The sequence below is a fragment of the Ursus arctos genome, unplaced genomic scaffold (genome assembly GCF_023065955.2).
Source record: "Ursus arctos isolate Adak ecotype North America unplaced genomic scaffold, UrsArc2.0 scaffold_11, whole genome shotgun sequence".
Classification (NCBI taxonomy): Eukaryota; Metazoa; Chordata; class Mammalia; order Carnivora; family Ursidae; genus Ursus; species Ursus arctos.
In genome coordinates, this window is record NW_026622775.1 from 6,582,454 (window position 1) to 6,654,542 (window position 72,089).

The 72,089-nt window shown below is 35.4% G+C and overlaps 1 non-coding gene and 1 pseudogene across 1 annotated transcript; both read right to left on the bottom strand.

The window, feature by feature from the left end:
• Positions 1-667: 667 nt before the first annotated feature.
• LOC113255578 (ribosomal protein L18-like) lies at positions 668-25,344 on the bottom strand (annotated as a pseudogene).
• A 12,787-nt stretch (positions 25,345-38,131) lies between these two features.
• On the bottom strand, positions 38,132-38,239 carry LOC113255834 (U6 spliceosomal RNA). The gene has a single exon (XR_003316457.1). It is a non-coding gene; the product is annotated as a U6 spliceosomal RNA (small nuclear RNA).
• Positions 38,240-72,089: the final 33,850 nt, after the last annotated feature.

Genomic DNA, 72,089 nt, shown 5'->3' on the forward strand with positions numbered 1-72,089 from the left:
TACACAAATGGAATTGTTGATTGGCTTGCTATGCCACAGATAGTCTTGGCAGGAGTGGTTCATTTGGATATTTAAAAGGCCATTTGGGGTTGTCAGAGTAAAATAAGCTAAGAGTTTATTGCAAAAATGAATGAAAATTGAGGACAGTCTTCATTGCTAAAAATAGCTTTCACGTATATCATGTAATAATTTTGCTAAGGCTTTGTACTGTCTACAGAGTCCATCCAATAATCCTGTGAAGTACTCAGTAAAGATCTACTTTACAGAGTAAGGTGGTAGTGTCTTCAGACACACAGCTAGTTCATGGTACAGCTAAAATACAAGTCCTGATCGTTTTGGTTCCAAGACCATTTATAATTATTCTCTTCCTAGGTGGTGATGATTATTCCCTCTTCTGTGCTTAGTCTGCCCACTATCTTCGTAACCATCTTCTCTTCTCTTCTCTTCTCTTCTCTTCTCTTCTCTTCTCTTCTCTTCTCTTCTCTTCTCCTCTCCCCTCCCCTCCCCTCCCCTCCCCTCCCCTCCCCTCCCCTTCCCTTCCCTTCTCTCCTCTCCTCTCTTCTTCTTTTCTTTTCTTTTCTTTCTTTGTTCTTTTCTTAATTTTCTCTTTCTTTCTTTCTTTCTTTCTTTCTTTCTTTCTTTCTTTCTTTCAGCATTCAAAATCGTGTTAATAACAAGACAGGATCTGGGGTTGGTTTTTACAGCCCCAGTTAGCCCTGCAGCCCCTGGCGCCCTTGAACTTTCTCTCCTTGGATCACGTGTAGGGTTTGATGTGGCTGTGAGGGGTTACTGGGGCCTTACCAAAATGCCTATACCTCTCGGCCCATGCGTGGACCAGAGAGCAAGATGGTGCCACAGCCCCGGGGAGTCCAGGGCCAACTGGTCAAAGGTGAGGATCTTGCCTCCAGCTTTGAGGATTCAGCCCCGGGCTCAGCTGCTCATGCACAGGACTCACACCTTTAGTATGGGCACCTCCTGGACACTCACATCATTGGTTATACTTCCTACAACCACAGTTGTTTTGTTTTCCTGGCCAGGCAGCTTCATCTTCCAGATCATCCAGGAAAGGGACAGAGGCAGCAGGTTGGTGGGACTCAGGAACAACCTCTTCAACACAGCTTGGTTAAAGGTAGAATTGGTTTGTCTGGCCAGAAACCTGTGTGTACAGCTTGACTAACAGTCTCAGGTAGATGTCCTGGCTCTTGGGCTCCTTGCACGAAACCTCTTGGTCCTCGTGTGGACGTCATCTCCCGTGATGGCACCTTCTGCTCAGCCAGGTCTGGAAAGAGAGAATCCATATTGTTTCATTTTTCGTTGGCAGAAGACACATTGGACTGTAGACTTCTTCCAGAGTAGTCCTGAATCTAAAGGTATTTGATAAACCCAAAACCTTGCCAAATTTATATACCTGGAACTCCACAGCGATTGCTGAATAGATAATTGAACAGGCAAATGAATTAAAGAAATAGGAACGTGTATGATAAGAATTATTGTGTATATAATCACAGGGTCATTTTTTTCATCAATTTATAGAGCTAATTTGGAATACCATTCTATTATCTCTCTGTAGGAAGTATAAACCCAGTTCTTCAGTTTAAATTGGGATTTAAATAAGGCAGCATATTCTATCTCGTTCCATCAAAAGCAGTAACTTACAGAAATTAATGGGACAATGAGGGGACATGCTTAGATCGTCACACTAAATATGCCTCTTATCTCGGTGTTTTCTCTCTTGCTGAAGGTCACAGGGAATATTTGGAGGAAAGCAAAGATTTAATCCTCCCAATTGTTGGTTTCAAAGGGCTTGAAATAGCATTTTCATACTCCACTGCCAAACTACTCTGCACATCTCACTATTGAATTTTTAAGGCCCTGTTAGAACCTGTCTATTTAGCATCTGTAATCTCATCATGAAATATCGAGTTCTGTGTATTTACCTCTCAATATGTAATGTAGTTGTATTAGTATCACGATAACTCCTTTCAAGGCTAAAGGATTTCCTCCTTTCCTGCCATTCAGGAATATATTACCCAACTTAGTTTTTTATTCTTTTTATACTCTCCATGGGTTTAAAACCATAAGTGAAATTTATAATTAAATGTATGGAAGTATCTTTAATTTTAATCATTTTAATTACCTTTTCTTATTCCCTCTGCCTTTCTTAGGAATTAGTAGCAAAAGATTCATGCATTATAATAGACCACTGGTTTTTAAAATGTTAACTATGTTCATTCTGAGGCATGAAGATATCTATCCATACTATGACTTTTTGGTTTTGCCCTATAAATCACAATAAATCTGTGGTATGAAAAATACAAACTAAGGGTATGTTTTTTGTTTTATTTTGTTTTTATAATGAAGTTTCAACCATGTATAGTACTTTTGATGTTTCTTATTGTAGCAACTTTGTATGGTGACAGACAGTAGCTAGGTTTATCGTGATGATCACTTAGTAATGTATATAAATGTCGAACTACTATGTTGTATGCCTGAAACTAATATAACATTGTATGTCAACTGTACTTCAATAAAAGACTGTAGAAGACCCACAGGAAACCTTTCTTGCTTGTCTACTATTGGTAATATGGTAACTTGTCTCTCATGGTCACATTGCTGCCGTAAAGTTGTGCTGGAAGAAGCAGGGCTTTGGATTCTCTTTCCTTCTTGTGTGGGTCAGTCATCTGAGTCTTCTAATCAGTTTTGGAAGCTTTGGTCAGGCACGATACAAGGACTGACATTATTATCAATTTTATTAACATTCTGTTTAAGTTCCAGCCAATGCTAAATACAATTCTATCTATCCCCTTCAAACAGTAGATAGTATTTTATGTAGTGCTCTTGTCACAGGTAAAAACACACAGATCAAAAGAATAAAAAGGAAGTCCAGAAATAGATATAAAAATACATACAATTTTAGAAGGAGATGAAGATAGCATCTCAAAATATTGAAAAGCTTTATTAACCATTCAATAAGTGATATTGAAACAACAGGCTCACTATTACTTAAAAACAAAGTTATAGCCATAATTCAAATAAAATGCCAAAGGTAATATTAACTGGATTAAGATTTAAATGCATAGAATGAAACCATAAAATATAGGAAGAAAATATACTTTCTCCATTACCTTGGAGGAAGTATCTCTATGTATGACATTAGCCATAAAGGAAAAACATTAATTAATTTGCTTAAATAAAATGTATATGTTAATTTTAGAGACAGAGAAATACCATGAACTATGAATAATAACACATATAATAAAAAAGGGTTAATATTCTTAGTTCTTAGGGTGCTTTTACAAAATTAATGAATATTTTAGAAAAATAAGCAAAAAAATTCCAAAGAGGAATATCATAAAGAAAAAAATATATAAGCAGAAAATTTAAGAAGTTAAACTATATTAGTATTCAAAGAAATGCAAATAGAAGTATCACCAAGACATCATTTTTATGTATTAAATTAGGAATAGGATATTCATAAGAAAAAACCCTTAATCTCCAATTAAATTTTTGTATGTGTTAGGTAGAGATCAAGGTTTTCTTTTTTTTTTTTTCTTATGAATATCCTATTGCTTCAGTGTGACTTATTGAAAAAAAATCCTTTCTCTTTGAATGGTGTTGATGCCTTTGCCATAAATCAAGTGAATACATACAGGCTAGTCTACAGTTTGGTTCTTTGTTCTATTATCTTTGGTCTATTTATCTACCTTTATGCTAATATCACACTCCTGTAGTTACTATGGATCTATCAAAATTATTGAAATTTTATACTTTGTTTTAAAGATTGTCTTGTCTGTTCTAAGTCTTTAGTACTTCCAAATAGATTTTTAAATTAACTTACCTATTTTAACAAAAATTCCTGCTGTGATTCCATTTTATTGACCCTAAATCAATAAATCTACATCAGTTATGGAAAATCAGTACACTAACGATACTGGATCTGGGTATTCGATCCACTAACGATACTGGATATTCTAAATCTCCATTTATTTAAATTATCTTTAGTATCACCATTTTTTTTTTTTTTTTGGTTTTTAGTATGAAGGCTTCCACATTCTTCTTTAGATTTATTTCTAGATACTTGGTGTTCTTTTTTAACTTTTGTTTACTTTTGTAATTGGCATTGCCTTTTAGATTTCAATTTCAAATTCTTTATTTTGTTTACAGAAATCTTATTGATTTTTTCTATATTGACCTGATAACTAGAGATCTTACTAAGAGCCATATATTACTTTAATATGTTTATAAATTTTTCAAATATTCTTGCTATCTATACATATAATTTTCATTGAGATTAATAACTTATGCCATTTAAAGATATCACTTAAAAAATGGACAGTCAAGCCACAAACTGGAAAAAGATACATAAAATATGTAGAGAAAGAGAGAGTCAGATATGTATACTCCTGACAAAAGCATATTTGTGGTGTTAAATAACTTTTATAAGTCAATAAGAAAAAACAATCTAATTAAAGTGGGCAAAGATTGAATAAGTAATTTATAAAAAGATTACAAAATAGCTAAAAAAACATATTTTAAAGTGTTTAATACCATTACTCATCAGAGAAATGTAAATTAAAACCACAGTGAGATAACGTACCCATCAAAACAGCTAAAGTTAAAAAGGCTGATGATATCAATTGTCCACGATGATGTGGAACAGCTAAAATTCTCGAATCTTGCTAAAGAGAGTACAAATTGTTCTACGCATTTTGGAGGACTGCTACTATGTACCAAAGCCAAATTTAGGTCCACCCTCATAAAAAAGCCATGCCACTCGTAGATGAATTTTTTTTTTTTTTAATGAGGGCATAGGTCCACCAAATGAGATGTACATGACTGCTGACAACAGCTTTATTCATAATATCCCAAACTGGAAACAATCTGAATGTCCAAACCTTTGAAAATGTATGAACACATTGAGGTATGTTTATAGAGTGGAATAATATATTACAATAAAAAAGAAGCAACTGCTCTTACACAGCAGGATGAATCCCAAAAACACGTGTTGAGCAAAAGATGGCACACACACACACACACACACACACACACACACATGCACACTACATATTGTGTGATTCCATTTATTTTAAGTTCGAGAAGATGCCAACAAAACAAAATGACTTTTATAGTTTTAGAAGTCAAAATAGAACTCACCTCTATGTTGGGAAGGTTTTAACTGGAAAGAGGTAAGAGGAATCCTGGTGTGTTGGAGGTTTTCTGTGTATTATTTGGGGTCGTGGTTACACAGGTGTATCCATACGTAAAACCCACAAAGCTGTACAGTTAAGATCTTGCATTTTACATTGTATAGATTACACCTCAATTTAGAAAATTGACAATATGGAAATGGGAATCTTATATGATGCTGGTAGAAATGGAATAGTTACGATCTCTCTGAGAGCAATTTCGAAGATGATACAAAGTTTGATTTTTTTAATGCTTATGCTTTCTGACCCAGGAAGTCTTGCTTCTAATACCTATTTCTAGGGAAAGAATCTGACAAATGGCAAAAAAAAAAAAGCCTATATAAGGTGACTCAAAATCCCTAAACTGTAACTTCCCTTCATACTTAACACAAGGGGTTCATCTCCCTGCTTGTAAAATAAAATGCTGGGCCATCTACAGCATTTTCTATGATAGTGATGAAAGCAAGACAGGAAAACCCTAAATATCTAAAGTTTGGGGACTGGACTGGTTAATTAATGTTCTAGCCACAAAATGGACTACTATACAGGCATTTAAGATTACTGTAGAGATAAAATTAAAAAAAAAAACTAATACTGTTTTTTTGAAGAGCTTAAATGTCTTGCAGTTGGACTATGTGTTGAGTATGGATTATTCCAACTGATGGGTAAGGATGATTAAAATCTTTTTTTTTTTTCAGATGCAAAAATAGAGACTTAGTAACTTGCTCAGGGATACACAGCTCATGTCAGAGTTAACAATTGACCCCAGATTTGTCTGACTCCAGAGCTGCAGATTTGAATTGGTTTGCTACAGTTTGGCCATGGAATGATGCTCATTATCTATTGTTAAATGAAGAAGCGAGTAGCCAAACTGTATGAGTCATAGCGTGATTTCGTATGCACAAAAATGCAAACACATATACACCCACGTGTCTGCGTCAAATAAAACCCTGTGATAAAGCCCCTGTGACTGGCAGTTAGTTGGTCACCAGATCCTTTGCTCTCCTGTTCGGATATCTAGCTGTGCAGGCTCACCCTAGTCTTTTCGTTAATCTCGCAAGAAAATCTATCCATATTTTATATAATGCAAATTTTACACCCCATTTATATGACAGAGTTTTACTGTATACTCATCACATACAAAGAAACCTGTTTGGTGAAGCCGATGCCTAGCTGCTGACTCTGCTGCTTTCTTGGTGTTGAGATTATGGGTGATTTCAAAATAAATATATATTTTGTTGATTTGAATTTTCTATCTTGTCTACACTGGATGTACAAAATTGACGCAATTAGCTACAAGATGACAAAAAGCCTCACAGGAGAGGTGATGATTGTGTTTTAATAAAAAGAAAGGAATAGAGAAAGGGGTGTAATCAGAAGAGGGAATGAAGCATGAGAGACTATGGACTCTGAGAAACAAACTGAGGACTTCAGAGGGGAGGGGTGTGGGGGAATGGGATAGACCGGTGATGGGTAGTAAGGAGGGCACGTATTGCATGGTGCACTGGGTGTTATACGCAACTAATGAATCATCGAGCCTTACATCGGAAACCGGGGATGTACTGTATGGTGACTAACATAATATAATAAAAAGATATTATTATAAAAAAAAAAGAGTAGCCTATATTTCAACTGATGCCCTAACCTCACCTAACTGAATGACGTCTGGCTTTTCAGTTAACAGTAAACACTGAAGTTTATTGAGAGTGTAATTTGTGCCCAGTGCCTAATAAATGTCTCTTATGAATGTGTTAGCCCAGTTAAATCTGCACAACGGCCACCTGAAGTAAGTACTATTATTATCCCTAGTTTGTGTGTGAGAAGACTGAAGCACAGAGAGGTTAAATAAATTGCCCCAAACTACTCGGTGTGAGTCCAGCTCAAACTGTCTAGCTCCAGGGACTTTCCCCAAACCCCTGAACTGTACGTGCCCTCCCGGCTTAACACGAGGGGCTCATCTCCTCAACTGTAAAATACAGGCTCACTCATACATTTTATTATGCTGGGACCTTTAATGCAAGGTTTGCCAAAAAATCTACATTTTGTATAATCAGTCGATCAATACATTTATTCAGTGCCTACTATGTGCCGAACTCGGTAGTATCTTTTTTTTCTTTCTTTTTCTTGATTCTGATTTCATAAACCATTTAAACTGAATGACACGTTTGCCTTGGCCATGAGATTGAGGGCCTATTAATCTGTACATATGCTGGGATTGAACCCAAACAAAACATTTTGATCATTTAACAAATTCTACTTTGAAAAGAGGGGCTGACAGTTATTTTTGAACCTTCGCTAACACATATTCTAATTTTTAAGTCCGTGATTTACTATAATTTTCTTTAGTTGCTAGCTTGATTCAGAATAGGAGTCAAGCATAAAATCACACAAAGGTTTTGTTTTGCAAAGCTCTTTCACAAATCACCCTGGTTTCATGCCCTAATTAATCAGTGTTCATGGGGGAATGAGAGGTTATTTGCTTTTCAGCTTCTGGAGATAATAGCATAGCAGGAGAATTCTGAAATAACATGGGGTATTTTTCATATTTGAAGCAGTTTCCCATGGATTCTTATATAATTATCTAGAAAATGTGAACCATTGTTTCTATTGGAATTTTATTTCATGCTGACAGGAACTCCCAAGATTAGAAAAATCTACCCATTACTAGGTCTTTTGAGCATACTATTATTCCAATATGTTAAATTGAACATATCATTATATTTAGAAACCCCTACCAAAGTCTCTGACCCTTATAACCACAGAAAAATGTAAGCATTTGTTTTTCTCAATTAAATCATTTTTCAAAACATGTAATAAAGCATTTATCATTGACTGAAATAAAAATCGTGTACGATTTTCCAATTTAGTAGAATAAGTTAACAAGATATTGGCATCCAGGAAGGTTTAGCCTACGATCAAGTCTAAAGAGAAACATTACTTGATTTCTTTATATGTTATCATTAGCCCCGTAAAATTGGTTTATAGAGCAGAATCTCAAATCCAAATTTCCCACCGTCCCTCCCAGCCCATTGCATGCTAGGGCCTTTCACGCTTATAGGATATTTTCATACTTTCATTCATTATCCAGAACTTAAAAAAAAAAAAAAAAAAAAGAAGGAGAGGAAGGGATTGTAGGCTGTGGGGATTGTGACCATTTTTGGACTGAGGCTGTTGTTTTCTCTACTAGAAGGCAAATTTTGTTGCAACAGGTTCCCTGGGTCAAAATAACGGCCATGGTTATGAAATTGCCTTAGAACAGAAAATCTAGGCCAGACATGATAAAGTAAATATGACCCATAGATTTTCGTATTTTAGGATTCTGGTTTTTGCTTCTAGTTTTTGAGAACAATTCTGTTTATAAATGTAAAATTATTTACATAATTACAGATCAAACCAGTTACTACCTTGTCAGGCGAAAGGTCATGTCTAGCATAAGCAAGTAGCTCAGATGCCGCGGCTGCTAATACCTGTTCGCTCTAGGGCTGCCGCCCTATTCCCAGGGCTGATTGCCCTCTGTCCTGTGGCTTCAAGTAATGTAAATTGTATCTTGTCCCTGGGTAATCGAGATCAGTGTTGTCTTGTCTGTCCACTCCCTGCCGATGCCCTCTCTGTGCTGCGATAATGGTTTTGGTGGGCAATCAAGGAGGAGGCCTTCTTGACTCATCTCTCATAATAGATTGTCCTCCTCAGGCAAAATTGAATAACCCCCGACATGGCCTGGAGGCAAGCAATGAGAATTCAATAAGTCTGCAGGTTCAATGTCCTGTCATTTTTGGCAAGCAAGTAATTATTCTGCACTAACATTCGGTAATAGGAGGAGGAAACTGCCGTGGACACCTTCATCCCGATGCCCAGAAAAGTCACCTTAACAGGATTTTTCCTCTTTTCAGCAATAATTCCTTCTCCTCTTCTGATGTGATTTGGTCCACTTTTTCATATGAGTTGCATGTGCGGATTTTCTAGACTTTCTTTCTTTTTTTTTTTTCCCCCACCAAACCTGCAGTGTCTGTGGGAAAGTTTAACAACTTCACTGCCTGTTGTTTAATATTTTCCACTTTTATGGGTTGCAGTTGTGCTGTCTATTTGCTTTTACTGATTTGTGAAAGATTTATTATAAACCAAATACAGCTGTTCTCCTCTTTCATAAAGTCAAACTATTTTGGCAAACCTGTTTTCCACTATGAAAATACATTGAGAATTATTTCCCTTACCATCTTTCCTACCATAAGCATTCAGTTATGCTTAGTAGCTCAGGGTAGGTGCCAAGGCGGTTGTGGACCCACTTAAGGGAAAAAGAAGGCATCTGCTTCGAAAATAAACAGGCAGAAGACGAGAAATGACTTTTTTTTTTCCTTGGGCCTTCTGGTGGGATTCAATGTTATTATGTACAGATCCCAAGAGAACAGAATTTTAATATCCCCAAAAAAGGGCATCTGTAAATTCAAGCCACTTGAGCGTTCTGCTGTTGCATTTACATTTACGAATCGTACACATTTTATTTAACTATGTAACCTTTACCCAAAACTAATATTATGATTAACCTTTTAATATTCTTAAGATATTGCTGCCATGTACCATCACTCCATTCCCCACATATACACATAGAGAAATATTCTTATGTATATATTTAAAGAGAACATATTCACTTCAATTAATCAGCTCCCACTGTGCAGATTTAGATCTCTGACTTATGACATTTATTTAAGGAAATGATGAATTACCGGTTTTGAAGAAGGCAAATTTTAGCACCCTTTTAGTGATTTCTATTGCCGCTTTTTAAAAAAGTTACCTTTTTAAATGGGGAAAAAAAGAATTAGAGAACAAAAGTGATTTCTAAACACCATCTAGGTTGCTTTTCTCTCCATTTCTTTCTGAGCAGAAACTATTGCTTTATTCATTGAAAGGGACCTTTATCTTCTCTCTCCTGAGATCAGTGCACAGCCAGTAATGAAGAGGCTTGTACAAGAGCAGAATAAGCACTTTCCATGACTGATTGACGATTGATTATTGCCAGGATGTTTCCCCACGGTCACTCATCACTATGCTTTTTTGACAACCAAGCTCTATTCCCGACATGAAAAAGGTGTTTTGATCTGCATCAATCTGGCTTGTTAACCGTGACAAAACTCAAACTGATACTGATCATGCTCAGTTGTCGATGCTGATTTGGATCCTGGATGTAGAAAAGGTTCATAACAACCTGTACTCTAGTCTCTACTTAAGGTTCCCTAATACTGGCATATTTAATGACTACTCTTCTTGAAATCCTTTTTATTATCCTCATGTGTTTAGTATTTTGCTCACTGTAATAAGCTTTTGACACTATTTTATCTTGTCGTTGCTCCTTTCGATGTATTTTTAATTCTGCTTGCGAATTTCTGGCCATCTTTTCTATAACCATAATCAAACTTTTCACCATTAACATTGGAAACTAGGGATACTTTTCATGCACCCTACGGAAAATAAGTTTTATTTAGAATTATTATTTTCACTGAGCCGAGTATGTATGTTATAGAAGTAATGCATAGCAAAGAGACTTAATTGTAGAGATTATATCAAGGAAAACAACGGGTCAATCCCCATTCTCTTCTCTCTCCGTGAAGTACTTTGGGTTAAAAGAATGAAATGCATGGTGCACTGGGTGTTATACGCAAGTAAGGAATCATGGAACTTTACATCAAAATTTAGGGATGTACTGTATGGTGACTAACATAATATAATAAAAATATTATTATTAAAAAAGAATGAAATATGTTCTTGGCAATTAATTACATTCAAGAAATTCTAAAGCCAAGATTTATTTAAAACTAACAGAAACATTGTCATAATACTTACTGTGAGATAATGATTGCCATTAGGAAGCTCCAAATGACGTGTATTTTTATATATTTAACTTTGTTGTTTTTGCTTTGTTTTCTACTGAGAAATTACAGCTAAGACTTAACGAAAATTTTATTTTCAAATCAAATTCTGTTTCAAACTCAAAATTGAAGTAATAATCCTTTTTTTTGTATCCCCTTCACCCCTTTCCTCCTATAATTTTTTTTTAAGATTTTATTTATTTATTTGACAGAGATAGAGACAGCCAGAGAGAGAGGGAACACAAGCAGGGGGAGTGGGAGAGGAAGAAGCAGGCTCCCAGCGGAGGAGCCTGATGTGGGCCTCGATCCCATAACGCCGGGATCACGCCCTGAGCCGAAGGCAGACACTTAACCTCTGTGCCACCCAGGCGCCCCCCTCCTAGAATTTTTAAGACCTGTATTTACCCACACATCACAAAGAAAGTACAAAAATTCCAGTGAGCAGTTTTAATTGTGTTTCGTGATGCAGTCCTTGAAAATGGCCATGAGAATTTAGCGACTCTTTAATTCAAGTCAGAATGAAGTTGTCTAGTGAGAACCATGGCATATCATTGTGGGACATGCGTCCTTAACTCTCCTCGCCCCTTCCACATAACTGTTACATTCAGTTTCTTAAGTCAAATGATCACCCATTGTGTTGCATTTGCTAAATTATATTTAATTTATTTTTCTTTAGTTTGTTGGATTGGTGCTACTGCACGAATCACTATCTTAACCCAAATGATTACACAAAACTCTTTTCTGATGTCTTGACTGCTTTATCCTTGAGTTTATGAGGTACTAAAATTTATAAATTAAAACTAGTATCTAAATATCTCTCTATCATTCAAGAAAAAAAAAACTGGATGAAAGTAGATTTTTCTCTAGTGTCTGAGAAGTTGCCTAATTAAGAAGTCTCCTCACTCTTATCTTTTTACAAGTGCTGTGTGCCTGGGTCAGTGAAACCTGTGAGCTGAATGCTGTTCTGAATTCATCACTGGGGTGAGTATCAGGAAGTGACTACACACGACTGTTTCCAGGTTTTGAGATGATTTGTCCCGCTCGTGAGCTTCTGCCTGGCTTGTCTTTTTGCGCTGTCCTGTTACACAGCGCCCACAGTGCCGTGGGATGTGCGTGCAGCGCTTTGGGATCCTGGCTGCCTGCGGGCGAAGGCCCTGGTAGCGGCTGCCTGCCTGGCTCCAGCCCCACCACTCACCTTTGGCTCCGAAGTCTCTGTGAACTGCAAGGAAAAGGAAAAAGACAGGAAGACTTGCTATGGGAAAAGAGGAATCAGAGACTATGAAGATGTAAAAAAAAAATGACTTACACTTTTGGTTTCCTCAATTTGCCTTGTCCTTCCTCAAAAATACTTTTCAATAAGAGCATGCCGACTGGACAGTGAGGTAGCTTACAGTCATGCTATGATGCTTCTGAGTCTTTTTTTCTCTTAAGGGTCTGTTTGTTTGTCTTGGGGTGTTTTGTTTGATTGTTTTTTACATCATTGCATCTCACTCTTCAAGCTGACTTTATAGAAAGTCTCAAAAGGAATGGCAGAGCTGTTCATGAGAAACAACGCTCCAGAGGCAAGAGAGGTCCAGAAACCTCAAAGGCCCATTAGGACATGGATGTCGTCACTGCACAGTGGAATAAAAGAAAGAGAGGTTGAGAACTCAGAATCTGGAGCCAGATTCCTTGGGATCAAATCCTGGCTCTGTCACTTATTTTCTATGTTTTCAATAGGTGCTTTCTATAACGTCTCTGTTCCTCAATGTACTCATCTGTAAAATGGGGATATATAGATGCCCCCATTAGATGGGGGACATGTCACCTTGTAAAGCTGTTGTGAGTATTAAATAAGTTAAAATAGTTGACACCGGTTAGGGTGGTGTCAGCTGCCTAAATTATAAAGTCTTACATATATTATTATTTATGAAGAAGTTGACATATTACGAAGTGTTTTTTCAAATATTATCATTTGAATCTTATAACAAGTCAATAATCCCATTTAAGATGAAGAAACTAAGAAAGTAAGTGATGACCGAAGGCACACAATAAGCAAATTCTGAAAGACTTGATCCAGGTCTTTCATTTCTAAGTCCAAGTGTTTTGTTTTTCCTTGAACTATCTTTGTCTATCTTTGAAGACTGATTAACATTATTTGCTATGATAGCGTGAAATGTGAAAGAAATGAAAAGCTATATTTAGAGTGGTGAATACTAAAGAAGGAGAAAGAGCATGTAAATGTAACTAACACTTAGTAGGTGTTGATAAAAGAAAAATGTGAGCTCTACAGCTTCAGAATATACTCATTTATTCTTTCATTTATTGAGGAAACATTTATTAAGCACTTATTGTTGTTAGGCATTGTAGATACAACAAGAGATAATATGCTATAAATTAAATTCAAGGATTTCAGTGCAGGAGGGACACAAGTAAAATAATTATTGCAGCCTAGCAGAGTGGAAGTATACCTGAATATTGTAAAAGTACAAAATAGGGGCACTTGACTCAGACTGGAGGATGTGAGAAAATCAGGGAAGATCATCTGGAGGATTTGGAGCAAAGGAGCTAATAATCTAACGCATAGTTTAAAAAGATCATTATGATTGTTGTATTAAAACTGTATCACAGGGAGCAAGACTGGAAGCAGAGAGACCAAGTTGGAAGCTACTGTGATAGTTCAGGCAAGATATGTAATGATGGCTGGTAGAAAATTGAATTTTCTTTCCCAAGATGTGGAAGCTTGACTTTGTTTATGGCTGGAAGAGAAGATCTAGTAAAGAAAGAAGGATTGATTTAAAATGCAATTGAGACAATGAGATGAAGGAAAAGCCGATAATAAGGGAGCAAGCATCTTCTCAAGTTTGTACAAATTACAAATTTAGTCATGGAAACAAGTTCTCTGAAATGAGAGGGAAGGAAAAGGTGAGTGAAACCACTGAGAAAACTGAAAGAAGAATGATCTCATCGACCCATGTTTTGCTAACTCATAAAACCTAAACATGGGGGTCAAGTCTTGAACTCATGATGGTCAATCAGGATATTACATTTGCAAACATTAAGGTTCATGGATGACAACAACAGCTCTTCTATAATGTTTGGGTAGTGGTAACAGGCAACTTTGGCAAACAGTGACTCACAGCAACTAAAACCATTTGGATGACTAACACTGACATGGGGCAGCCTAAAATGGAAAAGTCATAGAGCAACAGGCTACCAGATACTTGAGGGGACAAAAACAAACAAACAGAAACAACATTTGAAATCTGAATTAGACAACTACATGGGTTATTTCTTTATATTTTAAAGTCTAATGATATCCATTACATGTACATATAATATATGTGAAAGACACACAAGCAGCTAGTCCAGATATGGTCCTAACTGGGGAGAAGGCCGGAAAATATATGAGTTTACCATGGCTACTCTATCATTAAAGCAGTATCTTTGGGAAAAAGAAATAATTATTTAATAATATAATTTTCTGATTGGTTGAGATGTTTCTCTTATTTTCAGGAAAAAAAAATTAAAAATGTTTCTGCTCAAGGTTCTAATTTTTTTTTTATGATTAACACTGACTTAAAATCTGGATTTTTATTGGTCTGGTTTTCATTAATGCTCTATCTATCTATCTATCATCTATCTATCTATCTATCTATCTATCTATCTATCTATCTATCTATCATCATTATCTCTTTCCTTAAATAGAAAAAATCTATATGTTTTGATGAATATAAAATTGGAGACATATTTAATTTGGAAAAAGAAGTCAGAACTTTAGGAGTTACAGGGAAGTCATTCATGGGCGTAATTTGAGAGAGTTTTGGGTAGAATTATCAGCACTGAGAGATAAAAATCTGATTATTTATAGATTTCTAATATATGACTGACTAGAATTCTTCACCATAAAATTTACTCAGGGGATGGTGGTTATTCTCTTGTTTTCTTCTCGCTAAGCTTTGGAAGTTAGGGCCATCACTGCATCCATGTTTTTGGCTAACAGGCATTGACCGACTTTTGTTAATGTTGCTTTGAACGTAAAGCACGTAGCATTTCTTCGTTTGGTGCTCAGAGTTAGCTTTATATAGAAGGTAGTGGCATCAGACCCTTCATCCTGTCTCTGTGTAGTAAACCTTGTTTGCTGCGTGGTGTAAGAGTAAGAGCCAGAAAGAGCCAGAGACTAAGGTAGGCTATATTTTCTATCACATCATTTCTGGCTCTCTGTGTGAAATAATAGAGCTACTTATACTCTATAAAGGGACATGTATGACTAATTTTTTGAATGCCAGAGAACAGTATAAGGTGGCCATATCATTTTCTTGTTTACTTGGTATAAGTTTCAATAACAGATTCCTGGATAGATAACTAACAGAAAGAATGTTTTCCCATCCCACGCTCAAAAAGGACAGTCTAACTCTGAGAAAATTTGTGAAGATGGTGTACAGTTTATCATGGAAGCATACAATCAAGATTGTTGAAAAAATATACATTTATTTTTGCATCTCTGGCAAAGGTGATAAGTTAAATGTACATATGGTTAATTAAGATTCTTCATTCCATGGTAGAATGAATACCTCTGAACATACTAGATTTCAAGCAACAGAAACAAAGCTATTTTAATGATATCAGCTTTCTTTATGAAGACAACATATTGTTATATTTCAAGAAATGTGCCGGATCTATAGTGTCTTGCCTCTAACACTTCTCACTTTTATTTTCTACAAAGACAGGTAGGAAGCTGGCTTCTTCAAATGAACTGTAGAAGAAAGTAAGGAAGAAAGAATTGTGGAGGCAACAATACATTCCAGTGTCTAGGGCTGTATTCCCCCTTGTACTTGCATTGTAATTATATACTGACCTTTGAGATCAGTGGCTGGTTACTTATGGGATAATATGATTAAAGTATACGTAACAAGTATGTTAAACTATTTTTAATGCAATTCTAGTGGAGGAGATCTGTGTAATTGTTAATTCCATTTCGTTCTAGAGGCATCTGAGATAATGTCCCTTGGGTCCAAGCTTATAAACTAGACTAAGGCTCTATCTACACTGAGGCCACTTTGAATTTTGTTGGTTTTGCTTTCCCGATGACTGGTTTGCATGAAGAAAGAAACTTGTGGCTAGTTAGAAAATGCAAAGGAAACACATGCATTGTACAAGGGATAATTTGTGGCTTACATATAATTCTTAAATAAAATGTTATTTATTGTCATGTTTGGAGTAAACCTTGCTCTTCCACTTGTCTCCCCAAAACACAAATATTAGAGCATATGAATCACTTTTTTATGTAGTGTGACTTACCTTGTTATTTTTGTTTTGAAAGTGGATGGGGGCAATTCTAAATGCCTTAGAAGTATTTCTAGGAGGCCAAAATTTTGTGGCTGATGATCGTTTGAAGGAGCATAGATCTTTATCTGCTGATAGAGATAGAGTACACTGAGTTGAGGGGAGGCTGTTGATGATGGTAGCTTGAATTTCAGGGGCATACCTCCGAAGGGATTGGAAGACTGATGGGGTGGAGAGGAAAAAAAAAAAATGTTTGCCTCAGAGGTGGTGGTATAAATGCAAGAAAAATAATGCTGGAGATACAGGTAGTGGGGATTGAAGCAGTAGCTGCTGTCTTGTGGGGGGTTCTGTACCATGGCAGGGAGAGATAATCAGCAGAAGATATGCTTATGATACTACCCAAGTCTTAATGAGTCCCTCAAACCAAGTTATATTCTTACTTCCCAATGTTATAAGAATGTGTAAACTTTGATACAGTAAGGTGAAATTGACTTCTGTATACCTGAAGCATACTATTAATAATAAATGATGATGATGATGAGTATGTTTACTATTGACAGACTTATGTTTCATCCACCACTCAGTTATTTTCACAGATTGCCATTATAAGTTGAAAATGCAATGTATTTTCATTTCCCTTCGGGTCTAGTGTTGACTTAAAATTGTTGTCAAGTATCTATACAATTTTTTGGTCTTTAGTTTTCTTCAATCATTTGATCACCATGATGTTCTGGAAGCTTGTTCCCCTTGTTTTCAGTTCTAACTTTCTTCTGTAATTGTTTGGGCAGGTGTCAGTAATCTACTAAAGGCCTCCTTGGTAAAGAAATTGGCCTTTTATCCAAAATTTCACACATTTTCTTAAAGAAAGAAGCCAGAGAGCTCTACGTGGAGACTCTGATGCTCTTAGATGAGACAAAATAAATAATTTGCTTTCACATCCATTCTCAAATACATTAGGAGCAATGTAGAATGCTGTTTAAAGTGAGTACTCTGTTGGCTGACCAGTTTGGTTCCCGGCTCTGACATATACAAGCTATGCAATCTTTGCAATAGCTTTCCTTATCAAAGCTCAGTTTCCTCATCTCTAACATGGGAGTAATGTCAGGACCTACCCCAAAGAGTTGAAGGATTCCATCAGATACTTGACATAAAGCACTCTGTTTAGCATCTACTCTTGCTGTCAAAGATCACATCTAATATATTCTGTGAAAGCAGACTTGTTTGTTTAGCTCATCATTGGATCTTCAGCACCTAGAACAGTGATCGGCAGATGGTAGGCAGCTGGTATTCACTTGCCAAGTAAATAGATAAATTTGAAAAGGCAATGCTCCGCATTTGCTGATTTTAGAGTATTGAAGCTGGAAAAGACTGTACGTATTATTAGGCTCCAGTCTCTCACAGGAGCTTAAGATTAATCCCTTGATCCCCAGCGACGAGAAAGATTGTTAATGTGGGGCAAATTCAAGAAAATGACTCAGCCAAGAACCAGGAATGGGAATATTTAGTGGGACAATAAAATGGGCAAAAGTTTTTGTTTCTGTGTTGAGTGTTCTTCTAGTGCTATTTTCTCTTCTGATTATCTTCCTTTCGAGAATTTCTTTTTCTAGAGCATTTGTGGAAGCCTTGCTTAGTATTCTTCTCTCTTTTTAAAATTATCTTCCATGTAGCAAGGGCAGGAAAAGGGATCATGGATTTGTACTAAAGGAAGTATCTAGTTATCCCTCTTGCTCACTCACAGTATCTATTAGAATATGTACCCCCCCACCTCATTATGAAAGAATATTTACTTCAAGAAATAAACACAGGTCATTTAAGCACCCAGGGCTATCAATGTAATAATAGACTTTGATATGTAATACAGCTTTTTCTAGGTACTATAAGCTGTCTTCACACTGACTAACACTTACCTTATTGAATCTCCTATGTATAAACCAAGAAGCTAACGCTATAGTGGAAACTTCAAGAAACTTGAAATCTCTGGCCTCAAGAAGCTTACAGTTTGTGGCAATTCATCTTTAAGATCTGATGGGAAAGTGATTTGCTTTACCTAGAAACTCCCACAGCTAAAGTAACGAACCACCTCAGATTTGTCCTTAACAGAAGTCTCTGTTGCAGGTGATGTCCATGACGGTCATGCAGGTTGGTCGATATGATATTTCATAAGCTGAGAGGAATCCCTAAGTCTTCTCAACTGAAGGTGTGTAATGGTCACAGCTCTTCACAGAAACCACCACAAAGGTGATGCTATTTTTTGAATAAGTTATTGTGCTCATATAAATTGTTACAGCATTTTCATGTGAATTGATTATGTTGTTTGGTGTTGTTTCTATCCTCAGTAGAGTAAACATATTCAAAACATAATGTGCACTCAATAATTGTTATTCATTTCTTCAACCAATATGTAATTATTGAGTACCTACCTATTAGTTGCCAGGCACTGCATCAAAGCACGGTATATTGCTAAGAAAGACATCAGAGACTCTGCCCTCACGGAATTACAAGGCAGAAAAAGTAGACATTAACTTAAAATTCCATCATTAATATACTCAAATGCTGATAAGCATTATTAAAGAGCTATAGGATTCTATAAGATTAATTTGATTAAATCATACTTTAAACTTTTTCTTTGAATCCAATTTGTGGATGTACACTTGAGTTATGATTAATATGAAAATGAAATAATTTCTACACTGGCCAAGTAAAAATAATTGTTATATTCTGCTAAATACAGTGACTTCCTTGCTTTTACTACATACGATATTGCTAACATAATTGGTGATGGATCTCAGCTGAAAGGACAGTGATCCCAAACTGCTAGTTGAAACAGACCTTTAAAAAATAAGGTTTGGGAAAAGAGCCCAACGGATTTGGCTATGTAAACACATGTAAGGGTTGAAAGAGCCACATCAAATAGACTCAGGCCGCCAAGCCACCGAAGACTTCCCCAAGTCAGTGGTGGGTCAAATGGAAGGATTTGCATTGTCATTACTCCTGTGTTGGGTCTGTTGCCACATTTATATCTGCAGTCCCTCTCTTGCTCTGTCTTTCCTACCTCACTCCTTCCCTCTCTCTTGCTGTAAAAATTTTTTAAAAGGAAGAAAAAAAGAATAGTTATTGACAGTTCTAAAAAAACACACTTCTAATGGCTGACATAAAACACCTGCTAACTTTTCATCTGAACTCTCAATTGTGGAAGTCCTGTTACCCTAAAGGAAAGGAGGGGCGAGGGTCTTCTCTGCGTTGCCTTCAGTCCATGAGTCTGAACTGTTCACGAATGCAGTCACTGACTCAGGGCCTGGCCAGACCCTGTAGAGAGTAGTGGGGAGAAACCTGATTGCATTTGACAGACTCAAAACAAGCGAACTCTCCTTCGTGTTTTTTCCTGAGTCATGCTTCCTTTGGATAAGACACTTTGGGAGAGAGATGATAGGGAAATGATACATAGAGACATAGATACACAGAGAGGAGAGGATCAAAAGGGAAATCCTTGCTTCTGAATTCTGTTAAAGGCGCAGAGGTTATGCTGAGTCACGTCTTGCTCTGTGTCCTGAGCTCTGTGTCACGGCTACCTTGCTGAAGGAGGTAGAAGTTGCAAATTTGTAATGAGAACTTTGACTCTGTCATTCCAAATAAAGAAGGTAAATTTTAGAGTCAAGTGGGCATGCATTTAAACCCGTAAAAGTTTCAGCTTTTTCATCTGTAAAATAGGGATCATACTATTTGCTCCGATATCAGCTCTTCATTCTAAGATGTTTACTGAATAACTGCCATATGTCAAGCAGAAGTCAAAGTGATGGGAAGATAGTGAACAAGACAAAGTTCGAAGCTTACCTTTGACCTATTAGTAGGGAACAAAAAAATGTGTCCTTTTCTATAAAAGATTTGCAACGGATACTTTTCTCTACCCTCAGCTCCAGTTTTATATCATGATAATAAAACTATGTGTACAATATAGAACTAGGAACTTTATCACTAGATAGCCCATAAAGAATATTTTTAAGGAAGCCTTTAAAAAATACAGATTTAAAGTTTTATTCTTATCAGATGGCCTTAATACTCTTTCTCTTAATTAAAAAGCTTTTATTCCTTTGTCTATATCCTATTGTTTAAGTACTTAGGACTAGATGTTCCAAGATTCATCTATATGCTAGCATTATCTCTTATTATTCCAGAATGTGAATCTTTGCTCTAACTCACTGTCTTTTCTCAGTTCATTCCAAACTGTGCATATATCCACACTGTTTCTTCAACAGGAATATCTTTCTCATACCCATAGCCTACTCAAAAGCTACCCATGCATCAAGGTCTTATACAAGTCCTGCATCCATCATGACATTTTCCTCAACTGGTCTAGTGTGTTTTGAATTTCTTCTTCTTTCATTGCTTATAGCTACAGTGACCGTATCTCCTGAACCATACCCATGTTATATGTGACTCTGTTCTCTAATTATAGACTGCTGTGAATTGTTATATATTTTTTCCAGAGTGCTTCTTCTGTCTACTTAGTTAGATTGTATGAGTTCCAGATACATACTTACTACTGAATGGGTAGATGATTCAATCAAGCAATCAAACTGCATTTTGACTATTCCCCTGTGCAGATGGTTCATATGTCATTAACTTATTTTGGCAATGAATGTTGGTAATGATGAAAGAGCGATGGGTATGGGACAGTAACTTCTGGTTCTCCTCAAAGCCCAGCACATACTAATGTATATATGACTTGATCCAGGAATTGGGTTTTATGGGGATGTGTATAGAAAAGCAACCATCTGGATGTATCAGGGGGAATTAAAAAAATGTTTCTGTAAGGATTTCTTCCACGTTCTCTTTTTGGTGAGTAATGGAGAAATGAAAACTCACGGTATACAGAAATAAATAAAACTACTAAACGTAGTCCTCAAATGGGATTCTGGCAACCATTCAGAATTATTATGCTTTCTTAAAGGCCAAAATCACTTATTATATCCATTCTAAAAGAATAAATGGTTTTTAATGAGTAATGTAATCATTACAAGCAATATAAATGAAATCCTCCCAATATATTTTGATGAATGATAATAAAAAAAGGGGAATGGCAATTACTCAGTGAAAGATTGAATAGCAAACTTTTTGCCCTCTTTCCTGCTTTCTCTTTTCAGTTACATCCTTATGCCTCGTCTAGATCCAGCACTAACCTATTTTCTGAATGAAATCAATGTAACTAGTAAAGTGTAAAATGCTGGGCCATTATAGTGATGATCTTTGTTCTGCCATCGTTGACATCCAAATTTACCGATATTGATATAATAAGCCATTTTGTGTTTTCATTTGTATAAACCAAATGTGTGGCTTAGCTTATTGATTTTGTAATCAAGATATAGTTTACTGAAGTGTTTATAAAATGAACTTGTAAACACATATTCTTTACTCATTCATTAATCCAACAGGCATCCCTTATGTAGCCTGCCCTTTGCTGAGGTCTACAGAAAATGTAATCTGGAGGGAGTGGTACATGTGAACATGTACCAGAACATGGCATAAGGGTGGAGACTGGCTATTGAAGCAATTTACTCAAGAAATTAGAAGGAGACTACATGAATGAAGAGAAAAAGGAAAATAAACCAAATATATGGTGATAGCTTTTTTTTTTTTTTTTAGTAAGGGGGGAATAAATAATGGAAAACAGATTAAGAAGATACTGGAGAAAAGATACACAAATTTAAGGATTAGGAAACAAAATAAGAACTCTTCACATGCTTTCACATTCAATACCTAACTTAACTCTCAAATAATTGTATTATAAATTAGTACTATCCTCATCTTACAAATTAGAGTATTCAAATTCAGTTAAGGTTAAAGTACTTCCCCAAGTCATATGCTTAATTATTCACTAGAAGCTGGACTACCTCTCAGTTTTGTTTGTTTGTTATTTATTCCAAGTCCTCAGGGATGATGTTGAGGTAAAGAGAGTAGTTGTTTTTTTGGGTTTTTTCTTTGTTTTAAGATTTATTTATTTGAGAGTTTGAGAGAAAAAGAGAAAGAGTGCATGAGTGGAAGGGGCAGAGAGAATCCCCAGCAGACTCCCCACTGAGCGCAGAGCCCAACTTGGTGCTTGATTTCACAGATCCTGAGATGATGACCTGAGCAGAAATCAAGAGTCACATGTTGTGATGAGCACTGGGTGTTATACATAACTAATGAATCATTGAACAGTAAAATATATCATATATATATAGCATATATATAGCATATATATAAATACATATATATAGCATATACATATATGCTCTATATATCATTAATACCACCTGGGAAAAGAAAAAAGAAATCAAGAGTCAGATGCTTAACCAACTGTGCCACCCAGGCGCCCCAAGAGTAGTTTTTAATAGGAGAAGCCATCTTTTTTTCTAAGAGAGGATGGGAAGACATTTTCTGTGTGACAAAATGCAGGGAGTTAAGCATGTGTAGATACAGGAGTGGGCCAGGAATGCTCCAGAGTATTATGGGGAGCTAGAAGATCTGGAATGTCTCCTGCAGACAATGAGTTCCAAAAAGAGAGTAGAAAACTTTTTGAGCAATTGGAGACAGGTTGTGCCTGAAAACTATAACTGCGTAGTGGGTAGGTGAAGTTTGTTAACGTTGCACCTCTATTTAGGAACGCTCTGTACTATTCTACCATGCACACATTCATGCCTACCCACTGCGGCTAAACCCACCCTCCCAACTGCATAGTCCAGTTTAAATTCTTTAGCTTCTCTGATTTTATTTTCCCTCATAAAATCAAACTTAAACTTGTAGATCCGTTCTTGGCATCCCCTTTTATAGTGAAGAAAACTGAAGTTTTAAGATATTGAGTAATTATAATCACATCTCCCTCAGTCTTGTTGTCCTGGAAGATGCATTTTTATCTCTTACACAAGAATAGTTCCTCCAACCACATAACAGACCCTATGACGTCTGGTCTTCTCTAAGATTTTATTCCTTCAGTTTTTTCCCCGCAGCTTTTCCTCTGACCCTGGTCCTTTCTATCAGTATAGAAACACGATTGGTCTTATGTCTTATATATTAAAGAAAAATTCCTTTCTTCCATCTGTTGTTTCTATTTCAAGTTCTAAGTCTCTCCGTCTGTTAACGGGTATCTGAAGAGTGGTTAGGAATATCTGACTTATTATCTGTGGGATCTCAGTCACCTTACTGAATCTTTAAAGGCCTCAGTTTTATCACTTTAAAGTGAGGATTACAATGCTTTTTTAATAGATTTTAATGATTAATGGCTTAGTCACTATGGAGCAGTTGGCACAGAGCCTGACACATGGCAAGCACTCAAAAGACTAAATAATTATAATAATAATTATTATTATACTAATTCACAGATAAGCTTCTTGGAAGTACAATCTATACATGGCCTCTCCAATTCTTTATCTCCTATTTACTCTTTAATTCAATGAACTTTACCTAAAGGCTACACAAAATTCTTCTTGCTAAGGTTGCCAATGTCTTTTAAATTAAAATAATTCACTGGACATTTTCATATTCTCCATCTTGATCTTTCTACAGCACTGAGGCCCACGAATGCTTCTTCTTTTGAAAAACTCTTCCAGGGGCGCCTGGGTGGCTCAGTCGTTAAGCATCTGCCTTCGGCTCAGGGCGTGGTCCCGGCATTCTGGGATCGAGCCCCACATCAGGCTCCTCCACTGGGAGCCTGCTTCTTCCTCTCCCACTCCCCCTGCTTGTGTTACCTCTCTCACTGGCTGGCTCTCTCTCTCTCATATATAATGTATATTATATATATGAGGTCATCTTATTTTTGTTAAAAACAGGAGAAAAGCCTAAGTGTAAGGAAGGAAAGACACTAAAATTAATGCTGTTTTCCTCTGGGGCCTGGAAATAAATAAAATCTTAAAAAAAAAAAAAAAACCACCCCTACTATTTCTTTTTTTTTTTAAGATTTTATTTATTTATTTATTTGATAGAGATAGAGACAGCCTGCGAGAGAGGGAACACAAGCAGGGGGAGTGGGAGAGGAAGAAGCAGGCCCATAGCATAGGAGCCTGATGTGGGGCTCGATCCCATAATGCTGGGATCACGCCCTGAGCTGAAGGCAGACGCTTAACCGCTGTGCCACCCAGGCGCCCCACCCCTACTATTTCTGAAAAGAAAAGAAAAGAAAAGAAAAGAAAAGAAAAGAAAAGAAAAGAAAAGAAAAGAAAAGAAAGAAAAGAAAGGGAAAAAGAAAAACTCTTCTACCATGGTTTTTGTAATCCTGTTTTGTTTTGTTTTTAAATCTTCCTATTTCTCCAGTCACTCAATAGCCCTGTTTTTGAGTCCTCTTTCCTCCTCTCTCTACCTAAGAGTTTAAATGCCCTGCAAATCTGTTCTTGAAGCTTTGCTTTCATAGCCTTGTATGTTCTCGTTATCTAACGTGGAACTTCAACTCTTCCTGTGCACTGATGACTTCTGAATTTTTGCTGCATAAATTCTGTACCACATTATCTCTGAAACATTTCCACTTGGTTGCCCTATTGTCGTCCAAAATGTAACAGGTCCATAAGTAATAAAAATACTCCCTTTCCTCACTTTGAAACATTCTCTTGTAATTGTATCTCCTTACCTTTTCAGAAATCTGCACATAACTGCAGACAGCGTTCTCATACCTCATTAGCCGCACAGTTCTGCAGACTATCCCCTCCACATATCCCCCTCTTCATCCGCTCCTTCCTTTCCATCCTACCCAATACAGGGCTCTGGCCTCTTCCCTTAACCTTTCAGTTTCTCTCAGCTTCCAGGCTCACTCTCTTTCGGTTTACCCTCCACCCTGCTTGCAGAGTGATCTTTTGACTAGAACCGTAAATTATTTTCGTGGCATAGAGAAAACAAAACAAAACAAAACGCAAAGTACTAAGCCTCACCCAGAGGCCTTTGATTCTCTGTAGCCCACCTGCCACTCTGTCCCTATCGACTTGTCCAGACTCTTCCCCGCCGCAGTGTCGCCTGCCGGAGCGCTGCCAGCCGCTTTCCTTTCCGCCTAGCTGTCTCCTGCTATGTTTCATGCTTAGCTCAAGACTTTCCTTCTCTTTAACTCTAAAGAAATGGAACTGAAGAGGTTGTAAGTGAAAAGAACATATCGTAAACGCACACACACACACAGTATGTATATTATATATATGATGTCATCTTATTTTTGTAAAAACAGAAGAAAAGCCTAAGTGTCAGGATGGAAAGACACTAAAATTAATGCTGTTCTCCTCTGGGGCCTGGAAATAAACTGATGTGGGAGTGGGGTGGTCTTAAAATAACTACCTTGAATAATTTGTATAATATCACCTTTTGGTGTTCTTTGGGTATTTTTTTTTTTCTGTAATAAAAGCATTAAAAAAAAAGGGTTTCCTTCTCTAGAGGACCACTACTATCCTACCAAGATTGCAATACAATTTAGATGTCTCTCCTTCTTACTCAAATCACACCTTGTGCATACAGCCATTGCAAAATTCAAGTATTTTCCAATTGAAATATCTATTTCCATTCTCACATTAGACTATATAATTCTTGAGCAAAAATATCATCTTAAGCACCCTGGCAACTAGCTGACAACCTGGCATACGGCAGCCGTGCAATATGCGTTTGGAAGGATGATGATTCACAAAAAGGTTGTTGCTTTTCCTATTGCATCATATTGTTCCCCCCATCTCTCTCTCTCTCCCTGTCTGTCTCTCCCCCTTTCTTTCTCTCTCTCTATTATACATACATACATACATAATATGTATGTATGTGTGTATATATATATATATATGTATATATATATATATATATGAAATATATATAGAGAGAGGAAATGTTTTAGTGTTATGTGCACACTAAATAGTTCCGAAGGGTGTTCACACGTTGACTAGAGAATCCGGCCCTATATTACTATTAAACTACTATGTTACCCTATTTAAATTAATCGGGCCTCATTTTCTACATCTGTCAAATAAGATTAGATCAGCTACTTTTCAGTTACTTAGGAAACTATAAACTTTTAAATTTCTTACAGCTCTTTATTGTTTGATTACAACTTTTTGGGTAATTCTAAATAATATAAAGATACATGAAATGATAGGAGGATGTGTGTTCTTTGGGGTTGATTGGCATATTTTCGCATTTATTTTCTTTACCTTTCCTTTTCCATTTACTGACACGTTAATGTCATTTTCCAATAAGAGTATAGCACTTTATTTATATATAAAGCAACATCATAAATTGCTTGATCTATTGAAAACATAAACTAAACATGTTACAGAAGAAACTGGTGCCTTTCATTGGTATTATCTCCTTCAAGATGACAGGTGATCTCAGGAGGCCAGAGAATTCTTAGTTGTATGAGTTTGTGACTAATAGGTGGTTTGATGTGACAAGAGCTGGCTGTCTTGGGAAATTGAACTATCTTTATGCTCGATACCCTTTGTGTCTCATTCTTTGTAGGTTATTGTTGGAGGCCTGTGGGGACCTCTTTTACAGTTTGCATTCACGGACAATATGAGATCAGCAAGAACTCTGTAGTTTTACTGTCATTATTGATTTGCCGCCGTTCCATTCAGTAGCTAATTTGCTTGTTAGCAGTTATTTTAAAAGCTATTTCTGTTTTTTTAGCCTGACGTATGTTATCTACCAAATTTTATTTTTTTTTTTTTTTGCTGAATTAAAGAAAAATAGTGAAACTTAGCACCGAAAGACTGTACTTTGTGCTAAATATTTCTGATTTGTGGTTTGTGGATAATTATTTCAAAACCACACGTATATTATTGTGGATTTGATATCTTGGATAAGCAAGATATAAGTTCAAAGAAAAGAAAGGAGAATAGTATATTCATAAGAATATATCATTTGTAAAATATCCTTTAGCATATAAAATTTATATACAAACAGTAAGAAGGGTGATGTATTAGGAATTCATGAACACTGCTGCTAAAGTTGGGATTTATTTGAAGTCGAACACTCAATAAACGTGTGCGTTGATTGATTCTCTGTTCCGAAGGTGACCATAATACACCCTTCTTTTTCATACCAATTGTTGAAGGAAAAAAAAAAGCCTCTTTCTGCTTCTCTGGAAGAAGATCTGCTTGCACTTTCTGAAGCTAATTTCCGACACGTATTTATCTGAAATGACTTCCTCATAAGCTGAGCGTGCCTATGTGCGTGTCCCCCACCAACACAATACTTCAATAGGGAGAATCCATAGCTCTGGGAAAAACTAATAGAACACAAGGGAAAAACTAACAAGCCAGCAGGGTAGCATAATATGGCATTTCCCCCAACTTAAATATGCCAAACTATTAAAATATACTTGGGTTGTTTAATTGTGTAGCTGATTTTTAGGTATATATGCCATGTGCATGTGTGTACGTATCTACATCATGTTGTTGCTAGCAATGAAGAAACTGAAAGGCCAAACAGAAAGCACTGGAGCTGATGTTAATGCTGCCCTCTGCTGGTGGGGCAGGGATAGGAAGGTTATCTCGTTTAGAAATATAAAGGCTTGGATTTTTATCCCGAGGCAATGAAAGTTGCTGCGCGTGTGGTCATCACAGCATTACAAACGACCGAAACCCCTGCATAAAATGTGGAGCACCAAGTAGTCACAAAGACACCGAAAGGGAGGGATAGTGGAAAAAGAATCTGACTACCGTAGAGTAAATCGTAACAGATTTACAGTGGCAAGAAAAAGTTCTGCCGTGAGAAGTCACCGGGTGCATATCCACATATTCTAAACTAGGAAATGAATAGCAACAGTAACGACAAACATGGTCTTCGGACAGAGCCTCTTAGCAGAAGCTAATGAGATATTGTTATGGGGAGGACTTGCACCATTTAGGGTATAAGGGATTATCTGAAGAAAATGGAGACACTGTGACAACAAAATTTGGTTGGGGAGGAGAAGGAAACAGAGCTTCTAGAAATAAAAAAGTTATTCAATGAAATAGAAATACCACTGGGAGTGTTTAAAAAGAGATCAGTATCATCTGGAGAAGGAATTATGAAAGTGAATGGGTGATTTGAAGAAATTGCTGACATTGTAGCATGGAGAAAGAGATCGAAAATATGAACGAGGGTAATAGCAAAAAGGCTTTATAGGAGGAGATAAAAAAGGATACTGCTCGAACAGCTACTATTAGAGAAGAAAGTAACAGGGAAAGGGAAGAGACAATATTTGAAAATTTCCCAAATTTATGACAGACATCAGATTCATCAGCATGGTCAGATTTAAGGAAGAGGGTGAGACTATAGTTGGATAAATATAAATAAATCCACATCTAGATTTATCATACACTTGAAGAACATAAAAAACAATGAGGAGTAGAGGAAAAAGAGATAACCTACAAAGAGAATGGGGCATTAAAAGCATTTGTGAATAAAGATACTAGGGATTAATATAAATGGATATTGATTATCCAAAAAATGAGACTAATGACTATATATATTAATAAAATACTATAAATCATTAATTCGTAAAATGGGTGGGTTATTGGGGATATAGCGTACTGAGATCCTTGTGTTCATCCAAAGATTTACAGCACTGATCAAAGTTAGGCTTTGCTAAGCCAAGCATTCATATTAAAAGTATAGGGGACATTTCTAAAAATAAAAATACTAGTAGGGTAAATAAAAAGGTATCAGGATAATTGATTAATTGTATAGAAGAGAAGCATGGGACATTAAAAAGATTTGTGGATGAAAATGCTTATTAGGTAGACAGCCCACAATCTTATGGTGGGATTTATTCCAAATTTATTGATAATTATAATAATTGTGAAAAGAATAAATATCTTAAAAATGAATCTCAATGGGAGGACAAAAGTTACATGCAGTCATATGATATAAAGTGCAGGTGATAAGGGGAAGGAAAAATATAGCAGGCAAATATTAACCAACAAGAAAGCTGATACAGTGAGATTAATATCATTCTACTGTAAGGAATTTATTTGTTTATAAGCAACAAAACCTCTAAAGTTCCTAGAAATAAAATCTTACATATATATATATACATACTTACATATACATATATGTGTGTGTTTGTAAAATATTTACTTGGAAAATTATGAAACTTTGTCTTCTTATTCCATAAACAAGACTCAACTTTCAACTCCAAGAAAATTAGAGATTTAATATAAAAAGGAAAATTTGGAAACTCTTAGCAAAAACTATAGACAATGTCTTTATCAATTTGTTAAAAAACTACAGTAATTAAGATAAAATGATATTGGCATAGATATAGACAAAAACTTAATGGAACAGAGCCTCGAAACTAATTCATGTATATGTCAACATGGTGTGGTAGAAGGAACATTAAAAATAAGTGGAGAATGGACTCAAAAAATTACACTTCAATCATTTAATCACATGGTTAAAGATAAAATTAGATACCTACATCATGTCATTCAAAACGTTAATTTCAAATGCATAAAGTACCAAAAGCAAAAGCAAAATTTAGAAGGATTTAGAAGAATCAAACAAACATAATAAAGACTTCAGAGTAGGGAAGAACTTCTTTCAAAAAGACACAAATGTACAAACTATGAAAGAGAAGAGTAATGTAATTTGCCACCTTAAGTACCCAGGTGTCCATTGAGAGATGAACGGAGACAGAGAGGTGCTGTATACATACAATGGAATATTTCTCAGCCATCAGAAAGAATGAAATCTTACCATTTGCAATGATATGGATGGAACTATGGGTATTATGCTAAGCGAAATAAGTCAGGGAAAGACAAATACCATATGACTTCACTCATACGTGGAATTAACGAAACAAAGCAGATGAAAATAGGGTAAGAGAAGGAAAGATAAAATAAGATGAAAATAGAGAGAGAGGCAAACCATGAGAGATGCTGAACTATAGAGAATAAACTGAGGGTTGCTGGAGGGGAGGGGGGTGGGGGGATGGGTAACTGGGTGATGGGCATTAAGGAGGGCATTCGATGTAATGAGCACTGGGTGTTATATGCAACTGATGAATCACTACATTCTACCCGGAAACCAATAATACAGTATATGTTAATTAAATTGAATTTAAATAAAGAATTTTTAAAAAGACACAAAGTGTGAACTATGAAAGCAAAGATTAAGGTAATTTGCCACCTTAAAAGTAAAACTTTTCATAAAAGAACAGGTAACACAAAGTGAAACCTGTAGATTGGAAAGTGATATTTGCAACCCATAAGAATCATAAAGAATTTACCTTCTGCATAGTCACAGAAATTCTACAAATTATTATAGAAGAGTTGAACAACTGATAGAAAATGTGAGGATATGAGCAGGAAACTCAGGCAGGAGGAAATCAAGTGGACAATAGGATAAAAGAGTATATTCATTCTTAGTTGTAACCAAATATGAAAACAATAACATAAAGTTTCATGCCTCTCAGATCAGAAAAACTGTGCTAATGCTAAGTGTTGCTAAGCTGAGGAAATGTGGACTCAGAACTTAAATTATTGCATCAACTTTAGAGAGCAATTAAGAAACATCTTTACACTCAAGAAAATAAATCTGTGTGTGTGTGTGTGTGTGTGTGTGTGTAGCAAAAAAAGTCTTTTCAGGTACACATTTTGGGATATGTTAAATAATGTATACAAACTTAACCGCATGCTCCGTAACTGATCATTTTAAAAGGTAGCATATTCCTCTTAAAGAAATTTTTTAGATAAATAACCACAATTGCTGGAAAGAAACATTTGCGTAATGGGGTTCTCATTTTAGAACAGAGTCTATCTGTTATAGCTATGTTAAATCAGTCCCAATTACAAAGCTTAGTAAATTTCCACGACTGTAAGAATAGTTTCTAGAAAGTTCTTTTAAAAAATCTTTTTTTCCCCTCCCTCAGGGCTTTCAAATATGTCTAGATCACTGTTTGGAAAAATAAAAAGAAACATAAATTTCACTTATACCTATTATTTCTTGAAAACATTCTATTTCTATCATTTATTTCTCTTTTAAACTAGGGAGGATCTATTTAAAAAACAACCAGGGGGGCGCCTGGGTGGCACAGTCCTTAAGCGTCTGCCTTCAGCTCAGGGTGTGATCCCAGCGTTCTGGGATCGAGCCCCACATCAGGCTCCTCTGCTGGGAGCCTGCTTCTTCCTCTCCCACTCCCCCTGCTTGTGTCCCCTCTCTCGCTGGCTGTCTCTCTCTGTCAAATAAATAAGTAAAATCTTTTTTAAAAATAAATAAATAAAATAAAATAAAATAAAAAACAACCAGGAAGGGGTGTCTGGCTGACCTCAGTCATAGAGCATGTGATTCTTGATCTCAGGGTCATGAGTTCAAAACCCACATTGGGCATGAAGCCTACTCAAAAAACAAATGAACGACTAGGGTTTTTAGTAAAATATAAGATAAAATTGAGCAAACATTGTAAAAAATGCTAAGTCATATCAAATATTTAGAATCCAGATTAATTTTTAGATTTCCCTAGGTAGGACTTAAAATACCTCAATATGTTGACAGTGGGTCCATTTCTAAGAAAAAAAAAAAAGAGGTCAGGTTAAAAGACCAGAGACCTTATTGGAAATTGTGTTTGAGAGTCTGCCAGGGCTCAGAAACTCTGCAGCATTTAAACCAGGTTACTCATATTCTTGGAAGTTCAGAAAGACTTTTAGGGGCTAGAAGGGCACAGATAGTATTGAGGGAGTCAACTTTTATTATTTATTTATTTATTTATTTATTTATTTATTTATTTAAGACTTTATTTATTTGACAGAGAGAGAGACAGCCAGTGAGAGAGGGAACACAAGCAGGGGGAGTGGGAGAGGAAGAAGCAGGCTCCCAGCAGAGCAGGGAGCCGGATGCGGGGCTCCATCCCAGGACTCTGGGATCACACCCTGAGCTGAAGGCAGATGCTTAACGACTGAGCCACCCAGGCACCCCGGGAGTCAACTTTTAAAAAGCTTCCCCTTCCATATTCATTTTTTTTCCTCTAAAACTATTCTGTTGCAGAACAAGCCTGAAATTGAAGCATCTTAAAAGTTCTCCTTTCTTACATTATCTTTAGTTACTCCTTTCACACTCTACAAAGAAAGACATACCTCCCATCCATCCTGAATTGTAAGAAGATACCATTGGCAAGATACGTAGAAGAAACCGATCGGTATTTAGGTACCCGGCAGAGCCTTCTTTATTCAAGGCATGGACAAAGCACAGTAAAACTTAAATTGTCTTTCTGTATCGTATGCACATGTCTGTTAAGGCTAAGTTGTGGCATTAGAAATAGGGTGTCTGGGTTCCCCTTAGGAAACGCTGAACTAGATGTTTTGTGCAGATATTTTGTATCGCAGTAATGGTCTCACCCCTTTATCTCTCAATGTGGTAAAAGAACGCAGATTTCCTGAGAGAATATCCTGAGCGTAAAAGAGAGCTTCAGTAAGAAATATTACCCGTCCTATTTATCCATCTGTATCTATCTGTTTTTGTCTACCTATCCTCTATCTGCCTAGCTACCCTCTTTCTCTCTCCCCCTCTTTTATCTATCAACTTATCATCATCTATCTAGTTTCACTTTTTTAGATGCAAGCACTGGGAAATTTAGCGCACATAAATAAGTAAATAAAGTAATTGCAATTAAAAGTGTCTTTAATAAAATGATGAATAGCCGTGATGTTAGCTTGCATCTTTGACTTATTTCAATCTCAGGGGAAATTTTGGTAAAGAAGTGATAAAGAATTTGAAATTGATAAAGAATAAAGAGAAGAACCAAGGTTAAGAACAATAAAGACAAAATTCCTACAAAATAATATACTTTAAAAAGCTTCATACATATATTGGATAATTTAAATGAAATGGCCAAATTCTTCAAAAAATACAAATTATTAAATAACTTTAGAAAAGCAGGAAATATAAATATTTATGTCTCTACTAGTAAAAGTAATTAAAGACTTCTATTCCTAGTTTAGTAAAAAATTTCAAGTCATGAATTAATGTTGAATTTTATCAATGCTTCCTCTGCTTTTTCCAATCATATAATTATGTTTATTTTTCTCTCTCTCTTAATGTGGTTGTCAGAACTGGGATGAGTCTGAGATTTTACCCTACTTGCAAGCTAACGAGTTAGGCAGCCATGGCTTTATGGATGCTGGTAGAAAAGATGTATGTATGTGTGTATACACAAATATGTATATTTACCTCTTTCTTTCTCACTATACAGATATGCGTATATATGTATATGAGTATACATCTTTTATTTATATATATCTTATATTTGTGTATATATCTTATATGCATATATATCTTATATATACATATATATGTATATATATCTTTCTCAGGAATATATATGTATATATTTTTAGTTTAATTCTTTTTAAAGATTCTATTTATTTGTCAGAGAGAGAGCACAAGCAGGGAAAGTGGCAGGCAGAGGGAGAAGCAGGCTCCCTGCTGAGCAAGGAGCCCGATGTGGGACTTGATCCCAGGACTCTGGGATCATGACCTGAGCTGAAGGCAGACACCTAACTGACTAGGCCACCCAGGCATCCCTCTTTAGTTTAATTTTTAACACAAAATAAAAGTCTAAAATTTAAAACCATTGCTACTTTCTTCCGAAAAATATAAGAACTTCAGAAAGTTTAAATTCTAATTATCTTCTGTGCTACTGTTGACCATTATTTGACTTTCATCTGGTTTTTTATGCTACCCAAATTTAGAATTTTTGTTATATATTTATGTTATATTTAACCACTTGGCTACTAATTTCATTTTTTGCCTTGTTTCTTGCATCACAGTTCTTCCTTTTGGATCCAATCATGCCTTCCTAAAATAGTTCTTTTTGTTAAGTGTAACTCAGTTTTCTTTCTCAGAGAATGTCTTTATTTCTCTCTTTTTCAAAAGGGTGATTTCATTAGATATGAAAAGTCTAAGTTGACAAGTATTTTTCCTCAGCATTTTGAAGGTAAAAATGTTCTGCCAGGCTCATCATAGTTTTTTGTATTCTTTTTTTCTCAGGAAGCTTATAAGATCTTCTCTTTGCAAAGGCGGGGAGCGGTGTTCTGCCATTTTACTCTGATGTGCCATTTATTAAAAGCTATCTTTTTCAGCATGAGCATTCATCTGAATATTGATCAACTCACCTATTACAACGTTCAATCTTTCCTCTCTCACATTTTCTGTTTTTCTTTCTGGTATTCCTATTAGATGAATTTTGGGCTTACCATTCTTTCTTTTTAGCATTTGATTACTCCTTAAGATTTTCTAACTATTCATGTCTTTGTGCTACATTCTGGGTATATTCTTCAGATCTCTTCTGTTTTACTAATCATAAGTTCAACTATGTCCAATATGCAGCTTAACCAAGGGATTTAGGTGTTAATTTTAAAAATAAACTCAATTTAATTTTTTGAAACTTTATTGGTTTCTTTTACAATTTGCCTATACTTTTCAAAACTATGTCATATAATTTTGATCATTTTATTGCTTTTTTCTTTTTTTTAAATTTTGAAATTTAAATTCATTTAGCCAACATATAGTACATCATAAGTTTCAGATGTAGAGATGATTTTTTTAAAGATTTTATTTATTCTTTTGTCAGAGAGAGCACAAGCAGAGGGAGTGGCAGGCAGAGGGAGAAGCAGGCTCCTTGCTGAGCAAGGAACCTGACGTGGGACTTGATCCCAGGACTCTGGGATCATGACCTGAGCCGAAGGCAGATGCTTAACGTACTGAGACTTCCGGGTGTCCTTCAGATGTGGAGATCATTGTAAATACACTTATTGTAAATTTATTTATTAGAAGACTTAGTCCTACTTGATCTACACCTTTGTTGTGGGATAACAGTGTATATTTTAAAATATTTTATCTGTATAATAATTCCTTATTGTTGTGTATTTAAATTATATAGTCATATACAGATTGACTTTCTAATCCTATTATGCTCAACTTTAGAAGGGGGTTTTGAGTGTAAATTCATTCTCAATACCTTTATGGAAATAGAGAGGGAAAGAGAGAGAGATTAATTATTGAATTAATTTTTTTTCCATGTAACAATGTATCTTGGGGAACTATTCATACCTGCATTTGGAACTCTATTCCATACCTTTAAACTACTGTATATGTCTTTATTTATTTGACTATGCTATTGGTATGTATTTAATTGTTCTCTATTCACAGTATACATGATCGAGTACAAAATTTGTCACATAAATGATTTGTACCTAATTTTTGTGTGTGTTCACATACGCGTGCTTCTATTAGGTACATTTCTGCAAGAGAAATTACTGAGCTTAAGGCTATGTACATTTTACATTTGATAACATGAAATTGTCCTGAATTTTGAATACAGAAAAGAATAAGGGACTCTGGATGACTGCCTTGAAGAATTAGAGCTAATACAACAATTGAAAACAGAGAGCCGCCTAGGTGACCGGGGCTCTTGCACTTAGACACAACATGCTTGATCCTGTTCTTATGCAGACACTAGTGGGAGCTTCGCCGGTGTACAAAGCAGAGGAGCATAATTCAAATTATCGTGAAGAGTTTTGGTGTTGTATGACAAGATAAAGTGGTATCAAGTTGTTTATTGCAGCATGTCCTCTCCAGGATTTTAGCCAAAGTCTTCACACTTCAGGTAGCTTCTTCAGCTTGCTACGAGAGGAGGAGTTTCTTTCCAGCTGGGTGCTGATTTTTATGGTTGCTACTGACAGCTGAAAACCGTGTTTTGTCTTAGAACTTCCCTACTAAATAGCACATCCTCAAGTTTTTCCGTTTTTTTCCTCTCTTCTCTTGGTATTAAATAGAATTAGATATCTTTTAAATACATTTCTTCTTTTATAAAATGCATCTTTGATTACATAGCATTATGATATTCTTGCTGAAAATGCTACATTTTAGGGAACGTCTGGGTGGCTCTGTTGCTGAAGCGTGTGCCCTCGGCTCAGGTCATGATCCCAGGGTCCTGGAATTGAGTCCCACATTGGGCTCCTTGCTCAGAGGGGAGACTACTTCTCCCTCTGCCTGCCTCTCCCTGTGCTTGTGCTCCTGCTCTCTCTCTCTGACAAATAAATAAATAAAATCTTTTTAAAAATGCATACATTTTAATATTTAACTCAATTTCTTTTGCTTTCATATCTCTTAATTTTTTTAAAGATTTTATTTATTTATTTGACACAGAGAGAGACAGCCAGCGGGAGAGGGAACACAAGCAGGAGGAGTGGGAGAGGAAGAAGCAGGCTTCCAGCGGAGCAGGGAGCCCGATGCAGGGCTTGATCCCAGGACCCCGGGATCATGCCCCGGGGCCGAAGGCAGATGCTTAACGACTGAGCCACTCAGGCACCCCCATATCTCTTAATTCTATATTTTGTTTCCCCTGGGTCTTTTTTCTTTTCTTAAATGCCCTATCTAACTGATCAAGGGCATCTTCAGTCAATAACAGAGGAAAAAAGGGCAGAATAGAGTTTTTAATCTGTTACTTCGTGACTTACAGACTCAGTTTCATGGAGCTGATATTTCCTCTCTCTCAAGTCTTAGAGAATCAGGCAGTCTAATTAAACTAAGCAAGAGGTAGAGATACCTTTTTCTTCAGACCAACTCTGAAAAGCAACAGTTAAATATAATGGTGCTCTTAATGTCAAACTTACTGAAGGTATTGGTTGCCTCCCACATTCCCTACCTGGGAAAAGGCTACCAGTACCCATGAGAGACAAACAGGACTGGACTAGACTCACTGGATGAGGGATGCTATTATACCCATATTAAATGATATCCTTGGGGAGAAGACAGTTGGGACACTCATAACATTCCACATCATACGATGCAAGGCAAGAAGCTGTCAGAGGGAAAACATTTATTTTATCTCACTCCTTTGCCTATCATGATGGTTCACTGCCTCTCTATTATAAAATTTCAACATTCCCATGCTCACTTGTAAGAATGCCTTTTGGCATTTATGCATTAACTTATGTTAAAAATAATTTATTTTTCAGAGTAGACAGCTTTGTAGCTCTTACAGGAGATACATTGGGATGGTTCAGAATAAGGATAAGCAAACACTTGATTCTAACTTTTATTATATTTATTGTACTATTGATTGATTTACCAAAAACATTCATATTTCACGTCCAGCATTGGACTGGGCACTTTGGGTTTTAATTTGTATTTCTCTAATGACTAATGATATTGAATATCTTATCATGTAGTTACTCGTCATTTATACGTCACCTTTGGTGATGAGTCTGTTCAAACCTTTTGCCTACTTTTTTTTTATTGGGTTGTCTGTTTTCTTAGTATTGAGCTTTGAAAATCATTATATCCTGGAGACAAGTCTTTATTAGATTTTGTAAATATTTTCTCCCAGTCCGTAGCTTGTCTTTTCATTTGTTTAATGGTATCTTTCAAAAAGCAGACATTCTTCATTTTGAAGTCAAATTTGTCACTTTGTTCTTTTATGGATCATGTTCTTAGTGTAGTACTCAAGAAATTTTGCCAACCCAATGTAATGAAGACCTAATTCTATCTTTTCTTCTAGAAATTTTATACAATTAAGTTTTACTTTTAGATCTATGATATATTTGGATACAATAAGAATAAAATTCTTGATAGTTTCCTAAGTTGCTATCATTTCCCATGATTTGATTTTGTGTGTGTGTAAATACAGGTGTCCATCTGGTATCACTGTCTTTCTTTTTTACAAAGCATTAAGTCTGCTGGTGATAAACGTACCATCATTTGTATGTTTGAATAAATCTTTATTTTGCTTTTGCTTTTGAAAGAATTTTTTACTGTATAAAGAGTTCTAGGTTGATAGTTTTGTTTTGTTTTTCTTTCATAACTTTAAAGATATTGCTCCATGACTTTTATTTATTTTTATTTATTTATTTTTCAAATGTGGAACACTTCATGAATTTGCACATCATCCTTGTGCAGGGGTCGTGTTAATCTTCTCTGTATTGTTCTGATTTTAGTTGTATGTGCTGCTTAAACGAGCACACTGCATGACTTTTAGTTTACACTGTTACTAACGAGAAATGCGTGCTCATCGTTATCTTTGTTCCCCTGTACATAGCGCATCTTTTTTCTTTGATCATACAAGGTGCTTTCATCTTGTTTTATGTTTTCATATATATTTAAATAAATAATGTAACACAGATTTGTTTTTTGTTCTCTCAAAAAGGTCTTCGTATTGTCCAAGGCAGGGCAGCCTTGAATATCTATATCTATATCTATATCTATCTATATCTGTATCTATATATATATAGATATAGATAGATATAGTTTCCTCATGGAAAGGGAATCAGGTCAAATTCATAGACTGTTGCTTGGTGCATTTTATTTTATTATTTTATTTAAGATTTTACTTATTTATTTGAGAGAGAGAGAGAGATAGTGAGAGACCATAGCAGGGAGGAGAGGGAGAAGCCGGAAGCCCCATGTGAGGCTTGATCCCAGGACCCTGAGATCATGACCTGACCCAAAGGCAGACGCTTAACTGACTGAGCCACCCAGGAGTCCCAGTCCACTACATTTTAGAAGGACCTACAAATAAACTAAGGTGCATAAATTCAGTGAGGTGGAAAAAAAATGCATGGTATGTAAATCACCTTTAAAATGTTTTTCTTTAAAAAAAAAAACATTAAAAAAATGTTTTTCTTTGATTAGGAATCATGTTTGCTTGCTTTTATATTTCCATAAAAAATAATAGAATGAACTTTGTTAATTTACCTAAGTGTCTCCAGGTGAAAGAAATGGTGATTAAAAGTCTTTTGGATTTTTGCTTGCAGTGGAAGAGTGAAAAGAGTCTGAACAAATTTCCCCTTGTCAAGCTTCCCAAGTTGTGCTCAAAGAGATTCATCTGCAAATGCAAACAATCCATCTTCTTGCTTTGTTAGCGGGTCAAGCCCCAAAATTTATTAGTGAGCTGAAGAATCCCACCTTCAGGTAGATCTATCATTTAGGACTAGGCCCATCTGCATGTCATAGGGACAATGGCTTAAACAAGGTGAAAACTTATTTCTCTCTCACTTAAAAAACTTCCAGACTTAACAGTACAAGGGTGTTATTGGACTCTGTTCCACACAGTTTCTTAAAACCCAGGTTCATTTCAATTCATTGTTCTGCCATAGTAGAATATGATGTTGCCATCCTTGTCCAAGACAATGGCTAGAGTTTTAGCCATCCTTATCAGGAAGCCAAGTATAGAAGGTGATGAAGAAAAAGAGCAAAGGGCATACACTGAATGACATCTGAAAAGGAATTTCAGAAGCTGACATCAATATTTAGCTACTATTTCACTGACCAAAATTCAATCACAACGTTGCACTTAACTGGAAGGGAAATTGGAAATTATAGACTTTTTTATGGACATTATGTAGACTTTCATATATCCAGCTATGGTAAAAGAGAGGAATGGGGACTAGGAAATTAATAATCTCTGTTTACATGAGTATTAATAAGCACTGTTATATCATCCTCTCTAATATGAGATCTGCCTTATTTTTTCTCCACTTACTTCCTGTCCACACTTACTTCCACATAATTCTTATTTTATAATAATTTGTTTCATTGTTATTTTTGCTGACCAGAATGTGCACATTATGAGGGCAGGGATTTTTGTTCGCCTTTATAAAAGGGATAAGAACAGAACCTGGCATGTGATTGATGCTTAATCAATATTTGAATGAAGAATAAAATAAAGTAAACACGGAGCCCTGTAACCAGTCTCTGTCACTGTAATTAGAGTAAAAAACACTAATCTTCTCAGAAAAGTCAAACACCTTTAATTTGACAAGATATAAGACATAAGTAGATATGTAATAAAAGAGATCAATGCAGACAGGACAAATTAAGAGAGATCTGAATGCAGTGGGAGTTAAAACGAGGTTTGAAGGAATTTAAATTGTGAGGAAGAGAAAAGACTTTCCTGACTGAATAGTAGCAAGGAAAGCATACTGATGCTAGATTTCTTTTCTCCAGGCAGATGCTATTGTAAGCAAAGTTGGTTAGATGGGTCTACCTTAGGAGTCAGGAAGGAGACAAACTTGTCAATATTTCCTCACATTTGAAGGCTTTTCCCTTGGTAAAGCCCTTTAGTATTGTTTGATCATTTTATTTTCATAATAAGTTGATTTAGAAGGTGTTGTTATCACCAATTAACAGAGGAAGGTTAAAAACCTAAATTTGATAAATTACTTATTTATGGTCACATAGTTTATTCATTAATTACTTCTTATTAATCCACTGCAGTCCAGAAAAAGACCCAAACACTAATCTATTGTCTTTAACTTAAGCTCTTTTGTTCAGATACCACTGCTAAGGTAAAAGTCAAAATATACACAAAGAACCATAAGTTGAATTGGGATATATCATAATCATTAAGAAAACTATTTTTTTATAATCTTTTTTGTTATATTAGTCACCATACAGTACATCCCCAGTTTTTGATGCAATGTTCCATGATTCAGTGCACCGTGCAATATGTGCCCTCCTTAATACTGATCACTGGCCTATCCCAATCTGCCACCCCCTCCCCTTTGAGGCCCTCAGTTTGTTTCCCAGAGTCCACAGTCTCTCATGGTTCATTCCCCCTTCTGTTTACCCCCCCTTCATTCTTTCCTTCATTCTCCTACCAATCTTCCTATTTCTTATGTTCCATGAGTGAAACCATATGATAATTGTCTTTCTCTGCTTGACTTATTTCACTTAGCATAATCTCCTCCAGTCCCGTCCATGTTGCTGCAAATGTTGGGCAATCGTTCTTTCTGATGGCTGAGTAATATTCCATTGTATATATGGACCACATTTTCTTAATCCAGTCATCTGTTGAAGAGCATCTCTGCTCCTTCCACAATTTAGCTATTGTGGACAATGCTGCTATGAACTTTGGGATGCATATGGCCCTTCTCTTCACTACATCTGTATCTTTGGGGTAAATACCCAGTAGTGCAATTGCTGGGTCATAGGGTAACTCTATTTTTAACACCTTGAGGAACCTCCATACTGTTTTCCAAAGTGGCTGTACCAACTTGCATTCCCACCAACAGTGTAAGAGGGATCCCCTTTCTCCACATCCTCTCCAACAGTTGTTGTTTCCTGCCTTGCCCATTTTTGCTATTCTAACTGGTGTAAGGTGGTATCTCAGTGTGGTTTTGATTTGAATTTCCCTGATGGCTAATGATTTTGAACATTTTTTCATGTGTCTGTTAGCCATTTGTATGTCTTCATTGGAAAAGTGTCTGTTCATATCTTCTGCCCATTTTATGATTTGTTTATTCGTTTCTCATGTATTGAGTTTGAGAAGTTCTTTGTAGATCTTGAATACTAGTCTTTGATCTGTAGTATCATTTGCAAATATATTCTTCCATTCCGTGGGCTGCCTTTTAGTTTTATTGACTGTTTCCTTGGCTGTGCAGAAGCTTTTTATCTTGATGAAGTCCCACAAGTTCATTTTTCTTTTGTTTCTCTTGCCTTTGGAGATGTGTCATGAAAAAAGTTGCTGTGGCCGATGTGAAAGAGGTTGCAGCCTATGTTCTCCTCTAGGATTTTGATGGATTCTTGTCTCACATCGAGGTCTTTCATCCATTTGGAGTTTATCTTTGTGTATGGTGTGAGAGAGTGGTCAAGTTTTATTCTATTGCATATAGCTGTCCAATTTTCCCAGCACCATTTATTCAAGAGACTGTCTTTTTTCCACTGGATGTTTTTTCCTGCTTTGTCAAAGATTAGTTGCCCAAGGAGCCGAGGGTCCATTTCTGGGTTCTCTATTCTGTTGCATTGGTCCATGTGTCTGTTTTTGTGCCAGTACCATGCTGTCTTTGTGATCACAGCTTTGTAGTATAGATTGAAATCTGGCAACATGATGCCCGCAGCTTTGTTTTTCCTTTTCAACAATTTCTTGGCGATTCGGGGCCTTTTCTTGTTCCACACAAATTTAAGGGCTGTTTGTTCCAGTTCTTTGAAAAACTATTTATTTTATAACAATTTCTGTACCTGGACAGTGAGAGCAACATGTTTTATTCCTAATACTGAGGTGTATATAAGAACAAATAAGATTCAACCTCACACTTTTTATTTTTTATTTTTATGGTGAAGAAAATAAACCAATTACTTACATTTAACTTATGGACCTGAAGTCACATATGCAAGTTATAATAACATTTACAATTGTACACTTTATAGGGTTTCAAATGTCTTCTTGTAAAGAAAACGACATTAAATGAAGATAATGCTTGTTCTTCATCTGTCCTCAATTTTTACTTTTCCTTTGGGATAGTGTTTCTGCTAACTTTTTACCTTTTACTGAATGGCCAGTAAAGGGAAAGAAAAAAGAAACTAAGGCTCTTAGTCATTAAGTGTCAAGAAATCAATATGAAGATTTCTTTGGACAGATTAATGTGAAATGAATGAAAACCGAAGCCTTCATGATGTGAATGTGTCCATGTACATATTCTGCACAATTCAGAGTAGACACAACTCAAATATGAATAGCATTTCTTGTTACTTCTATTTGAGTCATTGATGGATTGAAGTGGTGAAGAATATTAAAATCACCAGCAAAACTTAGCTGAACAAATGTTTCACGTGTTTAGTAAAAGATATATTATTAATCTCATCACACAGGAGCTATCACTGTTACAACTAACCCTGGAGCTGTAAAATGAGCTGTAAAATAGATTTGATTTTAGAATATTACAAGTTCTGTCATTATGGCTAAGATTAACTATATAACCTGATAAAGGTCTATTGCTTTTAGTGATACAGCAATGTCGCAGACAGGAAACTGCTTGGTAATTATAGCTGACTTACCAGAAATAAAATGGCAGAAAAAGGGCACCTTTGAGTAATTATCAGTAATAGAAAGACAAGTGATTTGAGCAAGGTAACTGAGAATAACGGTTTCATAGTGATAGATGATAGAAAGGGTTAAGTCCTAAGTAAGTTAGAGGCTTTAATGGTGGAATAGTTATAATTTATTTTGGTCCAATTGAGTGCTCATCTAGAGCCTTATCTGAGCTGAGGGATTTTTCTCTGGTGCTCTCTACAGATAAAATATTCTGCCTTGATGATATAATTTGCAAACTTGAAGTTTGCATTGCATTGTAGCTCTTTGAGATTTAGGTCTTCCTTGTTGGTTATTTCATTTACTGAAGGGTGAATATATGTATTCGGCTCTGACAGTAATCAAACCTGTATTTCTCTTCTGGTAGTATTTTCCTCTGTTCAAGCTCTGTTTATAATATTTAAGTGTTGGATGATGTATTAACCTCTCCAGGCTATTGTATACCATATAAAGTATCATAGGTTGACTTTATTAAATTGTGCTTTCAGAACTGAACCAGAAATACCATCTCTACTCTTGGCCTTCAGCATGCTTCTTAGATTCTCTATCTATAAAATAATGTCCTTAAGTCCAATGATTTTCTTGGCAAAACTCCAGGTGTGGCATACTTTATTTGGTCTCTTTGGCATGGGCAATCTGGGAAATGATTTTTTTTTTAGATTTTATTTAAATTCAAGTTAGTTAACATATAGTGTATTATTAGTTTCAGGGTTAGAATTTAGTGATTCATCACTTGCATGTAACACCCAGTACTAATTACATCAAGTGCCGCCCTTAATGCCCATTACCCAGTTATCCCATCCCCCTATCCTCTTCACCTCCAGCAACCCTCAGTTTGTTCCATACGGTTCAGAGTATCTTATGGTTTGCCTCCCTCTCAGTTTTTATCATGTTTTATTTTTCCTTCCCTTACCCTACATTCATTTGTTTTGTTTCCTAAATTCCACATATGAATGAAGTCATATGGTATTTATCTTTCTCTGACTGACTTATTTCACTTAGCATAATACGCTCTAGTTCTGTTCACATCATTGCAAATGGCAAGATTTCATTCTTTTTGATGGATGAGTAATATTCCATTGTATGTACATACCACATCTTCTTCATCCATTCATCAGTTGATGAACATCTGGGCTCTTTCCATATTTTGGCAATTGTGGACGTTTCTGCTATAAACATTGGGGCACATGTGCCTTTTGAATCACTATTTTTGTATCCTTTGGATAAATACCTAGTAGTGCAATTGCTGGGTCGTAAGGTAGTTCTATTTTTAGCTTTTTGAGGCATCTCCATACTGTTTTCCAGAGTGGCTGCACCATTTTGCTTTGGGAGATGGCTTATGTTTCAACATAAAAATTCTCGTAGTAACTCAAAGTCATAGTCTTGGCAACCCATGTTCTTCCCTCAAATAGAGAAAATGTGGGGGATGGGCTAAATGGGTGATGTGTGTTAAGGAGAGCACTTCCTGTGATAAGCCCTGGGTGTGATGAATCACTAAATTCTACACCTGAAACCAATTGTACCATATGTGCTAAGTAACTTGCATTTAAATAAAAATTTGAAATTAAAAACAAACAAACAAAAAGCAAAAATGAAACAAAATAAAACAAAAACAACAACAATGAAAAAAGAAAATGCTTTTCTTGGGGACGCAAAGAATTAGGGAGGCTCTGCGTTATAATCTAAAACTTGTTGAAGATCCACTGATCCAAATAATAAAAATAGATCACATGTAGTCTCATCAAGGTGTCCATATGCTATTTATACTCTTAGCACATGGAAATGAGAAATTATAGTGTACTAAATATTTTGAAATATGTAATTTCAAAACATGAGATACAGCTAAAATGGTGCTTGGGGGAAAATTACAGCTTCCAATGAATATATAGTACAAGAAGAAAGGTTGAAAGTCATCAATCTAAGCTATAATCTGAAGAAGCAAGAAAAAAATTTAAATTCAATTCCAATAATGTAGTAAGAGAAGATAAAGATATGAGCAGAATCAATGTAATAGAAAACAAATGTATAATAGAGAGATGTTTTAAAAGCCAAGAATTAATTCTTTTAAAATACTAGTAAATCTGATGAACTATCAGCAAGGCTAATCAAGAAAAACAAAGAAAATAAAAATTGCCTGTATCAGAAATGAAATTCTATAAGACAAAATAAGAGATCAAAATGAAAAACTTTATGCTAATACATTTGACAATTTAAATGAAAATTGTCAGACTCCTTGAAAAACACAAGTGGTCAAAACCAACACGCATAGAAGTAGAAAATTTCTTATCTGTTAAAAAGAAATAAATAAGTCCTTTTTTAAGAATCTTCCCCAAAGAGAATCCAGAACATTCTCTGGTATTTTCTCCCAATTTTTAAAAGAAGATATAATGCCAATTTTATTTAATCTCTGTCAAAGACTATAGGAAAAAAGGACGTTTCTCAACTTATGAAACTAGCATGGCCTTGATACCAAATCTGACAAAAGCATTACAAAAAAGAAAACTATAAGCTAATATCTCATTATAGATGCAAAAATCCTATCTCAGTAATAGCATATGGAATATAGCTATGTAGAAAAGATAACTGGGGAGCATTCCAGGTATGTAAATTCATCTAACATTAAAAAGTGTAAATCAAACCTATTTATTTTTATAAAATGTATAAAGCACAATATAAATCACAAACAAAATACTAGAAAATAAATCTATATTCTCAATAAAGGTGAAAAAGGCATAAATTCAACACTTATTTATCACAAAAACTCTCCATAATCTAAGAATAGAAGGGGTCTTTTTGAACTGATGAAAGATATTAACAAAATATCATCATACTTAAAAGTGAATGGCAATATTCACTTGATGAAATCTTGAGTATTTCCCCCCTGAGTTGATGATGCACAGAAGAACGTCCCCTATTACCATTCTATTCAACACTGTATTAGACATGCTAGCCAGTTCCATAAGGAAGATAAAAGAAATAAAACTCTAAGAAGATTGAATATTTAAAACAAAGGAAATTATTATTATTTTTATATGGCTTGATTATATAAGTGGGCAATTTTAAAATAACTTGATAGTATCTATTAGATTTAAGAAATGATTCAAGCAAGATCACTGTGAATAAAGTCAATTTAAAATATCAGTAGTATTTCCATTTAATAGTATAAAACAATTGAAAAATAAATTGTAAAACTGTCACAACAGCATAAAATTATTACAAATTGCTGATGAGTGTTTAAATAGTGCTATTTCAGAACACTAGTAGTATGTACTAAAGTTAAACATAATCTTGTCTCATGACCCAGTAATTCCACACCTACATATAAACCCAAAAGAAATTAGTGCATATGTCCACCCAAATAAGAACATTATGTTCATATCAGCTTTATTCATAATAGCTCAAAAATGGAAATAGTCTTAAAGTCCATCAACTATTCAATAGTCATTGGATTACTAAACAGGAAATTCTAAGAAACAAACAAAATTACTGCCATGTTCAGCAACATAGATTAATCTCAAAAATATAAAGATAATCAAAATAAGTCAGGTCAATAGAGTACATACCCTTTAATTTAATTCATCGAAATTTAGGAACCAGCAAAACTAATCAATGGTGAATACAAATGGATTCTTAGATTTATTATAAGATATAAAATTTGTTATAAGATTATCTCTGGGGATACAGACCTGGAAGAGACTCAAGGGAGACTTCTATGTGTTAGAACTGTTTTATACCTTGGTATGGAAGCTGGTTGTGTAATATACTTGTAAAAATTCATTTACTAATGCACATTTCTAATTTATACAACTTTCTGTATCTTTGGAATCCTGAAATAAATCCATTTTAAAAAGTGACCCACAATAAATATAACAACAATAAATATGCATGTGTTGAATGACCCACCAAGATCAACATCGAATTCTATATGCACAAATTTTTAGAAATACCACAGTGAGTTGGTAGATTCACATTTTTATAACAGAGACTAACATTCCCCTATATATCACTGTAAAGTATGGGATAATGACCCATACATTGTGTTGAAATTATATCAAGAGGACAAATAAAAGTGTAAGTTTTATCTACTAAAAATATAGGAAACATCAAATACTCACCAACGTAATATAGCCAGAACCAGAAAGATTGTTTTTCACAATTGTAAGTTAACAAGGTACACTTAGAGAATACAACTGAACCAATTTAAAAGTCCTAAGAAAAATTTGGTAAGGTAATAAAATATAAGAAACTATTTTTTATAAGAAAGCAACTATATATTTATATAAGCACTTTAAGAATGTTTTCTATTTATTAGTTTAAACGTAATATGAAAAAACATAAGATTAATTTGAAATAATCCCCAAATCATGAGAATAATCTAAAAAAAAGGAATATATAAGATTATAAGAACACTATGATCTTTTTCCTGAAAGATATAAAAATATGAGTTGATTTGATTGAAAGATTTATTATTTTCTGGAATAGAAAGAATTAAGATATTCCCTAATTTTTTTTAGATTTTGCTTCTTTCTGATTCTGACTACATAGAAAAATTTTAAAGCTAATAAAAATAACAACTTCACAATATTTAGATCATAAAGTCTTATGAAATATAACTATATTCTGGTTCTTTCATATAAAATTATAAGCAATCTTTAATATCAATAAATGTTCAGAGAACAGTTTTAGTGACCAAAAATTACATTTAGTGGATCATTAATAATTCCCTTAATCGTTTTACTAATTTGTACATTATATTAGGAAAGATCTTTATAAATGGAAGAATGGGAATAAAGGAAAATATATCTATTCTTTTCATAATTGATTCTTAGATTTAATATAATCCCAACTAAAATCCCTGTAAGACAAAAGGTGCTAAATAATATTTATAGGTTCATGTAAAAAAGGAAAAAAATAGAAAATATTGAGAAATGAAAGAATAATAGAAAAGGATTTGCCTTATTGTGTCAAGAACTACTGAAAAAAATGTGTTTTTAACTGAAAGAAGAAATGCATAAATTCTATATACATATGATTAGCTAGAAAGATATTTCTGTCAAAAAAAGAAAGAAAGAAACAGGGCACCTGGGTGACTCAATGGGTTAAGCGTCTGCCTTCAGCTCAGGTCATGATCCCCAAGTCCTGGCATCGAGCCCCATGATGGGCTCCCAGCTCAGCAGGGAGTCTGCTTCTCCCTTTCCCTCTGCCTCTCCCCCTGCTTGTGCTCTGTCTCTCAAATGAATAAATAAAATCTTAAAAAAAAAAGAAACAAAAATTTTAGCAAACCTGTAAGTTTCTTTAAGTAGGGAAAATATTTACAATGTAAGAACATATGTTTGTAGATGTACACATAGTTGTATCGATATAAATATTTATGCAAAAACCTCTAACAAGCACATTAACAACAACAAAAAAGAACTCTTGAAAATGACAGGATATGAAAAGTCACTCTATAAGAACAGATCAAGATGGTTACTAAAGACATTAAAAAATCATCAAGGAACAAACTCAAATGGCCTTCTGGAAAACATACAAAATTTCTAGAAATAAGGGAAAGATAATTTATTTATTTTTTTAAAGATTTATTTATTTATTTTAGAAAGAGAGGGAGCAAGAGAGAGCAGGAGGAAGGGGCAGAGGGCGAGGGAGAGAGAATACCAAGCAGACTCCCCACCACACTCGGAGCCCTGTGAGGGGCTGGATCTCACAAGCCTGAGATTAGGGCCTTGAGATCACGACCCTGAGCTCATGACTTGAGCCAAAACCAAGAGTCAGTTGCTTAACCAACTGTGTCACACAGGCACTCCAATGAGGGAAAGATAATTGAAGGACAAGATCGTACTTTACAGTCATCAGTTTGAAAAAATATATGTAACCACGCCGGTGGAAATGCAGGGATAAGGTTACTCTTGCAGAAGCCTGATGGCTAAGTTAATTTTTACACTAGCATTTTTTTTAGAAGAAAAACATTAAGAGTGAATGCCCGGGAATAATGGAGTGGTAGAATAAACAGTAGTGCATTCACACTATAGGCTACCATGGAAACATTCAGGTGTCTTTAAAATCCACACCAGTTCATCAGTTCACCTGAACAGTGGAACAGATTACTACAAAAATATCCATTCAACTATTTAAAAAATTTATTTATTTTTATTTTACTATTATTATTTTTTAATTTAAATTCAATTAGCCAACATATAGTACATCATTAGTTTTTGGCATGGTGTTCAATGATTCATGAGTTGTGTATCTAAAATCAGCAACTGCAATGCTCACTTGTCCTGCCTTGAAATTGTAAATATGTTTAAATTTTTCAAAGTGCTCCAAGCTGTAGGTGAATTCTTCACTTCTTTGCTGTTCATGGGGAATTTCTTTCTTATCTATAAGCAATGGAGAATAACACTTACCAACAGATAGCAAGACAAATATCCTTTAAAATTTCTAAAGAGAATATACTTGAAATGTGTTTCAGTGTGATTTTATGGAGTTAATGAACCTAACTTTCTTTGTATCTCTTGTCTGATATCTGTCTATCAATCTACCAGCAAAAGATGAAGCAAGGATAAGAACTCAGAGATTATCTTCACTTTAATAGGACACATATATGACATCATCAGCTTCTATTTATCTGTGGCCTAATAAAGTGCAGATAATCTTTGAGTTCTCAACCTTGGTTCATTTTTTATTGCTCATACAACTTTTAAGCAAAAGCCTCCACTTAGCAGAGTAAGGACCTGAGGACATTGCACATGTTGAATTAAGAGGACAGGGTGGGGGTGGGGAGTAGAGCATCAGGGAGAATTCACACCAAAGTTTATTAATAGTTTTCTCTGAGTGGTGATATCACAAATGATTTTAACTTCGTCTTTATTGGTCAAGGATCATTCATCAATGTCCCTTATCACACAACAAAAATAAGGGATATTTTCAATAATAATACCAGCAACAAGAAAGCCATGTCCTAAAGATCTAAGCATTTTGGAAATGGGGGAATCAATTAAAATTAAGAAAATAAATAGAGGGCTCTAAGTGTTCTAGCTGTTAATATGGAAAAAGCAATCTGGTCAACAGGCCTAACTCTACTCTTTCCTCTTTCTCTTTCATCACTGAGACATGCTGACAAGAGAAATCATATTGTCCACTTAAGTAATTTTTGCTTACGTACATTTGTTCCTTGGTGCTCTGGATAGAACAGAGCGGTTTAGCAATATACAACTTGAAGCCTAATAAAGCGTGGGAGATCCCGAAAGAAAATGATTCTCTGAGTCGTTTAATTCTAGACATATCGGTTTAATCCTATATTCCTCTTTGTTTTCAATAGAGAAGTGACGTTCATGATTTAAATGTGTGTTTGGTTATGTTCACGGTTCAGAACCTGTCATGTGGCTAGCAATACAATTTCAGACATGAGTTCTGAGTCTCACTTTTGAGTTGGAGTTCCAGAGATCATTTTCATTTTTGTTAATATGGCCGATTTTGCAATGAGTATGCATAAGATTTTTCATTATGGCACTCTTTTTTTCACAGTTTTGTATCACTTTTACGTCTTTGTCTTGGCATCGTATGCACAGCCTCACTGTAGAGATGCAGAGAAAACTCTGAGGCACACGGCTTTGGTAGTAATTAAATGGCAGCACATTTCAAAGCTATGGATATTTAATGTCACCGAAGTATCGGTTTCACATTTGGTTCAATACTGTGTGCGGGAATTAAATGCAGAACAGTGTGTGTGTTATCACCGCTTAATCATGTAAATGGTATTCACATGTTAGGCCTCTGTTCTTAATTGAATTTTTGCTTCTTTATTTAGAAACAAAGATTTCTTGATAAGGTTAAATTGGTTTTAAGCAGAAGCATATTCTTAAGAAATTAATTTTCATATTTTCTCCCCGGTACTCAGTTGTAAGTGAAAGTCAGTGTGTGGTATGACAACACTGTACGTTTTCTCTTCCTTCCGGAAGGGCTGCACGAAGCTGAGGAGCAATGCTCAAGATGGAAAAATATCTGTGGCAACAATGTGCTTTCATTCTGATTTTTTTATCATAAAATGGCCTATGAACACCTAGAATTAATACAAGTGGACATTTAAAAAAGCTCCTTAAGCATGAACTTCAGATGTACCTCAGATATCTAAGTTACACAGATATTTAGATACTTTGGTTGTTTAGGCAGCAATAGATTTCCTTAGCTCATTTGCATCTAAGAGAAATTTCTTCTAACTTGCTTAAATTTTCTATTGCAGAACTCACTTTAAGGCAAGTGGTGAGAAACTTTCTGTTCTTGAAATTACTGGTTTTGCTTTTTAATCAATCACATCAATGAATTGTGAAGGCTTTCTCAATTGGACTTCTGAAACTCTTTTAAGGCATGTGGAATTTTTAAGAAGGAGCTAGTCCACTGCTGAATTATTATTATTTTTTTAAATTTAAATCTAGTCAGTCAACAGATAGTACATCATTAGTTTTTTGGTATAGTTAGTCCATTGCTAAATTAAACATGGTTGCTCACATATTAATAACATGCATATAAAACAGTTGTTTTGAATTTCAGCTGAGTTTATTTGTAACAAAAAATAAAAAATTTAAATCATTGGCATAGTTTTACTTCCCAAATTGAGGTATTCTTTTTATTAAGATTATTACTGTTCATTGATTTATCATAGCAGTAAACCTTTGCTGATAATAAAGTATTCATTTAGACTTAGGAAAGTTGCAATTAAATTTAGGAAGTTGTTTGTCACTATTTCATCTCATTGAATGAGTAAACAGCATGAATTTATCATCTACCAAATCCAATTTGCATTGTAATAATATAGTCATTATCCTACACCAAGAGATGTTGGAGAAAAATATTGAGAATGACTGGCTGAATATTTAACAGGAGTCCAGGATTTTAAGGATTTCTGAATTCAAATCCCAAGTCTTATAACTGATCATGCACTTATTATCTAAACATTACTTATTCTCTGCAAAAGTGAAAGCCGAAAAATACTAAGTATAGAATTAAATGGATAGTATCAAACCCATTTTGAGATAAATCTACTTGATAGGTGTCTGAGAAACTATAGCCCATTCAGGACCCACTTCTTTTAACATATTCATTTGGATGAATACACGTATCATCCACGATTTCTGATCCAGAAGCCATTCTCATCCACCGCACCTTTGACCTATATTAATTTCTTGCTTATAGATCTGCTTTCTCTGCTGGACTGAGAGCTTTTCGTAAGCAGCCTTTCTTAAATATTTTTGCACTATAAGCCTTATTTTATAGTACTTCATAATAATAAGTGCTCAATAACTGCTCCTTGGCTCTAATACAAAATGGCTTGACCATTCTTCAATGACTTTAAACCCCTAGGCACAGGAATTTTTAAGTTCCTTTACAGCTTCAGGACCTTTCCAAGAAACAACCACAGGAGCAATAACAACCAAACCAAACCAAATGAAACCAGACCATCTGTATTCTATTACCCTTTATTCTTAGAAAAGTGGCCTGCTGCCTCCTATGTCCATAATAGAAAAGGAGGGGTCTTGGCTGGTTCTTCAGAGAATTATGAAGTTCTACTTCTAGGTGACCTGAAGGAGATGTCGGTAGAAAGATTAGATGTGGGTGTTTTTTCTCTTTATAAGCCCCATTAAATTTAAAGGAATTTGGAGATATTTAGGAGGAGGCATCGAGTTAAAAAAGTCTAGTACAGGAGAGACAACTGGGATGGACATTTAGATTTGGTTATTCTGTGAGCTTTAAGCATGCTTTATTTATACTCGTAAAATTTAATGTGTTTTAGTAAATGAATCTTGCTTAGAATATGCAATTACTATAACTATTGTATTTATATGCTTCATTCCAGGATAGAAATATTGATAATACAGCTATTTCCTCAGGGATGAACATATTATTTAAGGAATACATACCCAAATTTAGTCATCTGAGCTAGTCATTTCTCATGAATTCCTATTACTTATTATACTGAATATAATACATTTTTCTTAGATGAAACCTCATACAAAGTTTAAGTCCCCAAAAGTATAAGTGCATAATTCTTCACCAAAGAAGGAAAACATTATTAGACCAAATCCATGTATCCTTTAGTTTTAGAGATACAGAAGTTATTGTTTTATGTGCAGGATAGGCGACGAAGTAGGAAAAGCACCTCCCGAAAAGCCCAGCAGAATCCCTGCCAACACAGGTGAAAAAGCAGATACTTACCACACCTTGGTACTCCTATTACTTGAATTTAAAAGCCTGCCACCTGCATGTTCCTCTTTTTTTTTTAATTAAGTTTTTAATTCTAACTCCTGTATAGTTAACATACAGTGTTATATAGTTTCAGGTGTACAATATAGTGATTCAACAATTCTATACATCACCCAGTGCTCATCACGATAAGTGTACTCATAAACCCCATCCCCTATTTCACCCATCCCCCACCCACCTCCCCTCTGGTAACCATCAGGTTGTTCTCTACAGTTAAGAGTCTGTTTCTTGGTTTCTCCCTCTCTTTCTCTTTCACCATTTTTCCTTTGCTCATTTGTTTTGTTTCTTAAATTCTGCATGTGAGTGAAATCATGTATTTGTCTTTCTCTGATTGACTTACTTCACTTAGCATTATACTCTCAGCTTCATCCATGTTGTTGCAAATGGCAAGATTTCATTCCTTTTTATGGCTGAATAATATTCCATTCTATATATACACACCCCATCTTCTTATACGTTCATCTATTGATGGATACTTGGGCTGCTTCCATAATTTGGCTAGTGTACATAGTGCTGCAATAAACACAAGGGTGCATGTATCCCTTTTGAATTAGCGTTTTTGTATTTTTGGCATAGATACTCAGAAGTGCAAATACCCTGGATCATAGTTCTATTTTTAACTTTTTGAGAAACCTCCATATTGTTTTCCAGAGTGGCTGCACCAGTTTGCATTCCCACCAATAGTACCCAAGGGTTCCTTTTTCCCCACATCCTTGTTGTTTCCTGTGTTGTTGATTTTAGCCATTCTGACAGGTATGAGGTGATATCTCATTGTAGTTTTGATTTGCATTTCCCTGATGATGAGTGGTGTTGATCATTCTTTTCATGTGCTTTTTTGGCCATCTGGATGTCTTCCTTGGAGAAATGTCTGTTCATGTCTTCTGTCCATTTTTAATTAGATTATTTTGGGGGGACATTGAGTTTTAAAAGTACTTTATATATTCTGGATACTAACCCTTTATCATATATGTCATTCGTAAATATCTTTTCCCATTCAGTAGGTTGTATTTTCATTTGGTTGGTGGTTTTCTTTGTTGCCACACATTCCTCTTAAGGCCTAGATTTATCATGTTAGGCACCTCCGCATCCAAACATGAGAGAGCGCTGTCAAAGTGCTAAGGCCTTCCCTTCCAATAGTCAGTATGGTAGAGCTATTACTTTAAAACATATTGATGCAGTAAAGCAGATGTGCATTTACATACACAATGTGCAAAAGTCACCTGACTCTCAAAGAATTTTTCTGTGGAGGAAATGATGAGCTTTAATATTGAACAAACCATTACCTCTGTTGTAGGCATTAGGTCAAGACGAATGGAGTTATAAGAGGCCCCTCTGAAGTATGTAACGATCCATTTGTTAAGTTGTTAACAATGCTGTTAAACATGAGTTAACAGTATAACCTGGCTTGTCACTTAATAATTGCAAATATTTTTAATGACTGACTGAGTGATTTAAGATTCCTTCATTCCAGAAATAAGCTGAGGCACTGGACTTGTCATGTATAAACTCTACATGGCAACATGTTGATCTGTCTATTTAAAATATTAGAATATTTTTATTTTAAGGGATAATAATACCTTGAAGGTTTATTATGAAAATTAAATAAAAGAATAAGTGTAAAATACTCAGCCTAGAGTCTGGGATATAATCTGCTAAAACTGGTAGCTCTTACACACTGATGATAAAGACAATGATTACATTCAGGAACGAATTATCCTGCTTTCATAAAAATCAATTTTTTGCTCAGTGCTTACACATATATATAACCATTAAGATAATCTTTACACAAACTAAAGAAAGTCAGTATCTCATTTGAATGCAATTGCATAATTATGCAATTGTATTCGATGAGTCAAGAACTTTTACAAGAAACTATGGTGCTGGAAAAGATTTTATAATCCTTGGGTTAGAAATTAATGATTAATAAAATCAATGTGAACATTTTATCATAGGGGAAATTTCTTACTTTAGCCTACTATAAAGGGAAGAAAAAACAAATAAAACTTTAGGTACACAGATTCATATGACATTTACAGAAGAAGGGGGACAGGCCCTGGCCACAAAGCCAGAAATAGACAGTATGTTAGATCTGCTGGAACTGAACAAATATTCTTTTTCCATTGCTCTCAAAACAAGAAAAAGGTTCCTGTCAGGAAACTAGCACTCTATTACTGACCAGGTGGACCTTGTCCTTATAAACAAAACTTATTATAGAATCTTGCAGTCCGTGAGAGCTTATATCTAAAGAGATCTCCGACCTACCGAGGAGAATAAACAGCATAAAAAACATCATTCAGATGAAAGAATTTCAAAATGTTCATATCACAAAGAATGCCAAACCTTCTAAATGGCTTCATTTAATTATTTATGTCAAAAGGATATGATGGCTATTTTAGAATCAAAGACTTATTTCAACCTTTACCAAAAGCCTTCTCTGTTCAGTGGGAATAGACAGAGCCTCTGTCATCTGGAATCTCATAGATTTATTCCAGGGAGCTGATGGAGAATTAGGCAGAAAACTGATGGAGAATTCTGACCTCTCACTCCCAAACAAGAAACATGAATACCAGGGAGGGCATCCCACAGTTAATTACTGGGAGACCCAGGTCTAATTCTCCAATATATGAATTCCATGAACACCAAGAATGTCCCCAAAATATTTTCAGTACTATCTATTAATGTTCATTTGAGTCAAAAGTACTCTTGGGCTCTTGCTGGCTCTGTTTTAGGTTTAAAAAGATGTCAATTATAATTTTTTTTAAAAAAAGTTAAATTAAAAATAAAAACAAACAAATCCCCGGGAAATTAAGGAATGAAGTCTTGAGCAGCAATTTTCTCCCAGATCCCACAGAATTTGATGATGTTCACAAGCAAATAATTTCAGCCCAGAGTGGAGATTCCTGAGTTCATCCTCATATGCTGGTAATCTGGAACTCTCTCTTTCTCTTCAATAGATCTGGAGAAATGCACATATTTGCTATTATAATTATCATTGTTTTGAAATTTGCAAGTATTTAGTATGTATTAATTATGACAATGGACCCTATTCTTCAATTTTGAAGAAAATAAAGAATATTATTGACACAGGTAAAAAACTTAAATTCTGACAGACATTACATCCCCTTTCTTCTGCTGTTTTTTTTTTTTTAAGATTTTATTTATTTATTCGACAGAGACAGAGACAGCCAGTGAGAGAGGGAACACAAGCAGGGGGAGTGGGAGAGGAAGAAGCAGGCTCCCAGCGGAGGAGCCTGATGTGGGGCTCGATCCCATAACGCCAGGATCACGCCCTGAGCTGAAGGCAGATGCTTAAACGCTGTGCCACCCAGGTGCCCCTCTTCTGCTGTTTTAATGGTAAACCAAGACTACGCAAATCATTCTTAGAAATGATTCACCCATTTCCCTAGGTACCCACTTCTCCAGGGTGACTTGGCAAATAATGAGCATACCGATTTCATATATTTTATTATTTCATTTATTATGAGCACGTACCAGAAGAGAAAGCTGTTAAAATATTGCTCTGATAAAGTGTTAAGTTTCCTCATAAATGCTGTTGTTAACCACTTAGCAGCAATTTCATAATAATGTATCCTTATGCATCCACAGTGACTGAACTTGTTTATCAGGTCAATAAATACGGCCTTCTAAAAATGTTTACTTTTGTTTTTTGCTGTCTATGTGTATCAATTTTTATATATTAGCCTACTGTGGATGAATGAATAATATGAAGTTTTTCTAAGTATGTAAAGGAATTTATGCCAATGCTAGCAATGATCTCTGCAGAACAAAACAGTGGGCAAGTATGGAAAAATTGTGACCAGATTTTTATTGCTCTAAAATACAGCAAGGGGCATACACTTGTTCTAGCACCCATGTTTTAATGGTTTTGGACCTTTGAAATCTGTTACATTTAGCATATGTAAAAATCAGTTAGTTTTAATCATGGTTATGTCTGTGCAGAAGAAAGAGAGAGAGGGAGAGATGGTTAGAAAAATGGTAAAATCAGGTTATCAGTGGAAAGATTTTACATATTCGTCCCCAAAATGAGAAAGGTAAGGTAATTTGTGACATAAACTGAATATGGGCAATGCCCCAAGTGTCCATCACTGGGGTTGAATAGAAAAAAATATATATGTTTATATAAAGAACGTGTGGGGGGGGTGTGTGTGCGCATGCGCGTGCGGATAGATAGGTAGATAGATCGGTATTATTCAACCATGAGAAAAAAAGGAAATCACACATTTACAACATGGATGTACCTTGAGAGCATTACACCAAGTGAAATAAGTTAGAAAAAGATAAATATTTTGTATTACTTATATGTGGAATCTAAAAAATCGGAACTCACAGAAACAAGAGACTAGAATGGTGGTTACCAATGGCTAAGATATTTTCCTGGGGAAACAGGGAGATGTTGGTCAAAGAGTGTGAACTTCCAATTTCTTCACACTATGGTGATGTGCTTGGCCTGTGCTCTGGTTGGTCATTTGTTAAATATTTATAGTAGCATGCCTAACTATAGAGATCTTTTTTCATGTGTGCTTTGGTTAAATCACATTTATTTTTGCATCATTATGCTTGAATCTTGTGTAAACTTATTAATTATTATGTACACTTGTTAATTAAACAATATGAGTATCATTGGCTAAGTATAACACAATTATTGCTGAGCCAAATACCTCTTAATCATACAACTTATGATTATTATTTCAAATATCTAAGCAATAAATTTCATTCTCTTTTTTCAGTGCTTTTGATATGTTATTTTAAGCACTGTGTGTGTATATATATATGTGTGTGTGTATATATATATATATACATATATATGTGTGTGTATATATATATATATATATATATATATAAACTTTACCTGCAAGCAACCCTATGAAAAAGGTGGGATTATTATTCTCATTTCACAGATAAGAATAAAAGAGACACAAAGATGTGAGGCACCACCTTGGAGTTCACACAACTATAATTAGTCATGGAGCCAGAATTTGAACCCAGCTACTTTCACTCTTATTCTTACACTATATAGTCATTGTGTAAAATTACCCCCCATTTGGCTATAATTGCATTTTATGGTTTTATAGCTAGAATTTGGCAAATCAAACTAATTACCTTGGGAATATTCCATTTCTTCCTCACTAAAATCATCAAAAAGAGCAAATGATTGGTTCTTCTTTTCCCATCCTCATTTATGTAGGACCTTTAAATTATTTCCACTTCCATGTTTCCAAATAAAATATTTGGGCAAACAGAGTAATGTGTCCCTGTGTAGGCCTATTTGAAATTGATCTCAAACCTTAATAAATTACAAGATGCATATAAAAATGTGTCTAGAGAAAAGAGTTAAGATTTAACATGGTGTCACCCAAGTAGCCGAGAACAGAACTCAGGTAGACAATTTCATGGCTTTTTCAAGAGTATAAAATGCCTTACTCTATATATGATCATACATTTAGTAGGGACTCAGCAAACTGAACGAATGTGGCCCTTCAACTCTTTCAAGTAACTCACTAATCCTATATTTGTAAACATCATCTTCTCTCCTACAACTTTTCTTTCTTCAGTATTCCTTAACTAAGAGAACGGCCTTATGTCAAAAATATAGCGGCATTGTTGACATCCTTCTCCTTTACTACATACCACAGAAAATTAAGAATAAGTTATTGGCCCTGGGCTCATCCTAACAGAATGCTCACACTTGGTCAGCCTGTTTAAATTGCAGTAAAGAAAAAATATTTCTCATACGTGGAGATCTTCTTGGGTTCTATCCAACAAGAAGAAAGTGGTTATGATTATCCATGGTGATATAAGTCATATTGAGAATGAAATGTTTTAATTTATAAAATGGTTGGTTACTTGCTTTGATTTCTATAGTTATACATCACTATTTTTGCATGTATGTGTATGTGTTTATGTATGTAAATACCTCCCTAATCAAAACTGGAAAAAAATGGCTGCAAATCATTTAAAAGTTACTAGAGAGGCATTGAGGGAAATAATGGAGTTACAATCAACATGTGTGATCTAAATGAGCAGGTGTCTTTTATGAGAGGAATCTTTCAAAATTCAAACACATTACAATGTCACAAAATATAGTCTTACAAAATTTGTTCACATAACAATATTTTTGTATAAAATTTTAAAAGTCTCAGTGATTCTAGTATAAATTTATTCGAATTTTCTGATGCTGTTAGTCAGCCTTGGAAGAAAAATATATTACCAATGTAATAGATATCTCCATTTGTTCACAGACTATTAAAAACATTTGAATTTATCTCAAAGTTGCCTGTAACAAAAGTTAATAATGCCAGTGTTCATAAAAAGAAACAAAAAAAGCTTAAACGGAAGTTTTAAATAAATGCTCAAATGTATCTGAATATATCATCTGTTTCATGGCTTAGATCTAGAAATTGTATAAGATTCTATTTAAGTCATTCTATTTTTTTAAATATACTTTCTGTAGGTTCCTTTTTCTCTTCTCTCTTTTCTTTCTTCTTCTATGCTCTGCCCCCCCCTTTTTTTCTTCTCTCCTTTTCTTTTTTCCAGAAAATTGGTGCTGGAGTGGTTATGATACAGGAGATCTCCTGGGCCTATCACCTTTAGCATTAGAAGGGGCAAAAAGGAAAAGGAAAAATTTGAATCTCCAAACAACAGTGTATCCTGAACACATTTTTGGTATGAACTCTCAGGCTGGGAAAACAGAATTTTGTGTTACACAATATAGGATGAGTTTATTATACTATTTCTGGTGTGCCTAATACCAGCAGGATGACAATGATATACCCCCAATTAAAAAGTGTGCAGGAAGAAACAGTGCTGGTTTCTTATGCTTTGTCAACATATGGCAAGTGAAGATCTTCACTGCCCGTTATCTTACGTCATCTTGGTCAGTTCCATAATTTGGAGACTTCCATTTGCAATACTCCATGTTAGGCAGGACCCTTTGGATGAAAGAGACAACTTTATCTTAGGGATATAAGGGACTTTATTAGCAGGATATTATGTAGGCTTCCAAAATTGTTGATGATATAGGGGTGTTGCTGAGAGACTTAGAAGACATTGGGATTCTCTCTCTCTCTTTTTTTATTCCTTATTTTTAAATTTCTATTTCTATTTTCTACCTTGAGTCAGGTGACCATCACATGGCCAATCAATTGTAGTACACAGAAAATCTCAGAACCCCTCATCTATGCCTCAGGGCCATCGCAGAGAAAAAGAAAGTGCTGGGAGTAGGTACCACTCTATTGAGACTCTCTGTATTCCTTATTCTTGGTTTCTTAATTATGATTCCATTCTTGATTTACTGAGCTATGTATTTAACAAGTTTTTCAAGATGATTATGCTAGTGTTAGTGTATTTTGTGAATTTTTGAACATTTTCAAATATCCTCCAATTACTCTGCACAAAAAGTTTTGCTGGCTAATCTGCAAGTTCTAGTAAGTTTACACTAAGGAATCTGTGCTTACTTCTCAGACAAGACTTAACTGAGCCTTTTCTCAGTCCCACCTTTTCTTGCAGAAATTGAGGTTTCTTACATGATAATGGTATATCTTCCACTTTTTAGAGCCAATATAAGAATTTTCTTTGAAAATAAATCTTTTTTTCTTTTTCTTTTATTTTTTTTAAACAGGGGAGAGTGTGAATGCAGTCCCCCACTAACACAAATTATGCAGTCAAGTTTCCCACATTTGGGGAAATCCCAGGAGTCAGCACATCTGCAGTGCAAAGAACAAGCAAATCTTGTATTTCTGAGTCCATTCGATAGAAATACACATCAATGGAGTGATAAATATAGGTATTTAGGGATGCCTTGGTGGCTCAGACAGTTAAACGTATGTCTTTGGCTCAGGTCATGATCCCAGGGTGCTGGGATCAAGCCCCATGTTGGGCTCCCTGCTCAGGGAATCTGCTTCTCCCTCTCCTCCCTGCTCCTGCTCTCTCTTGCTATCTCAGTCGCTATCTCTGTCTCTCTCTCTCAAATAAATAAATAAAATCTTTGTATATGTATAGATACATAGGTATTTAAATCATCTTATATAATAAGTGATTTTGATATGAATAGAATACAGTAATGGGATTCTGGTATTTTTCCCTAAATTATGTTTTTTATTGGATTTTTTTTTTACTGATTTACATTTATATTAAAATACTTGTGTTTGGTCTTACCAATACCATTTGATATATAATTTCTGACTTTTGTTTTCTTTCTGTATTGTCTTTATCTTCTATATTTTAATACACGAATTCTGTTTATACTATTGAATTTGATTCTGTTTCACAGTAATTATCTGGGAGCTATTCATTCTTTTTTCTTTGGGTGTATTTTTTTTTTAAGTTAAAAAGTGTGTGTGTGTGTGTGTGTGTGTGTGTGTGTGTGTGTTATTCAAATAATGACTAAATACTCCCAGAACCTAACATAATCAGGAGTTATAAGTCACTTTCATGTCAAAGTTATCAGTCAAAGTTCTTTGGGTAAAGTGATAGAAGCATAATTCAAACAAGCCTGACTAGAATAGCCAAAGCAATCATGGAAAAGAAAAACAAAGCTGGAGGCATCATAATTCCAGATTCCAAGCTATATTACAAAGCTGTAGTCACCAAGACAGTATGATATTGGCACAAAAACAGACACATAGATCAATGGAACAGAATAGAGAACCCAGACATGGGCTTACAAGTAAGTGGTCAACTAATTTTTGCCAAAGCAGGAAAGACTATCCAATGGAATAAAGACAGACTCTCAACAAATGGTGTTGGGGAAACTGGACAGTAACTGGACAGCAGAAGAATGAAATTGGACCACTTTCTTATATCATACACAAAAATAAATTCAAAATGGGTGAAAGACCTAAATGTGAGACAGGAATCTATCAAAATCCTAGAGAAGAACACAGGCAGCAACCTTTTTGACCTTAGCTCCAGCAACTTCTTGCTAGACATGTCTCTGGAAACAATGGAAACAAAAGCAAAAATGAACGATTGGGACTTCATCAAGATAAAAAGCTTCTGCACAGCACAGGAGACAATCAACAAATCTAAAATGCAACCTGCAGAATGGGAGAATATATTTGCCAAAAGCATACCTGATAAAGGGTTAGTTTTCAAAATCTATAAAGAACTTATCAAACTCCACACCCCAAAAACCAAATAATCCAATTAAGAAATGAGCAGGAAACGTGAATACACATTTTTCCAGAGAAGACATACAGATGGCCAACAGACACATGAAAAGATTCTCAACATCACTCATCATCAGGGAAATACAAATCAAAACCGTGATGAGATGTCACCTCACACCTGTCAGAATAGCTAAAATTAACAACACAGGAAACAACAGATGTTGGTGAAGATGTGAAGAAAGGGTAACTTTCTTACACTGCTGGTGGGAATGCAGCTCATACAGCCAATCTGGAAAAAAGTATGGAGGTTCCTCAAAAAGTAAAAAATAGAACTACCCTACGACCCAGCAATTGCACTAGGTATTTACCCAAAGGATAAAAAATACTGATTCGAAAGGTCACAAGCACCCTGATGTTTATAGCAGCACTATGAACAATAGCCAAATTATGGAAGTAGCCCAAATGTCCATTGACTGAAGAATGGATAAAGAAGAGGTGATAGATAGATAGATAGATAGATAGATAGATAGATAGATAGATATAGATAGATAGATAGATAGATAGATAGATAGATGATAGATATAATGGGATATTACTCAGAGTGTATTATGCTAAATGAAACAAGTCAGTCAGAGAAAGACAAATACATATGAGTCCACTTGTGTGTGAAATTTAAGAAACAAAACAGATGAACATAGAGGAATGGGAAGAAAAAGAGAGGGAAGCATACCATAAAATTCCTAACTATAGAGAACAAACAGGGTTGATGGAGGGAAGTGGGGGGGGGATGGGCTAAATGGGTGATGGACATTAAGGAGGGTACTTGTTGTGTTGAGCACTGGGTATTCTATGTAAGTGACAAATCACTAAATTCTACTCCTGAAATCAATATTACACTGCATGTTAACTAGAATTAAAATAAAAATTTGGGGAAAATAAAAGAAAACAAGCCTAGCCAAGCAAAACCAAAACCAAAACGAACAAAACAATAACAACAACAACAACTTAAGTTCTTCACATTACGAAACTTTGTGAAAGATTGCAAAAAACTAGGTTAGAAATAACTGTAACCAGGGACCCAAACACTGTGAGAATCCTTTTTTTTCGTTTCTTCTCCTTTCTAAACCCTGGCTTATTTTGTTCATGCTAGCTATTCCTGTATATTTGCAATTGAGATTTTTAAGTAGCTGTGATTCTAATCCTTATGGTGTCCTGCCTATTAAAAAAGAATCCTATCCATCAGACTTAGAAAAAAAAATATTAGGGATTCATTTTGTTTGGCTCAGACTACGTCATGCACCATCTTAGTGACTAGGGAAACTTAGTTTATTAAAACTGCAAGGCTGCACCGTAAATCACAGAAGAACATTTACACAAAACAAGAGGAGGGCTATTCCATATAGAAACGATGATAAATGCCCACCAGCTTTCCCACCATTACATAGCTGATAGCCATAGAATATGATTTGGACATGGTAATTATGACTATAAATTCTATAATCTTTCAAAAACAAATTGGCCACCCTCAAAATTCTGAACTTTTCATATGGATTTTGCTGCATAAATAACATATACTCATTTTCCAGTACATCTAGATTTTAAACTGCTTGAGGGCCAGATATATGCTTAATTTTTCTTAAAGCTCTCCTAGTATATAACAAAATAATTTGTACTGGGACTCATAGTATGTATTTGGAATTGGCTTGTAGCCCAATTGTCAAATTTTTTTCAGCATATCTAGCAATTTTCCTATTTGTCATATGCAAATGCAAAAACCTTTCTTAAGTACAGTAAGAGTAAAAAGAATAGAAAGATATAAAATACAAGACCAGGCAAAGAGTTCTAGGAAGCCGTAATTTGAACCACTATATAAAAAGCATGGAGAGCTCTGGAAAATAATTGACCTGAGAGTCCTGGTTATTAATAAGTGCATCTATAAAACTTAGGTTAAGAAGACCATCATGAGGTATATTGTACTCCTTGCCCGCAGTGACTTAACTTTCTAGCCATTACTTTAGGTTTTAATTTGTAAGTTTATTGAAGAATGAGTTGTGCAATTAGTGTAAATGACTGATTATTTTAACTATGTGGTTTCGTGCTGGCCAAATTATTGTAAGCCTCGATGCTATTGTGTTTGTATGTTTTTTTAATTTATAGACTCTGGATTCATGCTGAATAATTATTTGGGTACAAAATACATACAGAATAAAAATTTACTAACTTTTTAAAATATTTTCTCATAAACACACCTAAAAATCTCTAAGATGCCTGTTCAAACTTTTATTTTTTAAAAATAATTTAACGTATCTTTGATGATATGCTTTAATACACAGTAGGACAAATTTATTTTTTTCTTACTAATCCAGAGTCGAATTACATTTATTAAATCTTAGAAATAAAAGACACCCCAAGAATCCTACCATACAGTGGGGGAAATTTTCCTATTCAAATATTTTGATATGGAATGATTGTACCTAACAAATCTCTGTTACAGTTCCCAAACATAGATAAAACTCCCACCAAAAAATTTTTCTAGGCATATTCTCTCAGTTTGCATCAGTCTCCAAAACAATGATATCATTTATTTGTGACTGCTTTTATTTCAGATGTAACCACACCTCCACGTAGGATTGACCAGATTGGTGGTTGTTGTTAAACCCTTTTTGAAGACATCATGGCATTGCCTGTGAAGATTTACTTTGCGAAAGGCTTTGAACTCAGCACCAGTACTGGAAGTCTTTCACAGCATACACGAGGGGGAGATTTCTTGTTATGCCAATTGCAAGCTTTACCACAGCTGTGACACAAAATCTGGAAGTTTGTGTTGGAAAGACAGCAGTAGGCACAGATGCTGGGAAATGATACCAAGCATTTTTCAGTCACCTTATGGAGATGACAACACACACACACACACACACACACACACACACACACACTCAAATGAGCTTACAAAAGAGTCTGAGTTTCTTCAAATGATCCTGGTCCCATGGGGGTTGGTTACTTAAGAATTAGAGGAATCTTTATCGTTACTGGACTCCTTCCTGCCTTTGCGAGGACTGTTGATTTGGAAAATCCAAATTGCTTGCTTTGTGTCTTCCAAGTCTACAGCTGAGGTTGGGCAGGCTTTCAAGATGAGCTACTTGAACAAATAGAACTGCAGGCACAGATCCAACATTTCCCAGGGTGCACTGCAGTCTATTTAACAGAGCGAGCTCCTTAGCATACAGAGAATGGCAGGGCATCCTATTTACCTTCACTTCGGATTGTATGTTTAATGCACCCAGAATAGACAAAAGACAATATGACTGCTAGGATCTGATTCACATTAATTTGTAGCAGATGGAGAACCCGTGTTTTTCCAAGATGTTTGTGGTAAAGCAACCCTTACTGTAGAAGAGAAAAGAAATATGGCATTCAGCTTTTTGCTATATTAAACGTCTATATTAATGTATTTTAGAAGCAATTATTTTATTAAGTGATTTTAATATAGTGGGTGTATGGGATTAGCATGGTGTTATGTTAGGCTGGCCTAAATTAAAGCTGTGCAAAACTAGCAAAAATGTGATGTAATTGGCAAAATGTCTTTTCTCCCCTTTGAATGAGGTTTTGAAACCTACCACATTTTCAGAGAATTCGTATTGGCTCCAAATGGCCTAGGAAATATATGTTTTAGAAATGTTCATGTTGAAATGTTAGTGCTTATGAAACTGGAGCATCTTCCTCAAGGGCCCCTCTGATGTCTTTCTATTTTTTTAACTCAGCTCTCTGTCATGTTATTTGCTTGGCTTAAGAATTTGTGGGACATCTGGTTGGCATTGCCCTAATTACACGTAAACTGTAGATATATGAGTTAGTAGCATTTTCTACTAAACCTGACTACATAGGCATAACATTAAGTCAGCATGCAAAAAGATATCCCAATTCTCTGCTGTATTCACCAAACACATATGAAGCTGTTAGTTGAAAAATGCTATACCTTTTAAGTGACACTGAATTTATTTAGCTAGCCCTACTACATATAGAGGGAATTTCAATGTAAATTAGTTATTTCTAAGAGTCATGTCTTAACTAGGTGTATTTGTTCATAAACATTCATATCATGACCATGTTATGAAAGCCTTCTTACTTGATAATTTTCACTCCATTTTTTGAGTAAGGCTAAAACAAATTCCCATGTTCTTTATATCAAACCAAAAGGCGTTATTTAAGCATTGTATAAATTTCAAAGTGGTCCATTTGTTTTCAGAATTCACATACTCTCTTTAATTAAAGAAAAACAAACTCATTTACATTAAGGGTAATTTAGTCCATTTTAAAATGAAAAGGTTATTAATACATATTATCTAAAAAAATTATTTCTTAGGAAATTAAACACTTTCTTCATGAATGAACTAATACCAATGTGCAAGTATTATCAAGTGTGCAAAAGACCTAGAGCAATCATAATGAGAATTTTATACATCTAACATTTCATTTACCCTCAGAAAACGTTCACAATGTTGAATATTCTGTCTTCCATTCCTTCATAAACATCCACAGGTACAACTCAGCATAGATTCAGTGTTCAATGACTTGATATTCCTAAAAGGTGCTGGTCCTCTCATTTCCTTGAACTTTAAATGCTGGAGTGTTCCAGAACTTTGTCTTTTTTTTTTTTTTTTAAGATTTTATTTATTTTTTTGACAGAGAGACAGGCAGCGAGAGAGAGAACACAAGCATGAGGAGTGGGAGAAGAAGAAGCAGGCTCCCAGCGGAGGAGCCTGATGCGGGGCTCGATCTCAGAACACCAGGATCACGCCCTGAGCCAAAGGCAGACGCTTAACGACTGAGCCACCCAGGCGCCCCCAGAACTTAGTCTTTTGACCACCTCTCTATGTAAAGCCACTCCCTTTGGAATCTTATAAATTCTTTTTAAAACATGTGACCCTATTGATTAATCTCCTTTTCTTGGAACATGTTGTCTAGGCTTCAGTAACATCTACTCTCCTGACAGTATCCTCTCCTATTTCTATTTGCCCCTTCGTTTACTTTCCAGATTTCTCTTCTTTGACTTTCCCACAAGGAATTGCAGTCAATTTCTTGCCATTTTTTGTCTTCTCCTTAGAAAATCTTCTCCATTATTAAGGCTTCAGTTGCCCTCTATATACTGAAGATTCTCAATACCATTACCGATAGGTCATTACCTTTAACCTACACAATTGGAACTGTTATCTGATTGATCCAAATTCACTTTTGATCTGATGTAAGCAATTCAGCTCCTATGATAAAAGTGATTTTTCAAAAATAAATTCTGAGCATGTTAGTTCATGCTTAAAATCCTTAAATGGGTTCTCATTGATCTTAGATAAAAATCTAAATTCCCTAACTAGCCCCTGGGAACCTCTCACTACCTTAATCCCTTAATTCAATCCCTCCTGAAACAAATAGTATGTTGATTCTCTCAGCTCCTTGAATAGTGAATACACCTTATGGTATCTGGTCATTTGTATATACTGTACCTTTTAATGGGAACACACAATTTCACTTCTTCTCTCGGGTAAGTTCAGAGCATTTCTTAGATTTCAGCTTAAATGTCAATTTAAGAGCAAGTTTTCCCTGACCCAGCCCTTTACTTGGACCATATTATACTTTAGCTTATTTATGATTTAAATGTCTATATTTCCTCCCTCAATAGTCCTTGAAATCGAGAATTATATCGTCAGAACCTACCATAACTCGATCATACAGTACATATCCAATTCATATTTGCCCGGAAACAAAGGCAAATGAAATTGCCTCTACACACTAGGAGTTCAGATTGGTGGGAGAGATAGATAAGAAAACAGACAATTAAAAAGAGTAGAGAGGAGGAATAAAATTCTTGAGAACAAGACCAGAAAGCTTACTTCAAGTCTCAGCAGAGAACTAGATTTCGACAAAGGATTCTATCTCAGGGCTGTATGGTCTCAATTAAGTTATGTGGCAAGTGAGAGGAATACAAGAGGTTTAAGAAGTTGGGAGAGAAGAAAAAATGTAATTAATGATTATCACCATATGAGGAAAAATGACTTTTTTAGAGAAACATAATTGGGCTTGTGGACTTCTGGGCTATACTGAGAGCCCATCTGAGGCTACTGATCGTAAACTCCAAACCTTTAGACTTGAGTGTGTGATTTTTCTCCAGTCATAATCAGCTTTTTTGGTGTAGGTGATGAAAAAGTGGATAGCTGAATTAGCACAGAATGCATTTTGAAAATACAGTGCAATAAATTCTCTGCCTAGAGGCAAAAGAAGGCCAAACAATTCAGATTACCAGCATCAACGATTTACAAAACTCCTTTGGGGGATTTCTTAGTAAAGAAGGGTTTGAAGAAAAAGTAAAATGGGACATTTCAGGTGAAGGAATGCACATATGCCCACATCCAGGCATGTGAACGAGCATGGCATGTTCAAGGATCTCTAAGGAAGAAAATTAGGATGCCTGGAGCACAGGGCATAAACTGATGGAAAGATTAGAATGCAGTGGCCAGATCCTAAAAGATCTTTAAGAATGTGGTAAGGAGATTGGATTTATCCTGAAGATATGAGGTGCTATTAAAGGATTTTAAATAGGAGAATGACAGAATTTTTCTGGCAGTAGGGTGTGAAATGAATTTAAATGTAGGAGGCATTAAAATTTTGTAATTGAAGTTATACAATTAGGAGAAAATGAGGGAGGGACTGAATTAAGGTGGTGATGACCAGATGATGATGGTGATGATGATGATGAATGATGATAATAATGAACTAGATTATTTTGAAAGATTTTCAGAGACATTAAATAATTTTATATAATCCCACAAGTCTTTAGTGGTAAATGTAACACTAACACCCAGACCAGGTTCTAAGACCAGTTCTCTTCATACTATTAATGGGAAGCTTCCCAAAGTTGGAGAGTATAACTTGTTCATCCTTTTTTGTTAATTCTCATATAACAGATTTTATTTTTTAGAGCAGTTTTAGGTTCATGGCAAAATTGAGCAAAAAGTACAGATATTTTCTGTATATGTCCTACTTCTACTCATGCATAGCCTCCCTCATTATCAATATCCCTCACCAGAGTGGTACATTTGTTTGATGAACCTACAATGATACATCATTATCATCCAAAGTCCTTAGTTTACCTTACTGTACATTTTATGGGTTTAGGAAAATATATCCACCATTTATACTCATTATGCTATACTCTGTATACTTATTATACAGAGTATTTTCACCACCCTAAAAAGCCTCCGTGTTCAACCAATTCACCCCTCTCTCCACCCTCCCAACCCCTGGCAACCACTGACATTTTTCTCTCTCCATAGTTTTGTCTTTTCCAGAATGTCATATTGTTGGAATCGTATAGTATTTAGTGTTTTCATACTGGCCTCTTTCACTTAGCAATGTGCATTTCAGGTTTCTCCATGTCTTTTCATTGCTTGATATCTCATTTCCTTTTAGTACTGAATAGTATTCCGCAGTCTGCATGTATCAGAGATTATTTAGCCATTCATCTGCTGAGGAATGTCCTGGTTGTTTTCAAATTTTGGCAATTCTGAATAAAGCTGTTATTCATACCTGCATACAGGTTTTGTGTAAACATGAATGAGAATTCCTGTTGCTCCATATCTTTGCCAGCATTTGGTGTCGTCAGTGTTTTGGATCTTGGTTGTTCTACTGGAAATGTAGTGGTGTCCTGTTTGGCTAATCTGCATTTCCCTAATGACATATAGTGTGGAGTATATTTTCATGTGGCTATTTACCATCTTTGTATCTTTTTTCATGAGATGTATATTTAGGGTCTCTGGCCCATTTTTAATTTTTTTTCTTATTGTTGAATTTTAGGACTACTTTGTATACTTTGGATAATGTCTTTTATCAGATGTCTCTTTTGCAAATATGTCCTCCCAGTCTAAGGTTTGTCTTCTCCTTCTGCTGACATTGTCTTTTGCAAACTTTTTCATCTTTTATCCTCAGTGTCTAGCTCAGGTGTCAATGATGTGGGAGGAACTGAATACTAAGGAGTTGAATTATCCCATGGTGTTATGAGCAGAAGTCATAGAAATGGTTCATGTATCTTTTAGCAGCTCTTCTTTATACTAAAGAAATAAAGACAAATCAGAAATTTGGATTCTTCACATAGAAATAGTGGAAAAGAATTTCAGGACTATTTGATCTGACTTTAAAATAACACCCAAAGTGGGGCATCTGTGTGGCTCAGTCAGTTAAGCATTGCACTCTTGGTTTAGCTCAGGCCATGATCTCAAGGTTGTGATATCAAGCCCTGCACTGATGAGGGCACCAACCCCTTGACCTAATCACCTCCCAAATCACTGAGCACTGGGCTCCGTGCTCAGCAGAGAGTCTGCTCAAAGGTTCTCTCCCTCCATCCCTCCCCCCACTCATCCATGTGTGCTCTCGCTCTCTAAAATAAATTAACAAATTTTTAACATAATACCCAATGTACTCCATTATTGCATCATATTTTGTCTACTTTTCCTTCTAAAACCATCTTATCACCCACCCTCTCCAAACTAATTTATTTTGAACAACACAGCTGTTTGTTGATATCCTTTTTTTTTTTTAAAGATTTTATTTATTTATTCGACAGAGATAGAGACAGCCAGCGAGAGAGGGAACACAAGCAGGGGGAGTGGGAGAGGAAGAAGCAGGCTCATAGCAGAAGAGCCTGATGTGGGGCTCGATCCCACAACGCTGAGATCACGCCCTGAGCCGAAGGCAAACGCTTAACCGCTGTGCTGCCCAGGCGCCCCTGTTTGTTGATATCCTAATCTGAAAAATTTCTCAGCTCCTTTTTTTTCATATTTTCATGAATGCAGTATTCATCATCTGTCTGCAAACTGATCACTCTTAGTAGTAGGACCTGTAATCTCTGTACCTTAGATGATAAGAAATATGACACACAGTACACTTGAAATGTATGAAATAGCAAGCAGAATAGGGTTATTTATTTTCAAGTGCTTACACTTTCACTTTGTAACCTAGGTAAAATCCAAAAGCTCAGATGTGTGAGAAAATTAGTTGTTCTATCCCAATTTTCTTAGCATTTAAAAGTATACAAAAATAAAATAAAATAAAATTTTGAAGTAAGAAGGGGAGGGACATGATTGAGAATAAAGATATGAAACCATCTGAATGGCTGTGCCATTATGGACGTTACACTTGACTTTCAAGGGACTTAATGACTATACAACTTGAAACACAAGCCCACTTGCACAAGCATCATATGCACCACAGAAGTTATGGTTTTAAAGCCCACTGTCCAATGGTGTTATAGTTGGAATATTTGTGTCCTCTCCCAAAATTTTTAAGTTAAAATTCTAGCCTCCAAAAGCGATGGTATTAGTAGGAGTGATTTGGGAGGTGATTAGGTCAAGGGGTTGGTGCCCTCATGAATGTGATTGGTGTTCTTATAAAAGAGATTCCACAGAGACCCGTTACTCTTTCCACCATGGGAAGATATAAGCAAGTCTGCACCTAGAGGAGGGCTCTCACCCAACCATGCTGGCACCTGGCTCTTGAAATTCCAGCCTCCAGATTTGTGAGAAATAAATTTGTTGTTTATAAGCTACCCAGTCTGTCGTATTTGTTACAGCAG